We start from the raw sequence: 72,089 nt of genomic DNA, 5'->3' as shown, positions 1-72,089 counted from the left end.
AAAGGATTCAAACTCATCCCTAGTTGCACCCTCCCAAAAGGGTGTATCTATTGAAAATAGTCCCCAACCAGGGACACAGAACAAAAGAGGGAGGGACACTGAAGCCACACACTCACCTGTAAAAGCCTTCACAAGAAGAAAGAAGGTCAAAACCCTAGTTTCAACACTGGGTGCACACACTGCACAGATACAATTACTTGTATCTATGCCTTCACAAATTCAGCTTGATGTGACTCCAACAAATGTGAAGTCACATACCCATTCTCTCAAAATTGACACACACCAACCACCAAATTCTCCATCACCATCTCTGGATGTGGACATGATTTTCACATCAATTCCTGATTCTCCCTCTTTACAACTCAGGGAGGAACCCCACTCAAGTACTGGTGATCATCATCTTTTAGATGATTTATTGGATCATCAGCCAATTCTTTCAGACCTAGTTGAAGAATCTGTGTCACTTAATTTAAAATCAATCCATACATATTCAAAAATTATGTCACTTTCAATTTCTACTTCTTTTCCTTCTTCAACGGATATCCCTCATCCATTGACAATTGGTTGTTCTTCAACGGATAAGCTTAACAGCAGTTATCCGTTGATACCATCAGTTTCAACTTCAATGGATATTCTTTATCCGTTGATGGTCTCTACACAAACAACTGAATTAACTCCAAGTGTAGAAGACATGGTTACTGTACAATCACTTCTAGGGCTGAGGGAAGGTAGTGAAAACTTGAGTGAGAGGCTGGGTTGCTCCCAGGCAAAAGGAGAGCTTAAGAGTATAAATATGCATGCTATTTCTTCCAGCATGGCAAAAGAAAGTGAGAGGAGTACCACCTTAGTAGGTGAAGGTGAGGGTGTGAGGAGTGTAAGCCAGGGGAAGCCACTGATGCAAGAAAAGAGAGAATTTGAGAGAAAAGCAGGTGCAGGAGCTATAAGGGTGGATCCAGCCATTGCTAGTGAGTCAATGATTATGGATGATGCTGACAAGGGAAGACAATTTCAGCAACATTAGAGAGCTGAAATTGATAAGATTTCCTTGGATGCTGACACTTTTACTCATCCTGTGTCAGCCTATCAACTATTGGCTACTCAGGGTAATGAGGAGGCAAGAAACAGTTTAAACCTAATATATACTTCAGAATCTCTATAAAAGGATAAAGCTGCTGTCAATATGATGCCTTCTATAACTGAAGAGCCATCTGAAGAATTTGGAGTAAATTCTAATTATGATGACTTTGGTTCTTTAGATGGAAGCATGAGCTTAGGGGGGAGATGAAGGCCCAAGTTCAATTCCAGAGTTACCTGAATGGACATTGACAAAGGAGACTACACCAGGGCATTTCAATGTATCCTTAGTCAAACAAGTCATGGCTATCCAAAAGGTAATTCAGGAAACTTCCAATGCTGGTACCAAGACCATTCTCCAAGCCCACTTAGATTCTCTACATCTCATGAAGCTACAACAATTAAGACAGAATCTAAGTGTGGATGAACTCAAAAAGGATATAGCTGACTTAAAGTCCTACAATACTGAGAAGCTGGATGCAATCACGCCCTTTGGTACTATGCAGAAATTGTTACTGAGACTGAGAAGAGAATCAGATACTGAAAAGAAGATGGCCAAATTGGAGGAAATAGTTCAAATTGTTGAGAACTCTATGGTGACCATTCTTCAAAATCAACAGTCTCAGACAAGTCTTCTAATGCAACTGGCTAAAGCACAGGGCTTGACCCCTCTCCTTGATGATAAGAAAAAGGGGGAGAATAAAGGGGAAGGGGAGCCATCTACACACATTCAAATATCAAAAGTGCTAGTTCCAGCCATCACTACTTCTCCAACACTTCAAATCAAAGGAAAGCTTGATGGAATTGATCTAATCCAGCTAGCAGCAGCTGAGATGAAGGTGAAAGAGCAAAGGAGGAAAATTGATGAAAGGATGCAACAAGTGTTTGGTTCTACAACTGCAAAATCTCTATCTGTGAAACATAACACAAAAGTTGAGCCAATTATTATGGAGCACAAGCCAGTAAGGAGGAATAAGTTTGGAGAAACCTCTTCAAGGAACCTGAAGCCCATGGTACTCAGACCAACCACTAGATTCAACAAGGCCTCTACAAAGAATCCTCAAACTCCTGCTCAGCTAAAAGAAGTGGATTTTCCTCTTCCAAAGCCTGATGATGAAAAAGTTTTGGGTGGTAATATCATAAAGCACAAAGAGACCAAGGATGTAGTGGAAAGAATGAATATGGTTATCATCTATAGAGAGGGAAAGAGTATCTTTGTGATTCAAGGACATCCCAAATTCTCAATAGGTAAGAGGGAAGAGACCATGAGGTTAAAGGAAGAAGCTAAAAAGCTGAAGGCTGACAAAAGAGCACAAGAAAAGCTTGAGAAACAGCTAAAGTCAAGTCTAATTGAAGAAAAGAAGAAGATTAAAGACAAGAGTGAAGGAAACAAGACTGAAAGCATAAATGCGGATATGGGGAATATGGTTGGTGAAAGTGTGGAAGAAGAAAGTGAGGACAGAAAGAAATGGTATAAGGGTAACAGAAAGAAGGTTACGGATAAAAGGAAGAGTGAAGATGACACTGAAGTAATTCAATCAAAATCCAAACCACAACCTTCTATTCCTGAACCTTTTGTTGCTGATCTCAGTATAAATATCCATGGTGAACCAATCATCCATAAAGAGGAATCTATTGATTGGGACACCATCAAATTGCCTACCTTCTTAACTACTTCTTCACCACCAAAGGAACTGAAAAGAAAATCCAAATCCACACCTCCCACAACCTCAAGCAAATTCACTCAGAAACATAAACCTAAGCCTAAACCACAAGCTTCAAAGGATGATTATGTTCACATTTGTGACATAAAAGAATATACAGATATTGAACTTTACCTGGATGAGCTGGAGGAAGTAAGGGAAATAAATGCCTATGGACAACTACCAGAAAGGCTAGTGTTCAAGTATAAAGGAAGTGTGGAAAGGACTTGGCCTCTTCAAAGAATTCTAAGTGAGGGTTATTCTACCTTGATTAGAGTCTACTCAGCTATAAAAAGGGACACTGGTTTTACCAGGACTGCCAAGACTGAGATTCTCAACAAGATTGCCAGCATAAGGAAGACTTGGTAGGAGTCAAATTCCTTGCCTAGAACATTACTCATCACAGAGCATGGAACTACAATTCATAAAACACCTCATTGGTTGATGGAGTTCAGATAAAATAAAGGAGTCAGAAGATTTTTCAGACTTGAAGACCAACTTAAAATTGCCAGTAATGAAACTCACAAGGACATGCAATCTAAGTTGGATATCAGTGATGAAGATGAAGCTGAATTCTACGGACAACTCCAACTCCAAGTAGAGGAAAATGACAGGAGGTTAGGGAAGAAAATAAGGGAACAAAGGAAAAGAAAATGACTTGCTCAGGCTAAAGGAGCACCCTTGGAAACACTGTAAATCTTCAACTATATCTCAGTACATACACTTTTGCAGCACTGTTGAATTTTTACTTAGTTTCAACTCCTATATTTGTTAAGTGTTTTGTTATCATCAAGGTGACCCTGAATTTATGCCTACAATTCTAGTAGACATAAATAGGGGGAGATTGTTAGGAATATATGTGTATTAGTTTGATGATAAGTTAAACAAAATACTTAAGTAGAAATCTAGTGTTTGTAGCCTCAACGGATAAGACCACTTTGGCTATCTGTTGATGGAGTAGCTTTACTTAGAAATAAGTTTAGTATTGCAGCACATTTCAGTCTTTGTAAATGAGTTATAATTCTTAGAAGTTGTAGGAAATTATAAGTCATGTTGACTACTTGTGGATATGCAAATAGGAGGGCTAATTGTAAATATTTCATGCCTTGTAATTTTGTATAAATAAAGTAGTATCAACTGGTAAATTAAAGACCTTCGAGGAATGAGAAAGAAAGCCTCAACGGATGTCTCTAAAGCTTCAACGGATAACATCCATCAACGGATGAGTGCATCAACGGATAAAGCTTCAACTGCTAAAGCATAAACGGATAAGAGCATCAACGGATAAAGCCCCCAACGGATGAAAGCTTCAATGGATGCTCAGTTCCATAGCAGTTGATAGTGATAATTCATAAGCTGACAAAGGCACATGGATTGACAGAGACAATTCAAATGTGGTAGCCTCTTGGAGGAATCAAGAAAAAGCAGCATTTCCATTCTGGTGTAAACAAGGAAGTATTCAAAGATTCACAGATTATCTTAGATTGCTTGGATAGAGAAATGAAGAAGAAACATGTGAAGGACTATTTTATAATTGTATTTTAACTTTGTCTTCACTTGAAAAACTTGGTGATATATAAACCAAGTTGCAGCTAGTAATTATGTGTGAATTTTCATGAGCTATTTAGAAAAATTCAGAGAGAAAATCATCTAGTTTGTACTAGGAAGCAGCTGTGAACAATTTTTTGTATCACAGATTTTCTGAAATACACATCTCTGGTGGAACAACAAATCCACCAGAAAAGTTTTAAAGCCTTTGTGTTCTTTACATTTGTGTTTTGAATATACATCTGTCTGCACTTGCTTAAAGCAATTCACACACATCTGTTCATCATACACTTAGCTTTTGAAACTGCTCAAAACTTGAAAAAGTTTTAAGATTTACATTCAACCCCCCTTCTGTAAATCTCATTCTTAGTTCCTTGGGAATAACATTATCTCTTTTCAACATATAAAAAAATTATATATATGTACAATTTATTTTTTAATAAAAATATATATTAAAAATGTATGAGACATACTTTTAAAATTAAAAATTGTTTAATAAATAAGGGAATGATCCGTTTATGTACAATTCTTAACTTTATATCTCAAATTTAATTATTCAAAACTAACTCTACAAATATTTTAATAATCATGTTTAAAGTTAAATAAATTATCACTATTTACGACACTCACATATTATGTGTATGATAAAACACCTAACTAACAGTGTGGTGTAGTGGTAAGATGATGTGCTTGTGAATGTGTAGACTTGGATTCAATTCCTCCCAACAACCACTTTTATATAAATTTAAAATAGAGAGGTAAATTAGTCATTTCAATGAGACTTTTTAATCTCAAAATATTATCACCATGTTCTCTTATTATATATAGAAGAGAGGAACAAATTATCACCATGTTCTCTTATTATATATAGAAGAGATGAACAAATTATTTAGTAGGTAATGAACACCGACGGAGGGATTGATCCTAAACTCAATAGTTTAGTAGGTAATGAACACCGATGGAGGGACTGATCCTAAACTCAATAGTAATAATGGTATCCCAAACATGGCATCAAAGGAAGCAATCAACACAGTGAACAATTACTTGTTACAACACGAGCAAAACATAAGAGGAGTTGTTTATACTTTATATGAAATCAAGGATGAGTTTAATTTTGATTTTGGTGAAAAGAATAAACAAACTACTATATATTCTTATTTTAAAAAGGATTAAATATATATATATATATATTTACTACTTTACATATTACTCGGGCCCTCAATAACTTTCTAACTTTTTATTTTCTTGTACTTTTAGCGAGAATATTACTTTACAATAATGGCCCAAGTTTGGACCGGCGAAATTTTTATTTAAGCAAGGTTATTATTTTATCAAATATTATTTAATCGAGGTTTAACTTTAGCTTTGTAAATATAGCTAGTTCATGGAGAATCTTTTTTATAACATGTGATGTTATGTCTTTTGTGTCTAACCGAGAATTCTTTGAATAAGTTAATTTTCAAAATATGTGAAAATATAACTATTGAACTAGCATAATTAGTGAGATTAATGAAACACGATAAAAAATTTCTTTTCTACTGAATTATCAAATTATCATCATCGAATTTAATCACAAATTTTATAATTTGGTGTTCTCTTATTAATATTAAGAATTTTAGTGTTTAAATGTTAAAATGTATGGACATATGCTCTTTCAATTAGGTAATAAAATTATTTAAAGTATAATTTTTATATTATTATTAGTTTTTATTCAAATATAGAGTAATTTTAGTTTAAAAAATTTAATATTTTTTTAAAAAAAAATTAGCCCAAATGTACTCCATACTTTCTGCATACATTACTATGTATATTTATGGATATGATTTCAGCTTTAAGCAAATCGGACAGTTCTAATAAACTCGCTTGAGGATAGAACTCGATTCGGCAGCTTACCGAACTCGAGTTTGAACCTCATTTTCTGTCTGAAACTCTTAATGAGTCGAACCGAATATTATAGAGGGACTCGAATTGGACTCGAATCTGTTCGACAAAAAGACAAGTATAATCCAATAATTCTAATTTAGAAACGTGTGACGAATATAATATTACACGAGTCGGGAATCAAGATGAAGAAATTATAAATTCAACAAAAATAAGAAGAAATCCCAAAAGAATAAGATGATAAAAATCTTAAACCTTACAAATTCTTCAACTTTTGTCCATAATTAATTGAAGATTTTTATAGTCTTGAAAACTTTGTACAAGATCTGTAGCCATTTTCGAGTATCGCATTCTCATCTCTCTCTTATATGAATCATATATATCACAATGTCTTTATATATCAAGATGCTGAAATAAATTAGTATATTTGTTTAATTGATCTGGCCTAGTAATGGTACTCTGCATGATAATTAAAAAAATTATCATCTAAATAGGAGACTTGTCCACCAAGTCTCTCTACCCTAGTCTAACCCTAGACTTAACATATATATAAAGGGCTCTACCCCCTCAACATAGAACTATGTTTTTTGCTTCATTCTCTACAACACAGAGATCCTTAGGCATCATGCGAGTGCAGCTAGTCCCCACCGCGAGAACAACCATTAAAGCTTGAAACTTAACAACCCTATCATTAATTGTAATCACGACCCTAATTTTTGTTCCACAATATTTGGCGCCGTGTGTGGGAAGACGACAATAACCATGGTACTTACACTGAGCATAAATAATGAAAGAATCGACGATCCCATCGCATCATAAACAATCTCATCAGTAGTAGAGATACCCTCATACTCGACCTATACCACCAATCAGGGGCATCTGAGGCTCAGCCTCAAGGGACGAATCCCCCAATCCAAGATCCGCCCCCAGGGACGAATCCTCTAGTTCCTCAAGGGAAGAATCCCCAATTTCAGCAACTATATGCAACCATGAAACCTCGTCATGTTGGGTATGAGTATTCAACGGTCGTGACTCGTGGAACCACCAACCCACCTGGGATGCCTCTATACCCCGAAGTTGGAGGAAGTAGGACCCTCTAATCAAAGTGAAGAACAAGGGAAAATACCCTTATACATCCGTGGCTTGGTTCCCATCCCTGAAAATTGAGAGTTCTCTAGACCATACTCCGCTAGAGACTTCGACTCTTCGGATAACGAAGTTGCTACAAGGAGGAGACATGTTGGTAAGGAGGCAAGGCCTAGTAGCTATCAACAACCCAGGAGCACTCAAGGGATGATTCCCCAAGATGTACAAGAGAGGATTAAGGCTCACGATGCTGAGATATAAAGGTTGAAGCGTGATCAAGAGATGCACATGACACTGAGGCGTCCACCTGCAGCAAGATAAAGGGATTTTCTTCCTATCATAGACCTGGACGGTCCAACACCAAGACAAATGGTTGCGATCCCAAGGGATGATCAAAGTGATTTAATGCCCCTAGGAGATCCTGACAATCCAAATCCATCATTCACTAAAGAGATAATGAATGCTCACATCTTAAGGAAGTTTGAGATGACCACCATCAAAGCATATGATGGTACTGATGACCCAACTAATCATGTTAGGACGTTCTTTAATGCCCTATTGATACAGTCCATGAACGACGCTATAAATGTCAGGCCTTTCCTCAAACCCTGTCGGGTTGACTCAAAGATGGTATATCCGTCTACCCCCCAACTCGGTTGGATCTTTCAGAGAACTAAGTCAAGCCTTTATCAAGCAATTCATTAGTGGCATAGTTTATGAGAAAAGTTCAGCCTCTCTCATGGGCATTGTGCAAGGTGCGAAGGAGTCCCTATGATACTACCTGAATCGATTCACAAAGAAAGCCTTGAAGGTCCCAGATCTTGACGATAAGGTAGCTATGATAGCACTACAACAAGGGACTAAAGATGAGTTTTTTAAGATGTCCTTAGCTAAACGCCCCCTGTAAGCATGTTACAGCTCCAAGATAGGGCCGAAAAATACATCAAGATGGAGAAAAGCATGAAGAAGATGATGGTAAACAATGAACCCACAGCCAACAAAAAGAGGAATATGGATCAAGAGTACGACGTCAAGGACAAGTATCCTCGAACTGGCAAGAACTTTGACCCCCTTCCAAAAAGAATCAACCACCAAGGTTCACTGAATATGCAAGGCTGAATGCGCTGAGAAGCCAGATACAGATGAAAATTGAGAAAGATAATAATTTTAGATGGTCGAAGCCACTAAGGGAAGACCCCGAGAAGAGGGACAAGAACCAATTTTGTAGGGTTCCATAAGGACGATGGTCATGATATCAACGATTGCAGACAACTCAAGGACGAGATTGAGTATCTCATCCGACGAGGAAAATATGGAATATTCGTCAAGGGAGATGATGGCGGAGGCCACAAAATGGATGATGACCAAGGGGTTAACAAAAAAGGTCTAAACCCGCAGCCCAGAGGGCCAGTGATCAACATGATCTCCGGAGGGCCAACGACCGCTAGGATAACAAAGAACTCTCGAAAGGCTTATGCTACAAAGGTAATGAGTATAGTTAGAGACGCACCTAAACGTGTGAAATATGAGATAACACTTGAATTCAATGACCCTGACCTTGACGGCTTGAAATTCCCTCAGGATAATCCCCTAGTTATCACCCCGATAATTGGGAATTGTCATGTCAAAAGGGTCTTGATTGACAACGAAGCATTCGTAGACATATCCTGTTCCATGACACGTTTCTAAGGATGAGGTACACTGACTCTCAACTGACCCCCTCCGATGCACCCATCTACGGGTTTAACCAAGTGGAATGTCAAGTAGAAGGAGCAATTCGACTCCCCGTGGCTATTAGAAAAGAGCCCGGAGAGGCCACACAAATGCTAAACTTCCAGTTTATCAAGGAAGCCTCTACCTATAACGCAATCACGGGGAGAACAAGATCCATGCGTTTAAGGCCGTGCCATCAACTTAGCATATGGTACTCAAGTTCCCAACCAGAAATGGTTTCGGAAAAGAGAAATGAGTTCAAAAATGGCCTGAAATTGCTATATAGCAGCACTTAGGCCCGATGAAACTGGGGGGGGGGGGTGGTCCTCCCAATAGAATACATGGATGTCCGAGAGAATGATTAGCGTCAAGGAAAGCCATCTGAGGACTTGGTCCCGATTCTTTTAAACCCTCTAGACCTTGATAAGGTCACCTACATTGGAGCATCCTTGGGGAAACCCCTGAGGGACCAATTGACAAAGTTCCTACAAGAGAACAATGATGTGTTTGCTTGGATAGTGGCGAACATGCCTGGGATTTACCCCAACATAATAACTCAAAAGTTAAATATCGATCCAACTCGGAAGGCCGTGCAGCATAACAAGAGAACCTATGCACCAGATAGGATGGAAGCCATTAAGTAGAAGGTTGAGAAGCTCCTTGAAGCTGGATTTATTGAGCAAGTACAATTCCCCAAATGTCTGGCTAACCTTGTGATGGTCAAGAAAGCCAATGTGAAGTGGAGGATGTGCATCAACTTCACTAACCTTAACGATGCATGCCCTAAGGACTACTACCCTCTATCAATGATTGACGCTCTGATTGATGCCACTGCTGGGCATGAGATGCTAAGCTTCACTGACAGTTTCGATGATTATGATTAGATTAAAATGCACAAGAATGACACTCGCAAGGTATCTTTTATTACTGACTTTTGTATCTTTTTCTATCTTGTTATAGTATACTAAAGAATGCAGGAGCCACTGAGATTGGTGAATAAGATATTCGCTCATCTGATCGAAAAAACCATGGAGGTATTTGTCGAAGACATGTTAGTCAAAAGCCTAGACAAGGCCGACCATATTAAATACCTCATAGAGACATTCGAAGTGTTAAGCCACCATAAGATGATGTTAAACACTGCTAAGTGCGCCTTCGGCGTTGGGTCTGAATTTTTTGGGTCACATGGTCTCAAAAAGAGCAACCGAGGCAAACCCCGACAAAATCAAATCCATCCTAGATATGAACCACCACATTCTATGAAGGACGTTTAAAAGTTGACTAGGAGGATTGTAGATTTAGGAAGGTTCATCTCCGAGTCAGGAGACAAATGCCTAGCCCTATTTCAGACCTTGAAGAAGATGAAATTTTTTGAGTGGACATCTGAAAGCCTAGAGGCCTTTGAACAGCTGAAGAAGTACATGAATGAAACCCCGTTGTTGGCCAAACCGAACCCAGAGGACATTCTTAACTTATACCTCGCGGTTTGTGAGCAAGTCGTGAGTGCAATTTTGGTAAAAGAAGAATAGAAGGTCCATAAACCTCTCTACTATATGACCAAGGTACTCCATGGAGTGGAGTTGAAATACTCCACTACTGAGAAGTTTGTACTTGCTCTAATAATAGCTTCGAAAAAGTTGCGATGATATTTCCAGGCCCACAAAATTGAAATCTAGACGAACCAACCTTTTAGGAACATCATTCATAGCCCTAAAGCTAGTGGAAGGTTGATCAAATGGGCAATTGAGTTGGGAGAATTCGATATCAAGTATAAGCCTCAAACAACCATCAAGGCTCATGTATTAGCAAACTTCGTGATCGAATGTACCATTATCTACCAAGAAGTCGGGGGGCAAGAGATAGTGAACCCAGAAGAAGGAGAGAAGGATAAAGAAGAAGACTTGACTCTAAAGGAGTATTTGGTTCTCTATTTTGACGGAGCGTCCAAAATAAAATCTAGTGGTGCAGGACCAGTCTTGCAAAGCCCTAAAGGGTTTATGATCGAATAAGCTTCGAAGTTGGACTTCCCAACTACGAACAACGAAGCAGAGTATGAGGCTTTGATAGCTGGGTTATGCTTAGCTAGAGCTGTGCGAGCCAAGAGTCTTAAAATTTTTAGAGACTTAAAGCTCGTTATTTCCCAAGTTAATGGGGAGTTTGGGGCCAAATATGATGTTATGGCCCAGTACCTAAGGATCGTGAAAGAAATACTGACTCAATTTGATGAATGGTATGTTAAACATGTTCCGAGAGAGGAAAACACTACAACCGATGCCCTTTCAAAGTTCGCCTCATCTGAAATCGAGAACTATCCAAGAAGTATCTACTTCCAAGTCCTGAGGACCTTTACAATCCATGTCATAAAACTTGATAGTACCAATTGGCTTGAATAGCTGCTGGATTGACCCCATAAAGAGCCATCTTGATACAAGTTGGCTTCCGGATGATGCCCAAGAGGCACACAATTTATTAGTGAGAGCATTAAGGTACTTTCTAATCAAAAATATTATATACAAAAGGTCTATCGTGATCCCGTACTTGAAGTGCATAAGACCTCACGTGGCAGAAGAGGCACTGAAAGAATCCTATGAAGGGATTTGAGGGCAGCACTTGGGAGGCAAGGCCTTCGCTCATAAAATAACCCAGATAGGATTTTACTGGCCAACAATGTTAACCGATGTAAAGGATTATGTGAAGAAGTATAATAGATGCCAGAGGCACGCTCCAATAGTTCGACAGCCCCCAGAGAGGCTTACGTCCATTGGCTCCCCTATCCCCTTCGCAATGTGGGGAATGGACATACTAGGTCCCTTTCCCGTAGCATCAGGATAAAGGAAGTTCATTATGGTCGCCATTGACTACTTCACTAAGTGGATTGAGGCCAAGGCACTGGCCGAGATAACCACCAAGCAAATTTTTTTAATTTTTCTGGGAGAATGTGATATGCGGGTTTTGAATTCCATGCATCCTTGTTACGGATAATGGGCGACAGTTTAACAACAAAGAGTTCAAGGAGTATTGTAATGACAACAATATCAAACTCTGATTCACCTCAAATTAGGAGGTTTATTACATCTAGCATCACAAGATGACATTCGATCGACTAAATTCTATGTAACAAATTCCAACCGACCAAAGAAGGCCGATGAACCTTCAAGGAAGGCCTTGGGCCGACCAGACATCCTTCAGAAGGGCTCCAGCCGACCTAAGGAGGCCGACCAACCTCTAAGAGAGTCATTAAGATGATTAGGCTTCTCTTGAATAAAAAATTTGAAGTATCAAACTCACACTAAAGAAGAAATGCATGTAAGGCCAGTTTTAAAAGATTTCTTTAAGTCATTAAGACCCTGATAGTGAAATCGCTCCATCACTCTGGAGTATTAAGGACATGTATAAAGTGCGAACTGTCTTATGAATAGTTAAAGCTCGAACCCGGTCCCCTTCATGAATTTGCATACAGTTGATAAGGGTGAACCTTGAGCTCAACTAACAAATAAAAGGATGGACTGGGAACCTTAATCTAGCCACGAAGGCTCGTTTAAAAACACATAGCTTCACTTAATCCTAGTTACAAGTTCTATCAATATAGCTCGGCTCACAAACTTTGTATACAATTTGAAAAGCTATACTTTTCCTTAAGTTCCCTCACATCCGACTCACTCATTTTACATGAATGATAGAGGGAGTTGGGATCAGTGTTGTTCAGGAAGGCATCTGCCCCCCGTTCAACGAATTCTTCAGAATATCAAAGAAATGATTACGAAAAAAAGGCGAGACAAGAACTCTATCTTTAGTTGACGTAGTCGTGCCTCGTTTGGCCACCATCTCAGCCAAAAAGGTTAGAGGTGGTTTAAAATTTTCAAACATCTTAGCATACTAGAACCGAAAATGGCTTCTATATTGAAAAATCATAGAGAGTTTGACATAAAGGAATTCTATATGAAGTTCAAGGCCCGTTACAAACACGAACATGGTAATTCATGATCAAGGCCCATCACGAATATAACCGATACATGTTATCCAAAAACTCAAGGTTTAACCTTGATCGAAGATTAACTGCGTGAATCGTCAAGATTAGTAAAAAGATGAAGTTGAAAAACTCAAGACTCGAGTTACTGGCCAACCACAACCATGTTGGAACCTCCTCGTTCATGACCAAAGGTCATTGAAGAAGAGGCCGGGTAGCCTCCCGGGAAGGCCTTCAGCCGACCAAATAACCACAATCATGGTCGAAAGATCTCAACCTACGAGGATGTCCATGGTCATGACTAAGTGTCTATGAATACCACCACAATCAAAGTGGGTCAATGGGGACCATGAATAAAAACTCCCGGAAGAGTGGACACAACTGTGTAGGCTTATTGGAAGGCTCTTCAGCTGACTAGGACACCTACTCCGCTTACTCCTGGAAGTGTGGACTCTGCCGTATAGGTATATTTGAAAGCTTTTCAGCCCTGGTAGTCACCGCGACCACTCTTGGAAGAGTGGACTCGAAAGAGTAAGATTATATCTGAAGGCATTTCAGCCGTGGTAGTCACCGCGACCACTCTTGGAAAAGTGGACTCGGAAGAGTATGATTACATTTGAAGGCGTTTCAGCCATGGTAGTCACCGCGACCACTCTTGGAAGGGCGGACTCGGAAGAGTAAGATTACATTTGAAGGCTTTTCGGCCGTGGTAGTCACTGGACCACTCTTAGAAGAGTGGACTCAGAAGAGTAGGATTAAATTTTTAGGCTTTTCAGCCGTGATAGTCACCGCGACCATTCTTAGAAGAGTGGACTCGGAAGAGTAAGATTAGGTTTGAAGGCTTTTCAGCCGTGGTAGTCACCGCGACCACTCTTAGAAGAGTGGACTCAGAAGAGTAAGATTATATTTGAAGGCTTTCCGAATGAGTAAGAGATGACAATCCAACAAAAAGTAAAAGACTTTTTTTTTTGAAAAGATAGCCAAGGAGGCCGCGATCACACCCTTAGCCGAGCTCGGGGGCATGAAACACCCCCTAGGCCGAGTGGCCTCTAGGGGAGCCCCTCGACCATCGTCTCCTAGACGGTGATGAACAAAAAAATGGGTGAAAATTTTCAGCCAATGGGAGCATGGTGGCCGCCCATAGGCCGAGTAGCCCTAGCCGAGTGGCCTACAAGGGAGCCCCTCGGCCACCGTCGTCTAGACGGTGATGAAAAAAATAGGGTGAAAATTTTCAGCCAAAGGGGGCATGGTGGCCACCCCTAGGCCGAGTGGCCTCCAGGGGAGTCCCTCGGCCACCGTCGCCTAGACGGCGACGAAAAAAGGGTGAAAATTTTCTGTAATTGGGGGCATGGTGGCCACCCCTAGGCTGAGTGGTCTGCAAGGGAGCCCCTCGGCCACCGTCGCCTAGACCGTGACGAAAAAAGGGTGAAAATTTTCGGAAAATAGGGGCATGGTGTCCACCTCTAGGCCGAGTGGCCTCCAGGGGAGCCCCTCGGCCACTGTCTCCTAGACGCCGACGAAAAAAGGTGAAAATTTTCAGCCAAGGGGTTTATAGTGGCACCCCTAGGCCGAGTGGCTCTGGCCTAATGGCCTCCAGAGGAGCCTCTCTGTGAAGGCCTCAACCCCGGGGTCAGGAGTTGACGTCATCAATAATAATAACAACATAACATAATCCATCTCAACATTATTATATAAACACAACCCATTTTTACCAATATATTTTCCAGGTTTAAGTATGATTTAGGTTACAACTAGTACAAAACCGACTTACAACAAACTATCCTGACGCAATTAACTTAATACAACAACTCAATAGACCATCCTTGGTCCAACACAACTATCTCAGAGGAGTCTGACACGGAAGGAACTGGAACTCTGCCCGACTACTACGAAAGAATTTCCTAGGCATCTACAACACATATATAAAACATTCTGCAAGGGTGAGCAATCAATTGCTCAGCAGTACCACTATATGAATAACAAGTAGAACAATTTAAAGTAAAACAGTTATAGGAACAGAGTTCATAACTTGGCAGAAATATGTAAAACATGTATAAACTGGATATCAAAACTAGAAAGCTCTGTAAAACAGAATCAACAATCGTGTGTTGTGCAAAAATACCAGAGTTCAATTTTTAGCATGCTATTTTCATTTTCAAACCTTCTGTTCTATTACAGGAACCGTAAAATCATTGTCACGTTACGGGGACCCAAAATCATTTGTTCTGTTACGGGAACCATAAAACTTGTCACATCACATGACCTATAAAACTTGTTCCTCTCCGGGAACCTCAAAATCACTTATTTCATTACTAGAACCACAAAATCATCTGTTCTATTACGGGAACCACTAAATCACAATCAGATATGTATTGGATGTTATATAGGGACGGCTGATCAGGCCTCCACATAAATTATCTAGGATAATTGGTCGGGATATCACACAAAATGTCTAGGAAAGCTGATCGGGCTTTCACACAAAATAACCGGATCCGCAGAGACTAGCTAGGTCTCTGTTTAACTATGCTGGACTAATCGGTTATGTAATGCGCGCAACCGAATTAGCCAATTACGCAACGTTATTCAACATCTGATTCGTTTTATCCAGTTTTCAAATCTACTTTAACATATCTCTTGTTAAAATCAATTCTGTCACAGCACACTATTCCAAACCTCTTTTCCATTTTTAATCACACTTTAGAGATAGGTATTTTCGGAAGTTACTTTTCCCCAAAAACACATATTTACCAATATTTTCAAACACAGGGGATACGTAACTTAAAACGTTTATGTTCCTGTTCAAAAATAAAACAACAATTCATTCATATATACTGAACCATAAAAGAATGGTCTGGGGTACTTGCCTTGCAGAGCTTTACAAATATTATCGATTGACCTTGAGCCGACTCGGACGCTCAGAGTTTAACGTCTAACAACTAGATTACCATGGATTCGACTCCAACACTCAGGTCCTTCGATCGGAACCTTACTGAGCTCGTCGACTGTCCACTAGGCGATCCAATGTCAACTCTTGGGCCTTCCGACTAGCACCTACAAAGTCGAAATACCCTAACTTAGACCTTCGATTATGCTTGACATATCCTCGCTGACAATCTACCCGAACGTTAACAAAACCCGACTCATAACATATTCAATAATATAATACACGTATCACTTAGGGTTCACGTCTTCAAAAATCGGTTCGGTGTTTATTTTCGTAAAATATATATATATGTCCTTTTTCAAAATTATGGTTATCTGTTTCCGCAAAACATTACATCACAACACATAATCTGGTTTCGTACAAAATAGTTACATGTAATCGATCGACGTTCCGATAGTCATTGGGTACGGCCTCGTATTTCCGTAATTTGATTTTCCGGAAATCGGGCAGCACCTCCTTTAATTATCGGCTAACCCGTCGAACGTCCCGACGTCAAATCAATTACAACAAATTCAAACCAACCACAATACAATTCCCAACCACCTATTCCAGTCAACACTGTCAATTCGCAATTTCACAAACACCAGTTAAATACACTTATTATTCGTTATTATCCGTATTTTTATGTTTTAAATCATATTTTATATTTTTAAATCGTAGGACTCAGAATTGATTCATCATCGCCCACCGTTGGCTCGCCGAGGCTTATCGCCGACAGCGGTAAAATTCGCGGGTACCCGATTATCTCGGGTTTCCAACGCAAATTTCGCTGATTAATATTTTCGAAATGATTCAAAAATAAAATATAAAAAATCATGACAGCAATCACAGAATCAAATTAAAATCATCATAATAGCTTCGAATTACTGGCAATTAGAAAAACCATACCATAGATACACACGTATGGCTGGAAAAACTAACACAGCAGGAAGGAAACGAAACGCAGCAGCAACAACAAGGGACCGAGCTACCACACCTCTCGGGGATTCCGAGAGGTAGCAACCATAACAATTGACTGCAATATATATATACACGTTGATACATATACACGCAACCAACAATAACTCAAAATTGAACACACTCATAACCCGAAAAAGTCCAGCCGGAAAAGAAGAGATAGTCCGACACTTACCGGAAAGAAAATAAACGGCAGGAATCGAACAAGAAAGGGAAGGGAGAAGCGGGGGAAGAGAGAAGGAGGAGTGAAGGGAAGACTAAAGAGAAAATGAGACAGAAAGAGAGAGGAGAGATCGAGAATTAGAGAGGTTGAGGGTGTGGAGAGATTGCACGAGAGAGAGGAAAAAGATAAGGTTGAAGGAGCTTATCTGCTTGGTAATATACCCGGCTACACAATCTCCCGGAAATTAAATTTTTGACTCGCCATTAATACCCCAACGAGTAACTTACGGGTAAAAATAACCCGAAAAATTACTAATTGAATCTTAAAATCTCAGAATAACTAGAAACTAATAAAATAAATTCTTCCTAATTATTTTTAGAGCATTTCCAAAACACACAATATACCCGCATTTTACAATTAACAAACCGGCTGCACTTAAAACAAATTCAGAAAATCATGGAAACAGTCTTAAAATGTTAGAAATATCCCGAAGTTTACAAAAACATAAATTCCGAAATTTTAAAACAATTTTTGAAATGCAATTTGTACCCGCTTTTATCATTTAAACGAATCAACGAGCGAGTGAAATTAATCTCAAAAATTCCCAAAATAATTTTAAAATTCTCGGAATATTATAAACTTAAAGAAATATGAGTTTCATAATTTTTTTAAAGAATTTTGGAATTAAATACAGATTTAACAAATAATTGCAATCAGAAAATCATATATGGCTAAATAATTGATGAAATAATGATTTCTCAAATTTAAAAACTCCTAAAAATAATTAATAAGATTATGAAGTCATAAAAATGATTTTAGGGATAACCCAAGTATTAATGGAAATAAATCCTGAATAAAATCACCTTTAAATATAAAAGTGACACAACACAGCTTTACTACGAATTACACAATTAATACACGAACACCAACGATCACACATAATTAATAAAATATTAACAAAGATAATATCCAGCTGACAGAAACCATACATATAATTTATTTATTTAATAATTACACATTTAAATATTACAGAATGTACGAGTCGTTATACTCTCGGCTACCAACGCCTAGACGGCGATGAAAAAAAAGGTGAAAATTCTCAGCCAAGGGGGGCATGATGGCCACCCGTAGGTCGAGTGGCCCCGACCGAGTGGCCTCCATGGAGACCCTCGTCCATCATCGCCGAAAAAAAAGGTGAAAATTTTCAGCCAATGGGGCATGATGGCCACCCCTAGGCCGTGGCCTCCAGGGGAGCCCCTCGGCCACCGTCATCTAAACAACAACGCAAAACAAAAGAGGTCATCGCGACCACAGACAAATCTCTCAGAAGAGTGGACTCAGAAGAGTAGGCTCCAGAGGAGCCCATATCCCTCCGTTTGTGAGACGGTGAAAAATCAGTTCCCCCGTAGCGACCACGGACGAAAATTTTGGTCCACCAAGGCAAACACTGACATAATTTTTTGATGATTTTTCGCCGAAAAATATAAATTTTCAGATTTACTAATTAGCCATAGTTAGAGCCAATTAGTCGCGATTAAGGCCAATTAGCGCAATATAGTTCATATTTAGCCTATATTAAGGTTAATTACCAACTTACACTAAATAATTAACCCCGATTAGGGCCGATTAGCCGCGATTAAGACCAATTAGTGTAATGTAGTTCACATTTAGCCTATATTAAGGTTAAATAACAATTTATGCTCTCAATAATTAGCCCCAACTAGGGCCAATTAGCCGCGAATCAAGGCCAGTTAACACAATATAGTTCATATTTGGCCTATATTAAGGTTACTTAACAACTTACGCTCAATAAATTAGGCCCAATTAGGGTCGATTAGCCGCTTTTAAGGCCAATTAGCGTAATATAGTTCATATTTAGCCTATATTAAGGTTAATTAACAACTTACGCTCAATAATTAGCCCTGGTTAGGGCCAATTAGCCACGATTAAGGCCAATTAGCGCAATATAGTTCATATTTAACCTATATTAAGGTTGATTAACAACTTACGCTCAATAATTAGCCCGATTAGGGCCAATTAGCCACGATTAAGGCCAATTAGCGTAATATAGTTCATATTTAACTTATATTAAGGTTAATTATCAACTTACGCTCAATAATTAGCCCCTGTTAGGGGCGATTAGACGCGTTTAAGGCCAATTAGCATGATATAGTTCATAATTAGCCTATATTAAGGTTAAATAACAATTTACACTCAATAATTAGCCCCGATTAGGGCCAATTAGCCACGTTTAAGGCCAAATAGCGTATTTTGGCTCAAAGTTAGGCTACAATGATCCTAACTAGCAGCTTTTATCTTGAAGTTAGCCCTTATTATGGCCGATTAGCCGTGTTTAAGGCCGATTAATCCTGAGTAGGGTATGTTAGTGTCTTTCACCTTATAATTTACCTTGACGAAGGTTAAAAGGTGATGAACGCTCGGCGTATAGCCCCTATTAGGGTGGTTAGTATTAAACGCTATTCAATTAGCCTCGTAAAGGCCTAAAAAGTGAAATATCACTTAGAATGAATAAGTCACTGTGAATGTGTCGGTCGCTCCACACTTCATAATATGACCGATCCCAAGAAGGGACGAAACTACCCCAAGTCACGATTGGACCACTGTAACTTCCACGAAAACTCAAGAAGTTTTCCTGAAAGTTGGGGGGCAAATGATATTGATGAAAAGTAATCAGTAAAGACACAATTAATGTTGATTTAATTGTGTCCTAAAGTTGACTGGTCAAACCCGTGATGCCATGGCCCAAAGTAGGTTGTCGCGGTCATGGCCCAATATGAGTTTTGATAATCCGAGCAGACTGAGACTGTGACGCCCTAAACCTCGGGGTTAATAAATGAGGACCCACACACCATTAAACTAATACAATAATAACAGATATAATAAACCCCAATAATAATAACAGGATCTAAACATGATTAAGTATGAGGCAAGATTACAACTACCAACCAGAATAAATATATTACAACCCAAAATATACTTAAATTCTAATTATTCGATTCCGACATGGAACCGACAGATAACCCAAAGTATTCGAACTAACTTTTACAATTCCCCGAAACTAACTCGCTTGCTCACACATCAACTACCTGCTCTGACATCTGGAAACCTACAACCCAGTGGGGGCCTCCAGGAACGCTCTTGCGAGCGGTGCGACTAAGTCTGGCCATCTTCTTGCTTAACTGTCATGGTTAGATTAAAGCAAATAAATGAGAAAAGAAGCTCAACAAGTAACTATATAAACAGTTCTATAATACAATATCAATATCAATATCAATATCTAAGGCATTCTACATTCATTCTCAAGGTGGCAGTTTTCTATGACTGGCTAAGTAAAGGTCATGAAGAAGGTTTCGGGCTTTCAGGGTTCAAGGCTTCCAGGGGTATTTTTGTCTTTTGCGAAATTCCCTTCCCTTTATTCTATTTTTGACTTACAAAATATTATAATATTGCAACATATCCAATTCTATTCATAATTAATTTAACTTTTGATTTTTACCAACTAAAACACAAAATTAGCTCCTTACTTATATTTTTAAATAAAATTTTGACCGAATTGATTATTTATTATGGATTTTAAAATAAATCTCCAATTATAGGAATACATTTCATAAAATCATTTTAAAATATCAAAACTTCTAAATAAATCCAATTATCATTTTTAAAAAGTCTCTTGATCTAATTTAAGAGTAATAAATAAATTTTGCACCTTGATCACATTTCTATAATTTTATAAAAATGTTTAAAGATCAATAAAATCCTTATAAATCCTTTTAAAGATATTTAAAATACCACCGAGTGCAAATTTGAACACGCATACATCAAATAACATGCAAATACACAAGATCATCAAATATATTTCACATTCGTACTCTTAAACACCTTAATCCCCTATTAATACGGGTTCCGTTCAACTTGACGGCCCGACAACACAGCTTAAGCCCTTAGCTGACTCATTAAACTGGAACGAGTTACTTTACGTTCTCAGTTACTATTATAAAACAATGACAATTAAACCACAAAATCATTTAATCTTTTATTTACTCACATAACCCACAATTATAGCACAAAAATATAACTTAGTCAATTAAACACATCGCGAAAATCTCAGTCGCTATAGAGATGACCACGACCCAAAGTGGGTCGTGTAGCCCACGACCTAATATCAGCTACGTGATAGTATGCCGAGCAGGTCTGAGAATGAGGTACATGATGACAGTGACATCGTATCCAACATGGAAACAGACTTCTCATAGGAAGGACCCATAATTTACCGTCTATGAGGGTCCTACTTACCATCTAAGTAGGAGACTTATCCACCAAGTCTCTCTACCCCTAGTCTAACCCTAGTCTCAACATCTATATAAAGGGCTCTACCCCTCAATCTAAAACTATATTTTTTGCTTGATTCTCTGCAACACATGAATACATAGGTATCTTGCAATAAGAAGAGTTCAGGGGGAGCTTGTGATTATTGTGTGCCCCACCATAAAAAAATCCCTATTTTATTATTATTATCTGTATTTGCAAATTGCAACTATCAGACAGGAGCTTAAAAGCGTTACCTATAATAACCGCCTCTAGGAACTTTCCTCTCTTACTATCCTACTATACTACCGCCTGTACACAATTTACAATTACACACACCCAGGGCTCTCTCTCTCTCTCTCTCAATTAAAGAGTCATGTTCAAAAAATTGATAGAGGCGAAAACGCATCAGCGATTATCAGGAGCGGACCGTAAGAAGCTGAAAAGAACAATCAGAGATCGCTTTCCTAATGCTTCTGATACCGACATTGACACCTTAATCCCTCCCAAGGTATATCTATATACCTGCTTGTTGTATCTATATGAATTGGAAATAGTTGATTTTAATTCAGTGCTTAATTTTGTTTAATTGCTGAAGTAATTGATGTGTATGTGTATGTAATTTGTTGTTATGAATTTGAATTACTCGAGTTCAGCTAGTTGTTCTGATGAAATGTAATGAACTTGTGTTTTGGCGGTTTTACGAGCTGTGCTTGTGTTGGAAGTTTTTTTAAGTTATGTTGTTGATTTGAATTGTGTGTATGTTTGTATTCAATTGGTGATGTGATTGCTTTATATGTAATCCATGAATTTGAATTATTCGAATTCTGTTGGTTGATTAAGTGAAATGAATTGACAAGCTGTTTTGGCCATTTTGTGAGCTGCGTTAGTGTTGAAAACTTGTTTTTAGTTTTTGTTGATGAGGAGTGTATAATTTTAGAGGGAGTGTGAAAAGTATTACGGTCCTGGTTTTTTAACTAAAACATGAAGGTATGCCTGGACAATTACCTGCTGATGATAAATTTTTAATTGTGTATGACATGCTTTTGAGAGCTAGTTATCTATCTGAATGCACATGAGTTTGAACCTAAGCCCGGTTTAGAAGTTTGAGGTGTCCAACTGAAAAGTGGTTAAGTTGCAATACTATTACTTGAGGAGTAACTTATTTCATGGTGACTTGCTTAATGAAAGATTACACGTTTACGTAAAAGAATACAATTCTCTGTCTTTGGAATAGAGGATCAGTAACTGCTTCATATTCTGGGGAGAGTTATAGTTGGAAGAAGATAAATGTTCACAGTGATGTATAACGAAACAATGTGTGTGCAAGTTGTGATTTGGAAAATTTGAATTGCTCAAAGTCCAGTACTCCAGCCAAGAATTTCTGTTCATGGACTGTTTGTTTTTTAATTCTTGAACTCTCATAATATTAGGCCTCTCAGATAAAATTTGAAGCTAACAACTGGTGGGAAGTCTGCATTAACCAAGATGTCACTTAAATCATCCATTTGAAGGTTTTAATTTATCTAAGAACCCTCACATGAGTCCATTCAAGCAAGCAGATTCACTAAAGATGGAAGAGAGACCTCTTGTACTTGTTGCATGGGTTTTTTGGTGTTTCATTAAGGGTTTAAATCATTCTAGATTTATATTTTAATTGGTTGATAAAATATACCTTCTGCAGTTGAATAAAAACAGGAAAATTATCTAGTGGTTGTATTTCAGTGAAGTGAGACCAGATGAATAAAAGAATAATAGTTCCTGATTTCCTTCTGGAAGTAATAAGTAGAAGTTTTTCCAATGACAGAATTAGTGCAGGGAGGGAAGCAGTTTTGGTTTTCTGCCCAGCATATAAGATCATAGATATTTCATACTCGGTGGTCCTTTTGTTTCTGTATGTGTAAAACAATTAATTTCAGGTACAGTAGTATGTATAGTGGTCGGTGAGGGATAAATTTTCAGTAAATAGGGTTTCAGGGAAAATCTCTACCAAGGGGAAATCAGCATTCACGAGATCATATCTCAAATAAATAACTGTGTTGATTTCAAGCTAATAAGCCCATAATTAAGCAACCTATTCTTCTAACTTAACTCCTAAAGGTAATAAATAATAAAGATTCTTAGTATTACTAAATAAATCTAAGAAGCTATTTAATTGGCTTCCAGTGTTTTTATGTTTTCCCATTCTGTTTGCAGTGGGTTTATGTCCAGCGTTAACATATTGTTTTTTTTATGATTAGTCAGTATCTTTTGTTGTATAGTTGATCATTTGCAACAAAATCTACTTCTACATAGAATCTCTAGGGAGCATCTTAGAAAGAAATAAATCTGTATGTATGTTTATGTTTGTTTGTGGGGGTACATATAAATGAATTGTTCTTAGTTACTCTAAAGATTTATTATATTCAGCATCTTATGTTGCTTTTAATTGATATGTTTCAGGTGGAGATAACTGTTGCAAAATACCCAAACCGAGTACTTGTGTACGGAATAGAAAATGACGTTCCAATATTTTTTGATGTTGATGGGCGAGGCTCTCAAATATTTCCATCAGGTTGAAATATACGACGGATCTAAAATTTCTATATAATTTTTAGGAGTACAATAGTTGTTTGTACTTTCTCTCTATGTGTGTGAATATTTTGAAAAAATTGAAATGCTGTTTAGTGTGCTTATGCATACAACTACAATTTTATGCTTGCATGGTAGAAGTAATCAACACAACTAGTTTAAAATACATATAGGCTGGCTAGCCTAATTGTAAAATTTAAAGGATGGTGAATTGCGAATTAACTTGCACTGATCCCAGAAAACAAGTTACTGACACTAAAGTATTCTATACCAGGGCCTATATGTATTTTTACAACAGACGGGTCATATGTTGTGGTTTTAATGTATTCATTGAAGCCGTCTCATGAATGCACTTATATTGTTTTATCCTAGCAAAAAACAGTAATCATGGATCACTAAAACATCAATTTCTCCTCAATCTTTTCTCGACTCCCACATTTAGGTAAGAGGCAAGTACTTATTGTAGCATCCTTGCTAGGTAAAAAAGTTCTTTGAGTGCATACACATAACATAATGTGTGCGGGAAACTAGTATTGTTATTGTATCTCATATATTTGGAATGTTATAGATGACATAACTATATCACTATTTTACATTTTAATTCTATATATTCCAACCTGAAACACAATGTTTTTTTATTAAATTCTACCAGGTAGATTTGCATGAAGCCCCAAGTGGTGGATATAAAAAGAAAAATATATATATATATATATGTATGTATATAATATTGAATATCACATTTTTATAACATAATCCACTTTCCCAATATTTACGTTTTTTCTAATCATTTGTTTTTAATACCTATACACGTAGATGGTGCTTAAAGGTCTTACTTTTTTTTCACCTTTCATTTGGAATCCACATTTCTTTATAAGTATCATTCAAAATGCAAATGCAACTCCAGATGCACAACCTGATTTTGGATACTAACTAAATTTATCCATAAAACATTTAAAGATTGTACCGCGGAGCATGCAATCAAGAAATTATTCTTTATTATTTTATTTTGTTGTTCAACAATGAAGTTAATTGTAATTACTAATAGAGTTTAATTTTTGAATAAATATATAAGCAGGAATGTTCTAGGTTATGATAATAAAATAGTACAAAGAATAGGGTTTTCTTTCTTTAACAGTTTTCCTAATATTAGTTTTTTCTTGCATGTTGTTTAATTTTAGGGTTATACAGCTTTACGAGATGTATTTTTGATAATATGCGGATGTTGATCATTAAATTTGAGATTGAGGTGCAATCTTTGATGATTAATGATCTATATAAGTTGACTAAGATAACTTTGTTCTGGTTTGCTTTCGGAAATAAGTTTCCTCTTTCGTGGTTGAATAATCTTGGGGCTACTCTTTGCGCGGTTTCTTTTAAATCACCCTAGGACTACTGGGGTTTGTGTGGTTAACCCACCCACACTCAAACCTATATTTATATTGTAATATTTCTTTTTGATTCATGTCCTATATCAAATTGGTATTTAAAGTTAATTTGTTTTAAGGTTTAGCAAGAAAAAGTTAATGCTCACCGGGTTTGCTGGTTCAAAATCTTTCTTTTTATGGTCGAAATAATTTAAAATGTACTAGTTAATCACCGTACAGTTATTACTACACTTAAAAGTTTGCTTGTTATGGTTAAAGATTTAGTTGTCAGATGATTCAGAAGAAATTGCAAGGGGCCATAAACTGCGAGGGCTATAAATCACATGGTGAACAAGTTTTAACTGACAAAAAAATAAAATTTTGAGCTTTGTAAAGTTGTGTTAGATTTAAGTTGAAGTTGATGTGCTATGAATGAAGAATGGATAGGGAAACCGTTGGAAGTATTAGCGTACTTGTTAATTGACTTATACTTACAATTATCTTGCTCTCTTAAGACTGCTTCTAAATTTATCCTTGAAAGTTTTTAAATGTGATAGCTTCTAAAACCGTCTATTTGCATCATCTCTTTGTTTATCTGCATCATCTCTTTGTTTCTCAGTTAGATCACCTAATTAGTGGATGATTTTCAGCTGTAAATTCACCCATACATAACTTCTTTTATTGTATTCCTTCATATGGTTCCTTGTATGCATTAGAAAGTTGGTATACAAAGTCTGACCAATGGCATTTGATGAGACTATATGAGTAATCTTCTATGAGAAAATGGAGCCAGGTAATTAACTATATATAATGTGCGACGTGGTTAGGATTATAGCTTTTCTTATGTAATTTTTTAGACCTATATATGCGACGGGAGTAGTAGTTATTATGATAACGTTACTTGTGTATATTTGATAGACCTATTTAGTATTTATGTAACTCTTGGTCCATCTATCCCTACCTATAAAGGAGTAAGCAAGATTTTGATGAATGCAATTTATTTTTTTCTGCACGTTGTATTAAGTGGTTCCACCTGGACAGCCTGGTCAAAGTGATTTGGAGGTAACTTCACCCCAGTACCACCGCACAACTAATTTGAGATTTTTTCCACCATCTGCAACTTTACAAACCTGATAAGGTTTGAGCTTCTCCTACACATTGTCACCTTCAAAATGTGAATATGACATAATCTATTAGATATCTAAGTGACAAATATGAGGACGTAGGGCTGGATTGTGAGAGTAAGAATGAGACAGAGATCTGCGAGGATCTTGTGGATTCTTCATCACAATTATCTCCTGCATAGGCTTCGAACGGGTTTTTGCCTTGTGCCTTTTTAACACATTTATTGACAAAGAAAGAGAAAGTTTATTATATCTTAGTCATTTTGTTATAAATCAAGTGTTTATTTGATTATTTTCTAGTTATTAAGTCTTATTGCGATAAGAATGACTTTTGTTTGATAAAATGCTTATCTTTTGTGATGAGAAGTTGATTAAATTGTCTTATTATTGTAATTTTACCGTTTACCTATATTGACACAAGATTATGCTTGGGGAGAGGTTTGTTGCATTTAAAAATTGTGGTCCTGATCGCGAATAGATGTAATATGTTATCAAAATCTATAGCCTCAGGTGGAGGCTGAGGTTTTTAGGTATATAAATGGGAACTTATTTGAACATGTATTATGATAGACGGTCTATTTTTTAATTTGGCAAAAAATGAATACTTATCCTTGTCTTTTTAATTTAGTAAGAAATTTACTAGCTCGAAGTTGTCCAAAGTTAACTGGAGTTCAGTTTTAAGATGTTAAAATATTCTGTAATTTCTTTGATCCGGTGATAGTGCCTCATAGCATTATGAAACCATTCAGTTCATTGGAAGCTGGATGGAGGACCAGGAATACAGTTTACAACGAAGCATCTAGTAAATAAAATATTAATCGTAGGTTTTTAGTTAATGAGGAATGGGATGGAGGCATGTTCAGGAAACTAATTATGATTTATCTTTATTGATTGCGTGCTTTATCTAGTTCTAATATATTACTAAATTTAATTAAATTCGTAAAGCATTAATTATCTGTATATAATGGTTAGTTTCTATGCAACGAACGGTTATAAGAATATTATATAATTAAATATTAATACATAATTATTAATTATAAGTTAGAATACGTACAAAATTGTAAGTTATATTATTTACATTATATTAATATGTAAACATAATATTTTTTAAATATTAATACACAATTAAAAGTTAGAACACATACAAAATTTTATTAAACCATTAAATAATTATTGGTTTTTTAAAAAGTGGTACATATATATAAGCCATTGCTCCATCAAAAACACCTTTATATAAAGAACAATAAAGAACACCATAAAATCATACATAAAACACATTTAGATTCTAATATTCACACCAAAAAAGTTTTTTTTTGAATAAAAATAGAATATAAGAAAAAAATATGATCAAATATAACATTACTACACATAAATTCGTTATTACAAAAATATATAGAAGAATTTAATCTGGATTCTGCACCGGATTATATGTTACACTTGATTTTCAATTATAGACGAGATTCTACGTTATATTCGATGTTAAATATTGTGATTCTAATCTTAACAAATCATTTTTTTATAAAAAATAAAGTATTTTGATGGTATTCTTTATTGTTCTTTATATAAGGTGTTTTTTGTGGAGTGCAACCCTATGTATATATGTTACAATTTTTTGTGATTAATATCAGAAGAACGTATATAAAGATGCCCAAATAATATTTAGAAAAAGTACAAGATAAGTTTTAGAAAGGAATGTAAAAAGCAAAAGATAAAAGATCAGGGAGAGAAGCTACGTAATAATTTGGAAAAAAAAATGAACATTATTTGAATTGAGACAGTGAAATTGATTTAAACATAGTTATTCTAAATCACGTATGTTTTATTATAAAAGTTTCATTAAAAGAAGAAATATCAGAGAAGTTGATAAATAAATGGCTATTGGCAGTAAGTGATCTTTATTACATTACTCTCGTTTGTATTTTTGCCGTCTGAATTTCTACAAGTTACCCTTTACTCCTAATTTCTTAAGTTATAATCTAAATTAAGTTCCAGAAGAAGCCTAGTGTTGTACATACCTATTATATTTTAAATTTTATCTGATACATATTTACACATACGTTAAAACTTAAATGTAGTACTTACACATAAATAAAGATATATAATAACTTTGATTACATGCATGTTCTTTTCCAGTCCAAAAATCCTCAAGTTTTGAGTTTTAGCTTCAGTATTTCGATGTGTTACCTCATGCTTTTTTATTACTCTGTAAATCAATAAATGTATTTTTAATAATTGTTTTGCTAGACATTGCTAACATGCATTTCTTGTTCGTATTTGGTATACATGTAACAAGGCTTGATCTGATACTCTGAAACTTGTAATGTCTTCTAATTCAGTGTAAGGATTTAGTTAGTTTTACCCTGTCAAGTAATGTTATCATTAAACTGAGCCAAACTTTCTTCATGTGAAACCTGCTTGATAGTTTCTCCACTTTCTTCTGGTTTATGTGTTAGTTTTATATTTCCTTGTAATCATTTTCATTGGGCTTATTATATCTGAATTAATGATGCAGTATATGCTCTGTGGAAAGTCCCACAACTCTTGCCTGCCTTTGTTTTAAAAGGTGGTGAAGTCTCGCATTTTATTATTGGTGGGGCAGATTTGATGTACCCAGGCATAAGTATACCCCCAGAAGGTCTACCATCACATTCAGCTGGAGAATCATGGGCAGTTAAAGTTCCTGGAAATCAGGCTCCAATTGCAGCAAGTCACTTGAATCTCTGCTGTTTTCACTTGTTCAATGTAGAGGTGTTGTCTATTGTGGATTCATCTCTTTTGACTGATTATGGGTATGTTGTATATATCTAGGTTGGAACTACCACCATGAGTAGCTCTGAAGCTGTAAAAGCTGGGTTGCGCGGAAAAGCTTTGAAAATATGTCACTATTACCGTGATTTACTTTGGTATGCCCAAAAAATCTCACAGATAAATTAACATGTTTGCTAGATTGTCGTAATATGTATAGATTTGTGACATCTTTGGCCTTTTATTTTCAGGGAATCAGCTGAAAAATGCTATGTTCCGAACGCTGGCTTTCTAGATGATCTTGTACTTGAGGATCCCTCTTTATCATCTGATTGTCAAGGTGCTTATTCTTATGAAGGTGAAGCTTCCATTATGGAAGAAAATGGAGCCAACGAGACGGGGGTGGTTGCTGATGCTAAAGATGATCATGTCTCTAACTCAAATATTGTGGAAAATGAGCTTAATGAGCAAGTAATCGCAAATGTCCAAGATTTGAAAATAACGGAAGATGGTGGCCAGTCAAATGCTGATCCTGAGCAGCCACTTATTTTATCTGTGGAGGATGTGGATACTCTTTTGGACAAATGTCTTCTGCAAGCCTTGCACACTACAGTTAAGGATAAAGATCTTCCCATGCCTGGAAGTACATTGTGGTAAATAAATTCCTGACTCCCTTAGCTCAATAAAATTTGCTTATTTTCTTCATGTCGTGTGTCCAAATCTTTATATGCGTTTAAAGTACTTGTACTTGTACCTGAAATCTTTCAGTTTCTGACTTCCGAATAGTTTCAATTATTTAAATTTAGCAATTTACTCTAGTTATGTGTGTGTGTGTGTGTGTGTGTGAGAGAGAGAGAGAGAGAGAGAGAGAGAGAGAGATGGAGAGAGAGAGAGAGATGCGCAATACCTTTTCTAAAATATTTAGTATTTAAAAATGGATTATACGTAGGAAATGCCTATGGATTTGCACAATCATGTCCTTCTAAGGCACTTCTGGATGGTGCATTTGCAACCTGCAACTATATCTGTTATGGTTCTATTATACTAGCTTGCATTGCTTTGTGTTGAAAGTGGTTTTCTTGATTTTTAATCTTACAAGTTTTCTTGCCAGAAAGGTCCTTAAAGCTGCCAGTGCTATGGTTTGCTGCTTACATATTCATTCAGAGAGAGAGAGAGAGAGCGCGCGAAACCTTGCTTTTCATTCATTCAGAAAGAAAAACCTTTCTTTTCTAAATTTATAACGTGTTCTAAATTTTGACTAATAAAATTTTAGAGTTAAAGCCTTTCGGAAATATTCTGCTTGCCAAATAGTCAAATGAAGGTAGAAATGGTTTGAAGTTTGGACTATAGGTCATGTAAGCTATTCTCTGGATGAGATTCTTCGTAGGGTAGTTATTGTGATATCATGTCATTTATTAAGTTGTCTGCTGCTAGGTTCACACTGTGAAGTATGTAAATCTTATTTAATGGCCACATGCTGGACTAGGAGTGTATTTTTATTGTGATTACTAATTCTAGTGATTACTCAATTCAACAGTATTCAGAATGCAATTATGTATCTGATAAAAAAATCATTATATAAAGGCCTTCTGTTTTTTATGTAGTCCTTAAATGAAGTGTTTCCGGAATATGTTAGGCTTTGTTTTTTAAGATAAATATATCACTCCATGTCATAGTTAAAGATGCTATCTAAGTTGTATGTTAAAAGTTTATGGCGTGCTAAACAGTTACTTGCTCATTCATTTTAAGGTGAATATAAAATATACTTCCATAATTTATGAATTAAATTTCAAAATTAAATTTCTAGTTAGAAGAAAAAAAATTAAAATAATTGATGGAACTATACTTTAAAGGAGCGTTAAAATGTGTGCCGAGCCCCCGCCCCCCAAATATATAGAATCCAGTGGGATTGGGGGAGTGCCATTTATAACAAGAATCGTTTTGCTAATTATCTTGAAGTCTAATTGCTGATTTTTGGTTTTCTTGTAGGTCAAATCACGTGTTGCCTTGTAGACCCGAAGGCATCACTCTGGATATCAAGAAGTCCTCGTACAAGAAATTGTCCAAGTGGTTACAGTCTAAATCTTCTACAGGACTGGTGTGTTTTAGCCCATCTGTACACTGTTTTTTTCACAATGTTGTCTTTTGTCAATAAAGAAGATTTTATGCCTGCTTGCTTATAAAAGGCATGCCAAGATGCTAATGCAGGATTTTTATCTCTTTTCATACTCAAGTGTCTAGTATTATGTTTATTGAGTTTTTACAAAATTTTAGTATTTAAATTTCTAGCTGTTAAAATTTAAAGTTTTAAGCTTTATTAATTACCTGATGCAAACTAAATATTATAAATAAATATATTTTTTCCAGATTCACATAATTTTATTCTCCCTTCTTATATCCTCTCTTTAATGTTTCCTTGGCCTGAAACATCATCCACGTCGAGTGTCCGAGTGTCTAAATTTCATTCCAGAGCCTTTTCGGAAATTTTTTTATATATCGTGATTTGGAGGATTAGATACACCATGAATATGGGGTGAATATGTTATGGTACCTGATTGTTTATGGTCATCGATGTAATTTAACTGCATTACCATAAGCTGAATCTTCTTTCGATTTATTCTTAACCCTTCCGCTGTGATTGCCTGCCATCTTGGATACTTGTACCCAAGTGTGAACTTAATGGAAATCCTGGCGAGGAAGGATTTGGCATGGGATTGTGAAATTTGCAGAATTTAGAATTTTGAAGGCCTCAGGGTCAAATTTTCTTTGTGAAATGTGAATATACTAAGACGTATTCTCATATATCAGCTCAACCTATTTTATATTAATCTAGACTTGCCTAGGTCTCCTGTACCCTGGCAAGTTTCTTGCTTTCGTTTAGAAATATATTCTTCGTGCCTATGCTCTAATTAAGCATTGTATGAACAGATTTCAGTGAAAGAAGACAAACATAAAAAGGAAACGACACTAGTTGCTGTTAATCGCAAACATGCTGACTACACATCCTTTAAACCTGAAAAAAGGAAGGCAGAGAAGATGGAACAAGTCATTAATCAGACTGCCAATGAAGGACAGGTGATACTGGAAGTTGAAGAGATCTATAAACCAAGTGTGCATGTCAATCCCATCTTTGCTTCTGTAGGAGCTGATACAGGAAAGCTCTTTAGTGTCTCCGAAGCAACTGACGTAGTCTTCCAATACATAGAAAAGGAGAATCTGGTCAAGCCCACAAATAAGTCTATTGTGGTTCTGGATGCAATATTATGTGACGCACTGTTCAAGGGGACTGTCAAAAAGGGAGCAACTTATCCAACTGAAATTCATAAAAAAGATTTGGGGAGTACATTTGTAAACCGGATGCAAGCGCATCATAGAGTGACAAGAGGAACCGAGTCGGCCGTACGTAAAGGTGGCCTGAAAACGATCCAAATCTTAACAGAACGAAGGCAAGGCAACAAAAAAGTCACAAAGTTCTCTGGGTTTGAATCATTTTTGATACATGCTGATGCATTGGCTTCAGAGCTTCAGAAAAAGTTTGCATGTAGTACCTCTGTGGCAGAACTACCAGGTAAACCACCTAATAGTGGGTTTCGTATCTATCTTGATATTTAGACTTCAATTTCAAAGTAGTATTCACTTAATAATTTCAGGAAGATCTTTTATTTAGTCTCATGAATAAATCTTTTTCTTTGTTTAAGATGGTAGTATTTGTAGAAATGGTCTAATTGTTTAGGTAATACCCCTTATATTTTATTTTGAAGAACGTAATTTTTTTATTTGTTTTGTGAGAGTTAAATTTATTTGCAAAGCCTTGGGTACTTAAAGCTCAATATATTCTGTTAATCAATGCCAACGCTTTAATGAGGTTAGTTCGATAGGATTCAATGCATGGATAGTTCTGATTTAGAATTTGAGAACAAATCGTAGGACAGGGCTTTAACGAGGCTTGTTTTAAAGAAGAAAGTCAGCATGTGGATGTGGTTATCTTGTACTGTTTATACTTTGTACTTTCATTATCAGTTGGATAGGTGTATATATATAAATATCGAGTGATACATAAGAGAAACCAAGGGATGAATTGTCAACAAGTAGGGTCTTTAGGAGTGGCTTTCATCTACACTCCCCTAATGGTGAATTTCAGTAAGGTTAAATGTATCAGGTGAAAGGAGTTTGAGCTGTCAATGTCAAGGGTGTTTATGAGTGCTCCAACCCCCCCCCCCCCCTCTTTCAGGAGTTGCATGGTGTTTATGAGTGCTCCAACCCCCACCCCCCTCTTTCAGGAGTTGCATTTGCTAGAGTTGAAAGCACGTAATTAAAAATATTCTTGTCCATGTCCAAGGTGTTTAGGCGGCACCATTAGTTGTGCCTACACTTTATAGTAGCTATTCATGACTGTGCCTATGGAGATCATGATTTCGTCTTACAAACACGGGCATAAAACTTCGTATTGTATATAAAATTTATGTGCCAGATTAGAGAAGATAAAAAAGTAGAGAGAGAACTTCAGTTTGTCTTATAATTCCATCGGTGTTTTAGTTATAGTTGTGTACATTTCTTAATAACAGATGTGTTGAGTATTTTTCTATTGGAAAATAAAATACCTTGGTCCTTTTATGTTAAAGGAATGACTCTCATCTGTGATTCTTCGTAATTGTTTTCATTTCCTAGCCACAGCTGTCCCAACTCCCAAGTTCCATCATTGATTGCTTCTTGCCACACATAAGAAACATGTATGGAAGAGAAGCCAGCTCGTAGGAAGATTAATTATTACAAGATGCAGATAATGAGGCAAATTATTCATCTTATAAAACATATCCCTGTTTAGCTGAAAAAAATCCTTTTTCTGTTTTTGTTCAGGTAAGAAGGGGCATGAAGTTTTAGTTCAAGGTGGCGTAATTGATGATCTGGCAAAGCATCTAGTTCAGCAATATGGGATTCCGAAGAAATACATTGAAGTTCTCGACAAAACGAAGAGATGAGAGGTATGCAATCTAAGTTTACATTTTCATCCTATATTTCTTTTATGGTAGTTTGCTTTTAATATTGTGGAATAAATGTATTATTGCAATTTGGTGGTGGGCTCTGTTCTTTACTGCTTATTCTATGTAGTACTGGGTCAGGGTTCTCTTGAAACATAGTAAAAGCTCGTGAAAGCCAGAGAGTAATGGCTGTCATTATGGTCCTCATCGCATTATTAAACATTTAGAATTTGGTTATCAATTATCTAAAGATTCGTCAACTTGTGGATGTATCTCTAACGCGTGAGCTCAACTTTCTAATGTTGTTGGAAGATTCGTGAGCCCTGTAGGTATCCTGGTAGATGCATTCAGCTCCCCCCCCCCTCCAAAAAAAAAAAAAACCTCACACTTACAATTATTCAGGCTTGGGCAGAGAGTTGAATAGCATGATAATGTTACTAGTGTACGGGCACAGAAAGAAGTTACTATTCTCCATCTGGGAAAATTAGCCATCTTTTTGCAAATCTTTAGGTAAGCCAGGATTATAATTGGCCTCCATAGCTGTCAGGCATGTGGCAGTTGTGCACGATTATTAAGCGGCTTTATGCGTAATTAAAGAAGGGCAGGTCAAAAGGAATCTTCATGCTACATGCATGTTTGTATTAGATACTCTCAGAGTCTCAGTACTCGGTTTAACATGACTAAATGTAAATCTTTGAGTTTTTTTGTCAAATAGCATCTTAAGGAATCTATAAATAAGCACCAGGAAGGTTACTGTGAAAATGAGAAGAGGATATAGTTGCTAAAGGTGGTAAGCGTTCTTAAAAATTTTGGTGACAATAAGGAAAAGGAGTGTTTTTTGATTTTCAGGAAATTTAAGGCTCGAGTTAAAAACAATAGTAATATCATTTTAAAGCATAACTTTGTACAATCCTGTATGTAACTGTTAGGCCTATACAATGAATCTCTATTAACCTCGGAAAAGTCTCTACCTTGTATTTAAATTCAGATTCGCCTATAAAATATACTCAGGAATTTTTATCATTTATCTGGATATTTGCAAGTTGTAACTGAATACTTTATGGTTCTTTACTCTTGCAGGTATTTTGCTTTCTCCCTAGGAGCGGACAATTCAAACGTTAGCGTGCAGATTGGTTTGTTATAGCGAGGAGGTGCATCAGTATTTGAAATGATGAGAAGCAATGTTAAACATTTCTAGTTTAGCTTTGAGGCCGAGATAGATGAAAATTTTGATTACTCTTTTTCCATAATTTATTAATTTTAAAATTTTGGACGATACACAAGCCCAGGGAAAACAAATTATTTAAAAAAATTTATATGAAGACAAGTTTGATAAAACATGCTTAGGTGTTTAAATATTCTCTAAATGGGTGTTAAGGATAACTATATGTTTTTCATGTTAGTAGTATGGTCGTATTGTTTTGTTATTGTTAGTTATAATGCTGGGGTGCTGTTTAACATTAATAATGTTGTTATTTGTAGCCGGTACCTTCAAATTCATATATTACGGCAGTTGATGTAGATGTTCTAGGTGGCTCTGAGAAGTTGGTATTTTTCTTCTGTAGGCGTCACCTTGATTCTGAGTTTCCTTGACAATTGAATGAATCGTATGAAATTATGGGACAAGTAATCCATACAATATATACCCTCCCTTGAGTTTCCTCCATTCCCTTGTTTCTATCTCTGTACGATCTCCCTGTTTGATTGTGTTGACGGAGGAATCCGGTAACAACAAAGATTGAGGTTTCTCGTCGGAACTAAAATCTGTGATGTTGGTTTTTTATCGGAAAATTAAGCGGTGTATAGTGATTTGTGGTTGTTTTAGGCTGAGATTGATAAGAGTAAGTGGTGGCTCTTTTATTAGCTCTCAACTTCTTAACCTCTCAATGTGCCTACGTACCCTTTATATAGGGATCAAGTCTGACGTGGTTCTCGTAGAACAAGAAATCTAATGGGCTTAGACTTCTTATTCCTAGGTCCAATAGAAGCCCATCCAAAGTCCGTCTCCCGCTAGCTTTAGGAATGTCCAACTATGAGGCCCAACCGCGAAGGCCCAAGGCTCGTCCGTAATCGCAAGACTTCACGGATAGTGCATCTCCCTGCGCAAGGATAACACTCCGCTACAGCTATCTCCCTTGATTTACGGACGTAGGTATAACCACGGTTCACCCCAAATGCCGGACGCATCGCTGTCCCCCGAATGAGGATAACCCACCAGATAGCAGGACAAGTGATCCCAAGCTCTTGGGTGCAAAGTGCAATATGACTCCAAAGTTCTCCAACGAGGACACCCGTTGAATGCAAGAACAGAGTTCCCAAAGCACACACCAAAGTTAACCCTGCATCCCCAATAAGGACACCCGTTGAATACAGGAAGGGACCTTCAATCATCAGGCATACCCCTGGAAGCCTTCAAACTTTTCACGGACATCCCCCTCCTTGACCGTCTCAAGGAGGGAATTCTTCAAAGAGTACCTGCAACAAATACATCAGTAAAAATAACCTCCATTGCTCCTCTCCATGCGAGCCTTGTCCCGAAATCACCATTGAAAACATATAGACCAATCACAGGACGCGTCCTCAGAGTCTGGGCGCGTCCTGACCTTTATAAATTCAACCCTTTTTCTTCCTCAACCATTCCTTACGGCATGACACAACTGCAAGACGCGTCCTGATAGAAACAGGCGCATCCTCCAATTTCCATTGCCACAATACCACACTAGCAAGATACTTTGGTCATGATTGACATGTCCATATTACTTGGGCGCGTCCTTCTTTGATCATGCACTCCCATGCTCCCTCATTACGAGTAGGCGCGTCCTGTAGGCTTAGACGCGTCCTCACTTCCACAATGCAATACCGAGTTTGACTGTAACTAGCCCGCGTTTGACCCGAGTCAATTCAATGCCAAATTTTGGGTATAACAACTACCCCCCAAATTCCATTTGCAGTTAACAACAAAATTGGAATTTTTATCCTTGAATCCGAGTAACGAAATTTGGCTCAAAACAATTGGACGCGTCGTGGCCGTAAGACGCGTCTTGCTTTCACCTTATACCTGTGGCGTACAGCTGTCATCCACGTAGCCGTCCTCCTCCTATAAATATCCTCCCCAACTTATAGTTATACCTTATTCTCTTTCTTCTCGAAAACCGCCATTGCCGCCCTTTTAAGCAGGAGTTTCAAGGTCCAAAAATCCGGCGATCTATCCAGCCATTTCCCGATTTTCTCAGCTTAATCAAACCCCCAACTTACGAGGTACGTAAAACCATCCTTCATTTCTGCATTTGGTCGAATAACCTCGTCAAAATAAGTAAAAAACTCTTCGTATGCTTCGTGCTTATCTCAACTGTTCTTGACTTATCTGTACATATATCTGTATGTATATCTGTATGTATATGTGAATATACCATATTTAGCCTCCTTGATTCTTTAATTGCATGTTTCTAGGATTTTATTATATTTTCCCAAAATTACTAACAGTCGATTAGAATTCCATTGCATTGCAATCATACATGACGCGTCTACCCTTCAGGGCGCGTTTTATATTCCCTTATTAAGACGTACGTTTTAATCGTTTTAACCAAAAGTCGCATAGGGGCAACACTTTACTAGGACGCGTCTTCGTAGTGCATTTCGCACGTTAGATTCTTAGGACGCGTCCTCGAATGTCTCTAGTGTCTTCCTTCTTCATCATAATTCATTCATTTTCTTTTTTCTCTCTTTTTTTTGTGGCAACGTCCTCAAATGTTTATTCCTTCTTTTGCAGCTGGAGGACGCGTCATCTTCTTCTCCTTTCCATCCATTCAAGGTTCTCAATAAACGCCTTGGGATCTACTCCCCATACTTAATCTCTTTCAAACCCGATTTTCCTGAATTTCACAGGACGAGTTCCTTCCTTAGAGCAGAAAGACGCGTCTTCGGTTCCCTCAAATCAAGAAGCTCTATAATGTCTGATTCTAGTTCTGACTCCATGGATCATGTCCTTATAAGCTCTAGAATGAAAAAGAAGGGGACTAAAAGGCAAAGGACCCCAATTCTCCATACTAGAGCCGCCATCGAAGATTGGACGGACAATGAGATTATACCCACCACAAGCCAAAAGCCCCAACGCATGACTGTTTCAGACCAGGACGCGTTAAACTCTCAGGACGCGTCAACCTCCCAAGACGCGGCTCCTTCTCAGGACGCGTCCCCTCACAGCGTAAGCGAGTTTGAAAGGAGGGTTCCTGACCCCGAGACATACCCTGTATCCCCCCAGAAATCTGATTCTCCCCTGGAACATTGGGAACCTTCAGATGTTGAAGTGGATTGTGACTAGGCAAAGCTTGGTACCTTGATTGAGGCAGAGAAAAATGCCAGAAGGAAAAAAGAAGGTAAGCTGGCCTGTGTAGCTCTCGATTCAACTGCAACTGACTTGGAGATTCAGTGGCATATGAAATATTACGACATGGAGGGCATCTGGGCCGCCCTCTTCGAACCATGAGGCCACATATCTTCAACATTGGGAACCAAAGGATCCCTAGAATGGTACTTACTCCAAAATTGATTTCTCTAGGCGTGGGCGCGCCCTTGCACCCATACATCAAAAAGATCTTGAAGTGGTATGACGTTGCTCCAATCCAACTATCTCCAAACTCATATAAACTAGCTTGGGCTTTGTTCATGATGTACCACAACCTCAGACTGGGCGCGCCCTCCATGAAGGAATTCAGCTATTTTTACAGCATAAGAAAATCAATTCCTGGTTATCACTTATTTGTAGTCAACAAGTGGCTGAATAACAAGGGATTTAATGAAGGCAAGATCAGCCACGAAAGGGATTGGAAAGAACCTTTCTTCTATATCTATGACGTCATGAGATCCCGAGTTTGTTTCAACCTAGAACCAAGTAAGTGATTCGCAAAGCATGTTTTCATACACAGGACGCGTCCTCTAGAAGGGGCGCGTCCTCTCTTGATTACTTTCTTTAACAAAATTTTCCCTCCCCTTTTAACAACTTATCACTATTTTTTATCTCTAGACAAAAGAGTTCAGAAGGAATTAACAGGAAAAAGGAAAAAAAGAGCAGATAAAGTTCTTCAGTATGCAGAGAAGTACTTTAACCTCAAGGATATGATCACAGAAGATAACCTCAAGCTGGTGGGCACGTTATCGTCCCGGGTTGGCTCTATCTACAAGTTCCGTGAATTTCATAATGGCAAACCTGTTCTCACAAACTCAGAAAAAACCAGGGGCCTCAGCGCCGCGGAGGTGGTCGAGATTGACATTAGTAAGCAATTCAACTTAGAACAAGGTAAGTTTAAGTGAGGGAGGACGCATCATAAATGTTGGACGCGTCCACAACTACACAATTAGCTCCCCATTCAAAAAATATCAACTTACATAAGTTTTACGCGTATTTCATGCATACACATCTCTCGAGTTGGGCGCGTCTTGCTCACAAGACGCCACCTGTTTTTTGCCATTTAGGACTTGTACTATATACCTATGACTTACGCTTTTCCCATAACTCATTATAGCCAATATGTCCTTAGATAGGGCGCACAATATATGTAGGACGCGTCATCCTTTATTTGACACACATGCATTATTCATGTTTTACCTTTACTTGTCATATCTTCACGCATTTATACGTTTTAATGGACATCTTTTCATGCTCCTTCCTGTTTTTAACTGTATGCACTCATAATTTTAATATCATAATATGGGCGCGTCCTCTTATCTGGACGCGTCTTCTTTATTTCACTGACACCTTTTATGTTTGTATCACAGATATGGCCTCTCTTCCCAAAGAATTCGCAATTGGAGCTTCCAAAAAATTGAGAGCCAAAAAACCAACTCATGTGAAACCTGATCTCAAAGCTAAGGATCCTACTCCTGCCGTGACACCTTCCCCTCCGCCAAAAATCATCGACACCACAGTGCTGGACATCCCCGAGAAGGAGGACGCGCCCTCAAAGCGTCAAAGGACTGTTCCTGACGACCAGTCTTTCGTTCTCAGATATCTGGGCGCGTCCTCGGTTGGTGACTTTTCCGAGGTTGGACTTTCAAGACTGAGCAACAAACAGAGGAAGCTATGGTCAGGGCTGCAGCCGAGCTTCACTTGCATGCCAGGCAGAGTGCTAATATGTCTGCAAGGCTCAGGGCGCGTCTTGCCGTCACTGATATTGCCAAGAGCCAAGCTGAGGATAAGGTAAAATCTTTGAAAAAGTATATCAATTTGCTTGCCCAAGAGAAAGATGCTGAGATCAAACGCCTGGAGGGGGAGAGGGCGCGTCTTGAGGCAAAAAAAGCTGTGTTAGAAGGTAACGTCTCCTCTTTGGAGAAAATGATGGACAGTGTATCGCACTGAATTCCACCATGCAGCTGGAGCTTGACACTCTGAACGATGACAGGCTGCATGGATGGACAGAGGAGAAAAAGTTGGTTTACCAGCATGGCTTCCAGGCTGGGTTTGAAGAGTGGTGCTCTGGGTTTATTGTAAACGACCCAAAGTATACCTTTTCAAAGTTTGATGTAGACACCCAGATATGGGTCAAGGATTTCAGGGTCAAGGCCGCGGATTCTATCAAAAACAAGAGGATTTTTCTGGGCTTAGAGGAAGAGGACGCGTCCCCTGCTCCTGCTCCGCTTCAGACTCAACCTCCCCCTGCGGACGACCAAGACAAGCCTCAGGACGCGCCTCCTGCCTAGGACGTGTCCTATGCAAATTGTACTCTACTTGAACTATTTTTAGGGTGCGGGCCCCTTGAAGCCTTGCAAATTGTAGTGTCTATTTTTGAACTTCATTCGCATGTACTTTTTTATGAAGCCTCTTTGCCTTACCCATGCATATTTTTACTTAAGTATTCTATTTTGTCATTTATATGGGCGCGTCTTGTGTGGAGGACGCGTCACCTTTGAAATACTGCTGTTATCTTTTCTACTATCACAGGTCAAGCAAATGTCCGTTGTGGGCGCGTCCTATCTAATTGAACGCGTCTTTGTTTGTTTTGGAAAATACCTGGGCATGGCACTATGTTGTACCTGTGTATTTAGTCAAGGCACAAAGCACAATGGGGGGCGTCCTAATATTTTGACGCGCCTAACTTTTATCTCAAAGAAATACTTCGTCCCTCAGGAAGGACGCGTCCTTAGTAAGGACTTGTCTTTTTTTTTTTAGTTTGTTTTGTCAAAATTAAAGAAACATTCAACTGAAAGAACATCAACCAAGATAACTTGGGCGCGTCCTTGGAAATAGTACACGTCTTAGTTCCATTTTTACTTGAGTTTTGTTGTTCCTTTTGACAGCCACTACTTCAATTAACATCTGTATAGAACTATCACTCAGGGTGCGCTCTATGGCTAGGACGCGTCATGCAACCAAGCAAACCAAACAAATGACTTTTGGAAAAATTCAAAATTTTCATTTATAATACGCTCTGGTGTCAAAAGTGCACCAGTCCCACAGCTACTATACTCTGTGGGGAAATTAATCCTGAAAAAATGACCCTTCAACTAGTTCTAAGGTAAGTAGTACATGCACTACCCCCCTAGGCTAGGAGGAATTTATTTAATTCTAGCCTATAATCCGGGCATAGCCCTAAATATATAATAAAAGAGGTACGTAAGGGGCCAAAGTTGCGCCTTACTGGTAATACTTTCGGAGATGTTCCGTGTTCCAAGCTCGCGGAACCAGCTTCCCTTCCATATCTTCAAGGTGATAAGTCCATTTCCACAAGATGGCCTTTATTCTGTATGGTCCTTCCCAATTAGCTCCAAACACTCCATGTTGGGGGTTCTTCGTGTTGGGCATCACTTTCCTAAGTACCAAATCTCCCACCTTCAGCAGTTGTCCCTTTACCTTCTTGTTATAATACCTTGCGGCACGTTGCTGATACGCTGCGAGCCTTAGCTGAGAATTTTCCCTTGTCTCCTCTAAGAGATCCAAATGAAGCCTTTGATTAACCTCGGCATCTTCCTTCGTGTAACGATCTCTGTGAAGCGATCCCGATCCAACTTCCACGGGGACCATAGCTTCATAACCGTAAGTCAGCATGAACGGAGTTTCTCCCGTAGTAGATCGTGGTGTAGTGTTGTATGACCACATTACCTTCGGGAGTTCTTCAGGCCAATTTCCTTTACGTTCTTCCAGTTTTGCTTTGAGGGTATGCTTTATTATTTTATTAACAACTTCTGTCTACCCATTGCTTTGAGGATGATAGACCGCTGCAAACTCCTTCTTAATTTTCAACTCCTCACATAGTTGTCGCAACTCCTTGCTATCAAATTGCTTTTCGTTGTCAGAGATAAGCTTGTGAGGGATTCCAAACCTGCACACGATGGAGTTGAAAATAAAATCCCTGATTTTCTTTGCGGTGATAGTAGCCAATGGCATAACTTCCGCCCATTTAGTAAAGTAATTGACCGCAACCACTGCATACTTGACGTCCCCTTTAGCTTTAGGTAATTCTCCGATAAGATCGATTCCCCACATGGCGAATGGCCATGGGCTTACCATAGGCGTCAAGAGCGTTGCCGGCATAGACGAGTAGTTTGCAAAGCGTTGACAGCGATCGCATGCCCTGAAAAAGTTTGTAGCATCCTCTTTCATTATAGGCCAATAATACCCTTGGCGCAAAACTTTCATTGCCAACGAACTACCCCCCGAGTGATTGCCACAGATTCCCTCATGTACTTCCCTTAGGATGTAATTTCCTTCTTCTTCGTTAATACATCTAAGCAGAGGTTGATTGAACCCTCTCTTGTACAGAACTTCGTCATATATCACATACCTTGCAGCCTGATAGCGGAGTCGACGAGCCTTAAACTTATCCTCGGGGAGTGTTCCCTCGCGAATGTAAGCCAGAATGGGCGTCATCCATGTTTCCTTGGGAGCCTCATCCACTTGCATAATTTCTATCTCTGGGATACTATGAATCTCCTGGATTTCAAGAGGGATGGATCCTAACAACACAGCCTCTTGTTGCGACCCCATTTTTGCTAGAGCATCCGCGTTACTATTCTTCTCCCGCGGAACACATTCCAACCTAACTTCTTTGAACATTCTAATCAGGCGCTGTGTACATCTCAAGTATAATTCTGTTCGTGGGCCTCGCGCTTGAAATCCCCCGTTCACCTAATTCACCACTAGCTCTGAGTCACTTCTTGCAATTAGGTTTCGCACCCCCATTTCCAAAACAATCTTCAGGCCATTAATCAACGCTTCATACTCCGCATCATTATTCGTTGCATAAAACTTGAAATGAATTACGCTCATCAGATGATGGCCTTCGGGAGACACAAGTACTATACCCGCACCTGCTCCTCCATTATTAACTGCCCCATCCACATGCAAAATCCACCAGGGATGTGGAAACTCCTCCATATACTCCTCTATATGAGTAGGATGCAGTGTCACTAAAGTTTTGTCATCAACTTCAGAATCAAATTCCAACAAGAAATCAGCTAATGCTTGCCCTTTAATCGATGTCCGGGGCATATATTCCAAATCAAACTGTCCCAACTCCACAGCCCACTTTAGCATTCTTCCTGATGACTCTGGTTTATGAAGGACCTGCCGTAGCGGGTATGCCGTACGGACTTCAATTCAGGGCGTACACCAATTTCTCCATGCTTGTGTAGCGAGTTTCAGCGTCGTGCAACCGCTTGCTCACTTAGTACACTAGTGACTGCTGCCCATCTTCCTCTCTTACTAGAACTGCGCTGATCGAATATTCAGACACTGCAAGGTACAGTATTAGAGATTCTCCATCCAACGGTTTTGACAGCATGAGAGGGTTTCCCAGTTGCTCCTTGATTCTTTTGAAAGCCTCTTCGCATTCTGACGTCCATACAAAGTCTTTCCCCGCTAACTTAATTGCCTTGAAAAATTCCTTGCATCTATCGGACGACTTGGAAACAAATCGATTTAACGCGGCGATTCTCCCAGTCAAACTCTGCACCTATTTCACATTGGTGGGTGACTTCATATCCAACAATGCCTTGATATTTGCGGGGTTGGCCTCAATTCCCCTATGGTTGACGATGAATCCGAGAAACTTGCCCGACTCCACGCCAAATACACACTTTTGTGGGTTTAATTTCATGCAAAACCTCCTTAGGATGTTAAACATTTCCATCAGGTGCTTGATGTGGTCATTTGCCACCTTAGACTTTACCAGCATATCGTCCACATACACTTTCATGGTTCTCCCAATTTGGTTCTTGAACATCATGTTTACTAACCGCTGGTAGGTTGCGCCAGCGTTAATCAAGCCAAACAGCATTCCTATGTAACAGTATAACCCCCTGTCAGTAATGAAGGATGTATGCTCTTGATTAGGGCCATACATCAGAATTTGATTGTAGCCGGAGTATGCATCCATAAAACTCAACAATGCATGCCCCGCTGTCGCGTAAACCAACTGATCAATTCTTGGGAACGGGAAGCTATCATTTGGACAGGCCTTATTGAGATCTGTGAAATCCACACATGTCCTCCACTTCCCGTTCGACTTTTTCACAAGCACTGGATTTGCAAGCCATTCAGAGTAGAATGATTCTTTGATTAGACCTACCTTCAACAACCGGTCTACTTCTTCTTTTAATGCTATTGCCCTTTCCCCACTCACCGGTCGGCGTTTTTGTCGTATGCCAGTGCAATTCAGGAAGATATTCATCCGGTGACACATTACTCCTGGGTCGATTCCTACCATGTCTGAATGACTCCATGCGAAGACATCAAGATTTACAATTAAGAAGCGGGTAAGACTCTCCCTCATTTCATCATCTAACTGGGATCCCACCTTCAAAACCTTGTTCGGGTCATCTTTGTCAACCGGAATAGATATTATGTCTTCGGCCGGCCCCGTCTTTTCGGCGGGCATGGGGATCCTGGGATCCAACTCGAAGGGGATCCTGGGATCCAAATCGAAATCAATGTCTCGGGGATCCTCGACTTCCACTTTTTCATTTGAGGGTGCGTCCCCATAAGCGGGAGCATCCACCTCAAAACAAGGCATAGTTTTGTGTAACGCGGATGAAGGGGGCGCGTCCTCATTTGGAGGAGCATCAACCTCAATTCCATTTTCATTCTTCAAGGGCGCGTCTTTCTTTTGATTATCATCCACCTTGAAGTTATTCCCGAGACCTTGCAAAATCTCACTTCTTCCTTCCAATTTTTCCCCGTTAACCTCCTTCTGTATGATCTCCTCTGTATGGTTCACCACCACTTCTTCCACGCTACGGATCTTCGAAACATTTCCCAGCGTCCAAACAGGGTTCCCGGTGACATAGGTTTCTTCCTCTTTGGGGCCTTCTAGAAAATAGTGGGCATGAACCTCTCCGCTCGATTTTGTGTGAATATCCTCTACATCCTCAAATGGAAGACCCTTTCCTTCGTACCTTCTCCTATGGAATTCTTTGACAGCCTTATGATAGCAGTCGCGTGGCTCATACTGCAACCCTCTCAGAATGCCTATCCGTTTGGTGTTGGGAACTTTATCATTAAGTGATGTATCAAGGTTATCACCCTGAACGCTCGCAACCAAGGTCTGCCGACCAACACATTGTGCGCGGAATCCTGATCCAGCACTTTGAAGTCTATCATTTGAGTGACTGACAAAGCTCCTTCCCCGAGCGTGACGGGAAGCCTGACCGAGCCCATAACTCTCACTGCTTCCCCAGTAAAGCCGTAGACATGTGCATCTTCAAAATACATGTCGCTATCCGGGAAACCCAGCTTTTTGTAAGTGTTGTAGTACAAGATGTTTGTAGAACTCCCATTGTCCAAGAAGACTCGATGTACATTCATTGCCCCAATAAGCATGGTAATCACCAGCACATCGTTGTGGGGATGATGCACCACCTTGATTCTTTTTTCTTGAACGTAATATCAGCGGACTCCCCCCTAAAGACCTTCGGAGGTCTGTCTTCCAAGCTGTGAATGTTGGTGAGTGGTGGATGTCGCGCCTCTTTCGCATTTCTTTCCAGTGCTCGATTACTATCACCAACAAAAGGGTGTCCTCCAAAAATTGCCCTGATGCTGCCAGCCCTCTGAAACTTAACTTCTGCTATTTTTTAAATGTCTTCCGCCCGCGGGGGCTGTCTTTCATCCTTACCCTTGTCATCGATTCCCCTGCGTCGCTTCACCTTGTCAATCCACTCTCCTAGGTATCCAGCCTTGATTAATTCCTCAATTTCATCTCTCAGGTGACGACACTCATGGGTGTCGTGGCCGGTAGACTCATGGTAGTCACAATACTTCTTTTTGTCTCTACTCTGCCATGAAGTTAGACAGTCGGGCTTTTTGAAGATTCCTCTATCCTTATAATTGTTGACCTTCCTCTCGTAGTTCGATGGCGGGCTCCACTCTCTCCTTGTGTTCACAGTGTTCACTCTATTGGGGCTTCTGACATTTCACCGATAATCTGGGCTCAAGGATCTATCCCTTCTCTTGGATCGCCTCTTGGAGTTATGGGTGTTGTCATTTTTTTTTGTTTCTGCAAGCGACTGTTCAATTGCTTTGAATGATTCCGCCTGCGCAAGCACATCAGCCAGTGACACAGGGTCTTTCCCTTGCAGGTGCTTCCAGAAATCCGTTCCCACACGCAATCCAGCTATAAGAAGTATTTTCAGCGTCTCATCAGTTGCACCCCTCATCAAAGTGGATTCTGCATTAAACCTCTTGAAGTATGAGGTCAAACTTTCTCCTTCCTTCTGTTTCACATTAGCTAGGGTGGTAACGGGTGGTGTGTACTTCACTGCAACTTGAAATTGTGTCAAAAACAAAGTTTTCATCTGTTCCCAGGATGTGATCACACCTGGACCCAGTTTTTGGAACCACTACTGAGCGCCTTCCCTAAAAGTGGCCACCATGAGACGACATTGGGCCAAATCAGGTACTTGATATACGTCCATTTCAATATTAAAACGCCCCAGAAATTCCACAGGATCAGAGTTCCCGTAGAAATGCAAGTCATTGGTTGTGTTTCTGTATCCTGCAGGCAGTTGCGCCTCCCTCACAACAACAGCAAAAGGGGAAGGAGCTTGCGCAGTCGCCGTTACTCTTCCTCCCTCAAGATGGTTGAGAAACCTCTTGAGATCGTTTACATTAAACGTCCCTACTCCTGGAATAGTTTGAACATTAGGCTGTTGGGGTTGTTCTGCGACTGGCTGTAATTCCCCTTGACTACCCCCCGGGTGTGGCGGTGGATCTCGCCGCCCCTCACCCTGAGGCTGCGGCTGTGGCATGTCACCATCTTGGTTTTGAATATTTTCCCGCATGCGAGGCTCCTCTTGACCGCGCCACAGAATTTCATCATTGTTTTACATTCTTACTTGAATTCGCCCGCCTTCCTGGCCATGAGGACGCGCCCTGGACCCATTACCTGTAGCGCTGTGGGAAGCTACGGGAACAACGGCAGGGGCTTCTTCACCGGAGGGCGCTCCATCTCTCCTACCATTGTAGGGCGCTCTTCCATATTGATATCCCATCCTTCCTCGTCCATTCCTCTGATATCTCCTGTAGTAATTTCCGGGCCTTCCTCGCAGAGGGGCACGCTTGTGCTCGCGGTGCCACGCCCTGTCATCCCTTGGAATGCAGGGGGCACACGCGTTGCGTCACGGGGCCTCGCTTCTCCGGTGTTTCCTTCCTTTTGCCATTCTACCAGCAACATCCTCAAATCATCGTCTTCCAACCTTATGCCAAGCCTCATTTTCAAGGTTGAAAGATCCCTTCCTTCCTCATCTTGGTTTTGAGTGTTCTCTGCACGACGACGCTCGTCCATCGTACGCCCAGACCTATGTGGGTGTGGCACCACCTGGTTACCAAGGCGAGGCCTTTCCCTACCATCGGTGTCCTCATCAACAAGCTCCATAATAGGTTCTACATCATCAGAATATTTCAAGCGCCGCGGAGTGATGTGCGGGTTTTCCCCGCTGCCCTGGGTGTCTTCTTCAACTACTGGCGCTTTCACCACGGCATGACCGTGACGGGGAAAATGACGACCTCTCCTCGTCCTCCGACGCTCCACCGTATTCAGACTTGAGTGAAAACTGTTAAGAGTATGCCCCATGCGGTATAACTGCTCCAAGATATCAGCGTTGTTGATGAGAACTGGAGGTGTCCCCCCACATCCGGAGCTCTTGGTGGATCCGCCATGTTTCTGGGAACGTAGAGTTCATGGCGAGTGTAGCCTCCCCCGCCTTCTCCTTCAGATCTACTGTCACTTCCATCATAAGAACTTTCATCACGATTATAAGACATCTTTTCCTCCTAAGATTACGAGCTTAATTAGCCCCCCTCCTTCTAGCGCCAATTTGTTGACGGAGGAATCTGGTAACAACAAAGATTGAGGTTTCTCGCCGGAACTAAGATCTGTGATGGTAGTTCTTTATCGGAAAATTAAGCGGTGTATGGTGATTTATGGTTGTTTTAGGCTGAGATTGATCAGAGTAAGTGGTGGCTCTCTCATCAGCTCTTAACTTCTTACCCTCTCAATGTGTCTACGTACCCTTTATATAGGGATCAAGCCTGGCGTAGTTCTCGTAGAACAAGAAATCTAATGGGCTTAGACTTCTTATTCCTAGGTCCAGTAGAAGCCCATCCAAAGTCCGTCTTCCGCTAGCTTTAGGAATGTCCAACTATGAGGCCCAACCGCGAAGGCCCAAGGCTCGTCCGTAATCGCAAGACTTCACGGATAGTGCATCTCCCTGCGCAAGGATAACACTCCGCTACAGCTATCTCCCTTGATTTACGGACGCAGGTATAGCCACGGTTCACCCCAAATGCCGGATGCATCCCTATCCCCCGAATGAGGATAACCCACCAGATAGCAGGACAGGTGATCCCAAGCTCTTAGGTGCAAAGTGCAGGATGACTCCAAAGTTCTCCAACGAGGACATCCGTTGAATGCAAGAACAGAGTTCCCAAAGCACACACCAAAGTTAACCCCGCATCCCCAACGAGGACACCCGTTGAATACAGGAGGAGGCCTTCAATCATCAGGCATACCCTTGGAGGCCTTCAAGCTTTTCACGGACATCCCCCTCCTTGACCGTCTTAAGGAGGGAATTCTTCAAAGAGTACCTGCAACAAATACATCAGTAAAAATAACCTCCATTGCTTTTCTCCATGCAAGTCTTGTCCCGAAATCACCATTGAAAATACATAGACCAATCACAGGACGCGTCCTCAGAGTCTGGGCGTGTCCTGACCTTTATAAATTCAACCTTTTTTCTTCCTCAACCATTCCTTATGGCATGACACAGCTGCAAGACGCGTCCTGATAGAAACAGGCGCGTCTTCCAATTTCCATTGCCACAAGACCACACTAGCAAGATACTTTAGTCATGATTGACGCGTCCATATTACTTGGGCCGTCCTTCCTTGATCATGCACTCCCATGCTCCCTCATTACGACTAGGCGCGTCTTGTAAGCTTAGACGCGTCCGCACTTCCACAATGCAATACCGAGTTTGACTGTAACTAGCCCGCGTTTGACCCGAGTCAATTCAATGCCAAATTTTGGGTATAACAGATTGGTACACAGCCATTGAAAAGCTTCCTCTTTTGGTAGGTATTCTTGTTCAATGTAGCATTCTTAGTTCTTGTCCTACAGAAATGCCAAACTGTTAGTCCCTTAACAATATAGCAAGAATTACAGAAGGGGGGTTGAATGGAATTCTTGAACCTTTTTCTTGAAATAAAAATGTTCAACTCGATTATGGATATATTTGTTTTGATTAGCACAATGCGGAATGTAAACTTGAATGAATCAAAACATAAGTAATTAAAAACAAGAGTCTTTAAAAACTTTCTGGTGGATTTAAACAATTCCACCAGAGATATATTTAATATATCGAGAGGACTCTGTGTGCATAAATGCTCACAGCTGCTTACAAAATAGACTAAAAACACAGGAAATGCTAAAGATAGTGCTTACAAAGATTTCTCTATTTTTGTTTCTTAGCTATCTTAGTTATATTTCTATTTGCTACTCTCTTGGTTTATATATTACCAAGATTACAAAGTCAAAAGAACTGAACAAATATAAAATCTAACAGTCTTGATCTTTGCTACTTTTCGTCCTCTATTACCCAGTTAATGGGCTTCCACAGTGTACTTGTATCCAACTCAACGGCTGTGTGTCAGCTTTCACTGTTCAACTGATGTTTGAATCTTGATATGATCATCTGTCGACTTTCAGATCATCCGTCGATGACTTAATTGATCATCCGTCGACTGCTATGTTAAACATCCGTTGATAGTCATTTGATCATCCGTCGAAGCTTTGTTAAGCATCTGTTGGTAGCTATTTTGGTCATCCGTCGAAGCTTTGTTAATCATCCGTTGGTAGCCATTTTGGCACTTGACTTCATTTCACTTATACAGAATTACAAGACATTGCTTATGTACAGTTAATCAACCTATTCTGCATATCTAGTTAAAGTCAACATGACTTATATTCTACTCCAGATTCTATACAAAGGTGCATACAACACTGTGCTACAAACTTATTATTACATAAGCTACTCACTCGATGGATAATAAGTTAATCATCCGTCGGGACTATAATGAGTTATCCGTCGGGACTATAATTCTTATCCGTCGAGTGCTACATTATTTCACTAAGTAAAATCTACTTAGATGTTTTGTTTAGGTAATCATCAAGTACTCAACATGTTCACAACAATCTCCCCCAATTTATGTCTACTGGAATTGTAGCCATAAATTAAGAGATACTTGATGATAACAAAACATCCCAAACATATATTTTTAAAGATAAGTAGATAGAACTGAAAGTGCTTCAATTTAAACAAAAAATGTACAAGGTTTGGCTCACAGTCAGTTCAAGATGCTCCTCTAGTCTGAGCAGATTTTTCTAGTTTCTTGAAGGTCTGGATCTTCTTCCAAGCTTTCTGTTGTTTTCTTCAATTTGATTCTGGAGCTGTCTGTGGAATTCTAATTCATCAGATTCTGAGAGATCTAACATTTCTTGCATTTCCAAGAGAGTCTCATTGCTAGAGATTCTCAATTGGTCTTCTAATCTGAAGAATCTTCTCACACCCTTGTCATCCATGAATTCCATCAGCTAGTAGGGCCTTAGATGCACTCTTCTCCCTGTGTATGGGATGATAAGAGTTTTGGGTAGTGCATCTTTGGCTCTAACACTCCTTAGCTCTTCAATCTTCTTCAATACTAATCTTCTTGCAGTTATATTGAACCTCAAAGTTTTTCTTGGAGGATGAATAGACTTTGATCAACACAGCTTGGCTTTCTTAAAGTATCCTGTGAAGAGGCCACTGAATCTCCCTTCCCCCTTTGTACTTGAACACCAACCTTTCAGGTAGGTTTCTGTATGCATCAATTGCCCTTACCTCATCCAGCTCCTCCAGATAAAGGTTTAGATCTGAGAATTCTTTGATGTTACACAAGTACAAGTAGTCTCCCCTATTGACCTTGGGTTGGGCTTTGACTACTGACTTGGATTTGAGAGGTGACAGCTTCACTTTCTTGACTGCCCTTGATTTTGTCCTTCTTGGCTTAGTAAGAATTGGCAAGTTGAAGTCAGGAATTGGTAATTTATCCCACTCTATTGGCTCATCCTTTGGCACAATAGGCTCTCCATGTATGTTCCTGTAGGGGTCCACCACCCTTATGTCTTCAAACACCACAGAGGGCTTTGATGCTTGAGTTTCAGCTTGAGTGGATTCCTTTGGAAATTGATCTTCCAATTCCTTGTCAATAACATCCAACTTTCTTTTTGTTCTTTTAGCCAGTTCTTTCTTTCTTGGGGATTTCTTCTATTCTTCAATCTTCTTCTCTGATTCAGTAGCTTGAGATGGTTGAGAGGGAATTTGTTGAGAAGAATTCACAGCCTGTAGCTTGGCCAAGATAGCAAACTGTTCTTTCTTTTGTTTAGACTTCTTTACATGTAGAGCAGCTTGCCTCTTTTCCAGCTTCAATCTGGCTTTTTCTTCTTCCTTTGCATGAGCAAATTGTGGATGTCCAGCTACCACACAAATTTCCTTCCCATTTCTGAATATCTTTGCAATTCTCTTTCTTGAGGCTGAATCAGCTGGATCTTTGTAGAGGAGAATAGATCTTGACAGAAGCTTCTTTTCATCAGGCTTGGGTGTCTCATACACAGAATCCATAGGGTTCTTCAAAGATAACTTTGGATAGTTTGCCCTTGGTTCAAGAATTATCTCAGCCTTTGTAGTCTTGATGCAGGAAAATTGTCCTTTCTCCAGATAGTTCATGCTCATCTCATTCACATTGATTGGCTTGACATGAGAGTGATGGATGGCTGACTGATCTGGTTCCTTGACTAATTGAAACTTTTTCTTTATTTCCTCATCAATCTTTTTCCAGTTGATCAGAGTCAACTCTCCTTTATCAGCATCTTTCAAATTTGCTGCTGCTGCATTTATAAGATCTATACCATCTGCAACCGGTGGCTTGGAGATAGTAATTGAAGGTACAATTACTTTGCTGATTTGAACTAGAAGTTTCTCCCCCTCAGATGGACCTTTCTCCCCCTCAGTTGGACCTTTCTCCCCCTTACTTGATTCTCTCTCCCCCTTTTTGTTATCATCAAGTGGAGGAGTTAGGCCTTGTGCTTTAGCCAGTTGCATAAGAAGATTTGTCTGAGTCTGTTGATTTTGAAGAAGTAGAGCCACTGAATTCTCAATAACCTGAACTCTGTTCTCCAGCTTGGCTATCTTCTTGTCAGAATCTGATTCTCTCCTTAATCTTAGTAATTGATCATGTATGGTACCATATGGCATTATTGAATCCAGCTTCTCAGAGTTATATGTCTTTAAGTCAGCTATCTCCTTTTTCAATTCATCCACACTGAGATTCTGTCTTGAGTGTTGGATCTTCATTAAATGTAAAGAGTCTAGGTGAGCTTGAAGAACAGCCTTGGTACCAGCATCTGAAGCTTCCTGAAGGGCCTGCTGAATAGCTATTACTTGTTTTACCAAAGACACCTCAAATTGCCCTGGTGAAAATTCCTTTGCCCATGCCCATTTAGGTAAACTGAAAGCAGAACTTGGGCCTTCAGCTCCCCCTAAGTTCATGCTTCCATCCAAAGAACCAGAGTCATCATCATCAGAATTTACTCCAAATTCTTCAGATGGCTCTCCAGCTTGAGAAGGCATTTTGTTCACAGCAGCTTTATCTCTTTGAAGAGATTCTGTGGCGTGCACAAAATTCAAAGTCTGCTCTGCCTCCATATTGCCCTGAGCAGCCAACAGTTGATAGGCTGAAACAGGGTGAGTAAAAGTGTCAGCATCCAAGGAAATGTTATCAATTACAGCTTTGTAATGTTGCTGAAATTGTCTTTCCTTTTCAGCATCATCCACAATCATTGACTCACTAGCAATGGCTGGTTCCATCCTTATTTCTCCAGTACCTGCCTTTCTCTCATATTCTCTCTTTTGTTGCATCAGGGTCTCACCCTGACTCCCCACCCTCACACCCTCACCTTCACCTACTAAGGTGGGACTCCTCTCACTCACTTTTGCCAATCCTGAATGAATGGATTGCTGAGATTCACTCTTTTCCTCTCCTTTTGCCTGGGAGCAACCCAGCCTCTCACTCAATGCACTCTCCTCTCTCAGTCCTAAGAGTGATTGTATTACCACCAAATCTTCTGCACTTGAAATTATTGAAGTTTGAAGTTGTGCAGAGACACTCGACGGATAAGTGATATCCGTCGGGTGAGTGGTAAAGCTATCCGATGGATAACTGCTATTAAGCTTATCCGTCGGGATACAATCACTACTCGACGGATGAGCAATATCCATCGAGAGAGTAGAAATGAATGAGGTGGGAAGAGAAACTATTGTTGACTCTGTGTTGATTGAAGTTATTTGAGGCACAAATGTCACAATAGAATCAGAAAGAATTGGCAAGTGAGCCAACAAATCATCTAAAAGATGATGCTCACTTGCACTAGATTTTGGCTTCCCCAACAGAGTTAAAGAAGGGGAATCAGGAATTGAAGTGTTTATCATGTCCACTTCCAATGAGTTAGTTGGTGAGTATTGTGTTTCTGTGGCTTCTATCATGAGAGATTTTGGCTGTGACTCCACATTTATTGGAGCCACATCAATCTGAATTTTAGAAGGTGCAGGGACTGTGTCTTTAGCACCAGTTTGCACTAAGTGTGTGCCCTGTGCATCCCCAGTTATTTTGGATTTCTTCTTTCTAGTGTAAGTTTGGTGTGACCTTGTGTCCCTAACCCTCTTGGCCTGTGCTCTTGGATGAGAGCTTTGTTCAATAGCCACATCCTTTTGGGAGGATGCAGCTAGAAGTGAGCTTTTGTCCTTTTTAAGCACTACAGTTTGTTAGGAAACTGCAGTGTGGCCAGGCTGGGATTCACTCAACTCTCCAACCTTATCCTTGGGGCTTCTTTGATGTTCACCCCTTCCCTCACCTATCTTACCCTCCTTCACACTCCCCTCTTTGGTTTTGGTAGATTTTTGAACTGGTACCTTTTGAGAGATACCAGAGGGGGTTTTCTTTGATTTGGATTTAGAAATTGCAGTTGTTTTGGCAGCTTTGGTAGGCAACTGTTTGGTCATTGTCACAGTTGCCATAGCTATGCCTGAAGTCAAAGAAATAGAAGAGATTGGAATAGTTGAGGGTCTGGATGAACTTACCTCACTTACCTGAGGTGTCAGCATTACAGGAAAATAGAACATTGGCACATCCTTGTGATGGTTGGCTCTGTTCAAGTCTGCAATGATTCTTCTCTCTTGAACCCAACAAGCTAATTTGTTGTTTGGGTTCTCAAGTTCAATCTCTTGACAAAGATGGTTAGCCAAAAGCATAAAAAATCTAGCATAGTAAATATTCTTTCCTCTTTTGGCTAAGTCACCTAGTTTAAAACCTAACTCATACACAACAAGGTCACTGAAATTGTAATATTTGTCTGTAACTAGCATGTATAGCATGGAAATGTTCATAGAATCAAAATTACTGATTTTTCCAGAAAAGACTTTAGTTACTACATCACACAAGTAACTCCATTCCTTCCTAAGACCTAGTCTTCTAATTTCACTTAGTTTTGTAGTAGGAAGTGCATAATGAATGGAATTGAGCATATTGACAATATTAGTGTTAGTGTGTGGTGCAGTTACATTATCATTAGAAATCTTGAAACATGCTTTTATGACATCACTATTGATACATAAATCATTACCTTTGATGGTTAGAGTGATGGTTTTGTCAGTAGAGTTATAGATTGATGTTGTCCACATCTCCTCGACAACTTCACAATAAATTGTGGGTGATTCCAGCATGGCAAAACTTAACTTGCAGTTGTTCACGAAGTCCATCATCTTATGATAGTCTTCAGATTGCTGAATCCCCTTATTGACCAAGGCAGTGAAGTTGTTCTTCTCATAGATGAACCCAGTCTGTGACATGATCTTAACTACGGGTGCCATTGTTAGAGAAGAAAAGCTTGAAGAGAAAGAGGATTTTTGCTTGAGAGAGAATGAAGTAACACAGTTGAATTTGAGAATGATAAAAGAAAATGATTAGAATGAAATAAGCTTTTATACTTTACTCAAAATCAACTGATAAAAATAATAAAGAGAAGTAAATTACCCAATAGAAATTATCTAAAATAGCCGTTTTAAAATAAACTGTAAAAATTCCACCCATTATCCGTCGTGTAATGCTTACAAACTGTAAGTATACTCGATGGATAATGTTCAGGGAATTAACGGTTAAGATTTAGACACTTCGACGGATGAGGATAAGTTGATATCCGTCGAGATTTAAAATACTCCAGAAAAGTAATTGATTTTTATTTACAATTTGTATATCGATGGATGACTCAACTCGATGGATAATGGTCATCCGTCGAGATGCAAATTTTGACTTAGCCAAACTTTTCATCCAAGACTAAAAATCAGTTAAATTTCTGGCTACTTTTCAACTTGCAAAATAATTCAGATAAATTCAATAGTAATTAAGCATACCTAACTCACTTACCAACCTAGAAAAGGTTGATTCATCCAGTGGCTTGGTAAAAATATCTGCAAGTTGCTTCTCACTTGGAACAAAATGTAACTCTATAGTACCATTCATTACATGTTCCCTTATGAAATGGTACTTGATGTCTATATGCTTTGTCCTTGAATGTTGCACTGGATTTTCAGTGATGGCAATTGCACTTGTGTTGTCACAGAAAATAGGAATCCTTTCAACTTGCAAACCATAGTCTAGCAATTGATTTTTCACCCATAAAATCTGTGCACAGCAACTTCCAGCAACAATATATTCAGCTTCAGCTGTAGAAGTAGAAACCAAATTTTGCTTTTTACTGAACCAGGACACAAGCTTGTCTCCTAAAAATTGACAGGTTCCTGTTGTGCTTTTTCTATCAATTCTGCAACCTGCATAATCTGCATCTGAATAACCAGTTAGATCAAAGCCAGAATCTCTAGGATACCAAATGCCAAGGTTTGGTGTTCCTTTGAGATATCTGAAGATTCTCTTAATAGCTATCAAATGAGACTCTCTAGGATCAGCCTGAAATCTAGCACACAAACATGTAGCAAACATTATATCTGGCCTACTAGCTGTTAAGTACAGAAGTGAGCCAACCATGCCTCTATAACTTGAAATATCCATAGACTTTTCAGTAGTGTTTAGTTCAAGCTTAGTTGCAGTGGCCATGGGAGTTTTTGCAGATGTGCAATCCATTAGATCAAACTTCTTTAAAAGATAAAAAATATATTTAGTTTGACTAATGAATATTCCATCACTAACTTGCTTAACTTTTAAACCAAGAAAGTAAGTTAGTTCTCCCATCATACTCATTTCATACTTGCTTTGCATCAGTTTGGCAAACTTTTTACAAAGTTTCTCATCTGTAGAGCCAAAAATAATATCATCTACATAAATTTGAACAAGTATGCTAGAGCCATTCACATTTCTGAAAAATAAAGTTTTATCTACAGTACCTCTTGTGAAGTGATTTCCAAAAGGAACTTTGATAAAGTGTCATACCAGGCTCTAGGTGTTTGCTTCAGTCCATAAAGTGCTTTCAGTAGATAATAGACATACTCTGGGAAATTTAGATCTTCAAAGCCAGGAGGTTGACTTACATACACTTCTTCCTCCAAATCTCCATTCAGAAAGGCACTTTTGACATCCATTTGATAGACCTTGAAATTGGCATGGGCTGCATAGGCTAAGAAGATTCTGATGGCTTCAAGTCTTGCAACGGGAGTAAATGTTTCATCAAAATCTATTCCTTCTTGCTGACAACAGCCTTTAGCAACCAATCTTGCTTTGTTCCTTACTACTATACCATTTTCATCCATCTTGTTTCTGAATATCCATTTGGTGTCTATTGGAATTCTTTCCTGTAGGCTTGGGTACCAGCTTCCATACTTTATTCCTTTCAAATTGGTTTAGCTCCTCCTGCATAGCTAAAATCCAGTCAGGATCTAACAAGGCTTCTTCTACCTTCTTTGGTTCTTCCTTAGACAGGAAGCTACTGTATAGACATTCTTCTTGAGTTGCTCTCCTGGTTTGAACTCTGGAAGAAACATCACCAATAATCAGTTCAAAGGGGTGATCTTTTGTCCATTTTCTTGGTTGAGGTAGATTAGCCCTAGATGAAGAGACCTCAATGTTGTCTTGATATGTGATTGAGTTTTGATTGCTAGAAACTCCCCCTGAGTTTGTGGATCTTTGATTTGAGATTGGGGTGCTTTCTATGGGTGATCTGCCTTGACTTCCTGCTCCTTTTGATAACCCGACGGATGGTGAATTTTGAGTAACGACGGATGAGGCAGGTTGTCTTCCGACGGATAATACAGATTGCCTTCCGACGGATGAAGCGTTATGTAACTCGACGGATGTTGAGTTTTGTGCTTCATTTGTAGTAGATTTGTCTGCATTATCCTTAGACACTGTTTCTTGATCACTCTCATCATCACTTTCATCACTGACCATCTCAACATTGTCGAATTTGAGGCTCTCATGGTAATCTCCATCTATTAGTCCTTCAATCTTTTTATCATCAAACACAACATGTATAGATTCAACAACAATGTTGGTTCTTAGATTGTAGACTCTATATGCTTTACCAACAGCATATCCAACAAAAATTCCTTCATCTGCTTTAGCATCAAACTTCCCATTTTGATCAGTTTGATTTCTCAGAATATAGAATTTACAGCCAAAGATATGAAGAAAGTTCAGAGGTGGCTTCTTGTTCTTGAACAATTGATAAGGTGTCATGCATCTTGCTTGATTAATCAGAGAGATGTTCTGAGTGTAGCATGCAGTGTTTACAGCTTCAGCCCAGAAGTATGTTGGTAGTTTTGATTCTTCAAGCATTGTCCTTGCAGCTTCAATAAGAGATCTATTCTTTCTTTCCACTACTCCATTCTGTTGTGGAGTCCTTGCTGCTGAAAACTCATGCAAGATTCCATTTTCCTCACAAAATGCTCTCATGACATAGTTCTTGAACTCAGTTCCATTATCACTCCTGATTCTTTTAACTTTGAAATCAGGATGATTGTTAACTTGCCTTATGTGATTGATGATGATTTCACTAGCCTCATCTTTGGACTTTAGGAAATATGTCCAAGAGAACTTTGAGAAATCATCTACAATTACTAGGCAAAATCTTTTCTTTGAGATTGACAATATATTGACTGGTCCAAAGAAATCCATGTGAAGCAGTTGTAGAGGCTCTTCAATTGCTGAATCAAGTTTCTTCCTGAATGATGCTTTAATCTGCTTCCCTTTTTGGCAGGCATTACACAGTCCATCCTTTGTAAACTCCACCATAGGAATGCCTCTAACTAGCTCTTTCTTTACCAGCTCATTCATGGTCTTGAAGTTCAAATGGGATAGCTTCTTGTGCCATAGCCAACTTTCATCTTGACTTGCTTTACTAAGAAGACAAGTTACAGATTCTGCTTTAGTTGAGTTGAAGTCAGCTAGATACATATTTCCTCTTCTCACACCAGTGAGAACCACTTTGTTGTTTTGATTATTAATCACAACACAGGTTTCTTTGTTGAAGGTTACTGAGTTGCCTTTATCACAAAGCTGACTTATACTCAACATATTATGTTTGAGACCATCCACTAAGGCAACCTCTTCAATGATGACATTGTCCTTTGAAATCAAGCCATATCCCACAGTATAACCTTTGTCATCTCCAAAAGTGATACTTGGGCCAGCTCTCTCTTCAAACTCTGTAAGCAGGGTAGAATCATCAGTCATGTGTCTTGAACAACCACTATCCAAGTACCAAAGATTCCTTCTGTTTCCCTGCACACATCAAAATCAAATCAAGTTGATTTTGGTACCCAAGTTTCCTTGGGTCCGGCCTTGTTAGCTTTCTTCTTCTATTTCTTAGGTCTCAACTCATTTGACTTAGGAATTTCAGATTCTTCCTTAGTCATTTGGGTTGGGCCTATGAAACCACTAGATGCACCAGAATTATCATGCATGTTATGGCTAACAGGAAATGGCATGCTTGGTGCAAACATGTTATTCCAGTAAGGCATGCTAAATGGCATTTGAGGCATATTGTATACAGCATAATATGGATTAGGTGCAAATGGCATATTAGCAAACTGTGCATTCATGTTCTGTGTAGGCATAGCATTAACAGGCATGGGAGGCATGGCATTCATGTTAGATAATTGAGGCTGAACAGACATGGGAGTAGGCATGACAGATTTGCAATTAACAGACAAATGATTTACACTACCACATTTGACACAGATTTTTCTAGGAGTATATTTGTCAGGTGTGTAGTTATTATGTTTGTTAATCCCTACTTTACCATTCCTATTGTTTTTCCTTTTAGTCTCTGTTTTTACCTCTATCTTCTCAAGTCTGCCACTTAACTGTTTGACAGTCATGTGACCAACATTAGCCTTATTCCCTTTCTTGGCTTGACTTGACTCTCCTGAAACAAAGTTCTTGGAAACAGACCCATACTTTTCATTTAGCTTGGTTAATTTGGCTTTGCTAATGGGTTTGCTCACAGCCGACGGATGAGGATTTTTATCATTCGACGGATAAGACTTTTTGTTATCCGACGGATAGTTCTCATCATCCGTCGAGTCTACATCTGTCAGCAATCCATCTACCAAAATAGGTTCTAGTTTCTCCTTATTCTTTTTCCAGGCTTCATCACAAAAAGACTCAATTCCTTGAACCTTGGTGATTTGAGCATGAACATCTCTAGATGTTTTCCATGCTTTAATCACCTCCTGTTCACGATCGAGCTGCTTCTTTAAAATTTCTTCCTTTTTCAAGGACTCAGTTAATTCCTCCTTGGCAATTCTACACTCAATTTTTAGTTTCTCAAACTCAACAAACTGAGACTCAAGCACATTATTCCTCTCACTCAAAAACAAGTTGTTTTCTTTGATTTTAGCATTTTCTTTAGTGAGGGACTTAAGTGTAACACGCAAATGATACAATTTTGTAGACATGTCATTTATTGCATCATTACACTCAGCTTTAGATAAATGTGCAAGGTTTGTAGTGATTACCTGATTGCTTGAGGAACTTGTCTCTGTTTCATCAGACTTGGCCATAAGGGATAGATTGACATAGCTGACATCCTCATCTTCATCCAAACCATCAGCTGCCCAGTCATTCTCTTGTGTAATAAAAGCCCTTTCCTTCTGTTTGAGTAGATCAAAGTATTTTTGCTTATAATTCACAGACTCAAATCTTTTCTTACTGGAATCTGACTTTCTACACTCATTTGCAAAATGACCTGCCAAGCCATATTTGAAACACTTGAATTTTGATTTATCCACCATGTTTCTATTTGGCTTGGCAGCTCCAAAGTTTTTCTTGAACTTGAGCTTGGCAAATCTTCTTGAAAGGAATGCTAGGTGCTCATCAATGTCCTCCATGTCATCTTGACTCAATGAATCTTCACTTTTTGCAGCTAGCCCTTTACCCTTGCTTTCACAGGCCTTTGAAGTTGATTCCACAGCTTCCATCTTCACTTCCTTCTCCTTTTCCAGTTCAGCCACTAGTGCAATGGATCCTCCTTTCTTCTTTCCTCTCTCCATTCTTTCATCCTGCTCTATCTCAAGCTCATAGGTCTTCAGAATGCCATACAGTCTCTCCAAAGTAAACTCCTTATAATCTTGTGAGTTTCTCAATGAGACTGTAATTGGTTTCCATTCCTTTGGAAGACATCTGAGAAATTTCAGATTGGAGTCTTTAGTCTGATAGACTCTTCCATGCAATTTAAGAGCATTTAATAGCTTTTGTAATCTACTAAAAATGTCAGTTAGTGACTCACTTTCTTTATTGTGAAAATGCTCATATTGCTGAATCAGGAGCTGCATTTTATTTTCTCTTACTTGCTCAGTACCATCACAGATTATCTGTATTGTGTCCCAAACTTCCTTGGTAGTCTTGCAGTTGATGATGTTATCAAACATGTCTGCATCAACACCATTGAACAGAATGTTCATGGCCTTTTTATCTTTCCTGACTTGTTCAATATCAGGATCAGACCATTCATGCCTTGGCTTTGGAACAGATGGTTCATTTCTAGTTGCAGCTCTCATAGGAACATGAGGGCCTCTTTCTATGCAGTCCACATAGGCCTCATCTTGAGAAAGCATACGAAGATGCATCTTTACCTTCCAATGATGGTAATTATCTTTATCAAGAAAAGGAATCTTGACTCCAACATCTTTCTTGTTCATCTTACTGAATTGTTTTGATCTTTAAACTCTTTGTAGATTAAGAGCTTGCTCTGATACCAATTGTTAGTCCCTTAACAATATAGCAAGAATTATAGAAGGGGGGTTGAATGGAATTCTTGAACCTTTTTCTTGAAATAAAAATGTACAACTCAATTATGGATATATTTGTTTTGATTAGCACATTACGGAATGTAAACTTGAATGAATCAAAACATAAGTAATTAAAAACAAGAGTCTTTAAAAACTTTCTGGTGGATTTAAACAATTCCACCAGAGATATATTTAATATATCGAGAGGACTCTGTGTGCATAAATGCTCACAGCTGCTTACAAAATAGAACTGCTAAAAACACAGGAAATGCTAAAGATAGTGCTTACAAAGATTTCTCTGTTTTTGTTTCTTAGCTATCTCAGTTATATTTCTATTTGCTACTCTCTTGGTTTATATATTACCAAGATTAAAAAGTCAAAAGAACTGAACAAATATAAAATCTAACAGTCTTGATCTTTGCTGCTTTTCGTCCTCTATTACCCAGTTAATGGGCTTCCACAGTGTACTTGTATCCAACTCAACGGCTGTGTGTCAGCTTTCACTGTTCAACTGATGTTTGAATCTTGATATGATCATCTGTCGACTTTCAGATCATCCGTCGATGACTTAATTGATCATCCGTCGACTGCTATGTTAAACATCCGTTGATAGTCATTTGATCATCCGTCGAAGCTTTGTTAAGCATCTGTTGGTAGCTATTTTGGTCATCCGTCGAAGCTTTGTTAATCATCCGTTGGTAGCCATTTTGGCACTTGACTTCATTTCACTTATACAGAATTACAAGATATTGCTTATGTACAGTTAATCAACCTATTCTGCATATCTAGTTAAAGTCAACATGACTTATATTCTACTCCAGATTCTATACAAAGGTGCATACAACACTGTGCTACAAACTTATTATTACATAAGCTACTCACTCGATGGATAATAAGTTAATCATCCGTCGGGACTATAATGAGTTATCCGTCGGGACTATAATTCTTATCCGTCGAGTGCTACATTATTTCACTAAGTAAAATCTACTTAGATGTTTTGTTTAGGTAATCATCAAGTACTCAACATATTCACAACAAAACTAGCTCTATGCCGTTCAGAGTTTAGCTGGAGTCTTAAAGTATAATATAAAGATTAAAATTACTCCAATAATCCTAGTGATTCCTGAATTACTAAGATTCACTAATATCTTCCTATAATTCTTTATATTTAGATAATCTCTCTCCTCTTTTAACTATTATTTAATAATATATATTTGAAATAAAAGCTTTGGAGGTGTTTGGATGCACTATAGGAATGAGAATCGAGAATGGAATGAAGGGTATGGGAATGAGTGTTAATGGGAATGAGAATGAAATAGAATATGTTGGGTTTGATTTACCCATCAAGAGTGAATGGAGTTTTCATCCCCCACCACTAAATTGGTAATCCAACCACTATAATTTGGATTTAAGGTTTCGATTCCCGTTAACCGAACACATTAACCATCAACCAAACACCCCATTTCTCTTTCTTCACTTTTTTTAATAATAATACTTTTTAATGATAAAATATTATATAAAGAATGAATATAAGGAATATTGTTGAAGGTGAGAATAGTTATTAATGTTTTAAGTTATTAGGATCTAATATTTTATAATAAATTTATGGAATGAACCAAGAAACCGTTAGAGGTAAAGCATGGAGCCTAGAAATATTACGAAACATTTAAGGATCCCCTACTGTCGGCTCCCCGTTTCCAAATATATAGAAAAATATATTTAATATATTGATATATTAAAGATATATTAGTAAAATGTATTATTCCTATATGAGTTTATAATTTTTATTCATATTAATAATTAAATATATTTATATGGTAAAATTCTATAAAGTTTACCTTTTTATTAGAGTTCTCGGAGTGCATTAATGTTCTGCAAATAAAATATACTGTAAAGCGTGTTATCTTGCAAAACATATTTTACAAATATCATTACTGCAATAAAATAATGCAAATTTCATAAATTTACAAGTATAATATGTATGTTTGGTAAAATGAATATTTATGTTTTGCGAACTTAGTATGTTTTGTAGAATAATATATTTTGCAATGTTTTATTTATAAAATGTATGTAATCTGCAAGATTTTCAATAAAATAGTGATGTTTGTAAATCATCATTCAAAATATAATATGTTTTGCAATATTGTTGTTAGGAATATATATGTATTAGTTTGATGATAAGTTAAACAAAACACTTAAGTAGAAATCTAGTGTTTGTAGCCTCAACGGATAAGACCACTTTGGTTATCCGTTGATGGAGTAGCTTTACTTAGAAATAAGTTTAGTATTGTAGCACATTTCAGTCTTTGTAAATGAGTTATAATTCTTAGAAGTTGTGGGAAATTATAAGTCATGTTGACTACTAGTGGATATGCAAATAGGAGGGCTAATTGTAAATATTTCATGCCTTGTAATTTTGTATAAATGAAGTAGTATCAACTGGTAAATTAAAGACCTTCAACGGATGAGAAACAAAGGCTCAACGGATGTCTCTAAAGCTTCAACGGATAACATCTATCAACGGATGAGTGCATCAAGAGATAAAGCTTCAACTGCTAAAGCATCAACGGATAAGAGCATCAACGGATAAAGCCACCAACGGATGAAAGCTTCAATGGATGCTCAGTTCCATAGCAGTTGATAGTGACAATTCATAAGCTGACAGAGGCACATGGGTTGGCAGAGACAATTGGAATGTGGTAGCCTCTTGGAGGAATCAAGAAAAAGCAGCATTTCCATTCTGGTGCAAATAAGGAAGTATTCAAAGATTCACAGATATCTTAGATTGCATTGGATAGAGAAATAAAGAAGAAACATGTGAAGAACAATTTTATAATTGTATTTTATTTTTGTCTTCACTTGAAAAACTTAGTGATATATAAACCAAGTTGCAGCTAGTAATTAGGTGTGAATTTTCAAGAGCTGTTTAGAAAAATTCAGAGAGAAAATCATCTAGTTTGTACTAGGAAGCAGTTGTGAACAATTCTTTGTATCACAGATTTTCCGAAATACACATCTCTGGTGGAACAACAAATCCACCAGAAAAGTTTTTAAAGCCTTTATGTTCTTTACATTTTTGTTTTGAATATACATATGTCTGCACTTCCTTAAAGCAATTCACACACATCTGTTCATCATACACTTAGCTTTTGAAACTGCTCAAAACTTGAAAAAGTTTTGAGATTTATATCCAACCCCCTTCTGTAAATCTCATTGTTAGTTCCTTGGGAATAACAATTGGTATCAGAGCAAGCTCTTGACATACAAAGAGTTTAAAGATCTATTCTACTAACATTATGAGTAAGAAGGATATTGGAGTGAAGATTCCAATCCTGGAAAGAGATAACTATCATCACTGGAAAGTGAAGATGCATCTACATCTTCTCTCTCAAGATGAAAGCTACATAAACTGCATTGAGAATGGTCTTCACATCCCTCATAAAGTGGCCACAGCTGCTACCGCCACAGTTGCTGTTGGACAGTCTATTCCCAAGCCAAGAGCAGAATGGACTCCTGAAGATATTGAAGAGGTTCACAAGGACAAGAAGGCCATGAACATTCTGTTTAATGGCCTAGACAAAGATATGTTTGATAATGTCATTAACAGCCTCTCTGCTAAGGAAATTTGGGATACTGTACAATTTATCTGTGAAGGTACTGAGCAAGTTAGAGAAAACAAAATGCAGCTTCTCATTCAACAATATGAATATTTTCATTCTGAAGAAGGAGAATCATTGAATGATACTTTCAATAGATTTCAGAAACTGTTGAATGGATTGAAGCTGTATGGCAGAGTGTACCAAGTCAAGGATTCCAACTTAAAATTTCTAAGGTCTCTACCAAAGGAATGGAAGCCTATGACTGTTTCACTAAGGAATTACTTGAAAGATTATATGGAATTTTGAAGACCTATGAACTTGAGATGGAGCAAGATGAGTTGTTGGAGAAGGGAAAGAGAAAAGGTGGATCAGTTGCACTTGTAGCTGAAAATGAGAGAATTGAATCCAGGAATGAAGAAAAGACAATGCCAAGTCTCAAAATTGGCACAAGCAAATCAGAATCAAGAAAGGGAAAGGAGCAAGCAGCTGAGGTTGAAGATAATTCCAGTCAAGATGACTCTGATGATGTTGATGAACATCTGGCTTTTCTGTCCAGAAGATTTTCAAAGATGAAATTCAAGAAAAATACTAGAGCCACTAAGCCAAACAAGAACATGGTGGACAAGTCTAAGTTCAAGTGTTATAACTGTGGCACAAGTGGACACTTTGCAAGTGAGTGCAGAAAGCCAACTTCTGAAAAGAAGAAATTTGAGCAAGTGGATTACAAAAAGAAATATTTTGAATTGCTCAAACAAAAGGAAAGGGCTTTTCTGACTCATGAAAATGACTAGGCAGCTGATGGAGCCAATGAAGATGATGATTTGGAGTATGTCAACTTAGCCCTGATGGCTAATTCTGATGAGAATGAAATTAGTTCATCAAGCAACCAGGTAATCACTACTGACCTCTCTCAGCTTTCTAAAGATGAATGCAATGAAGCTATAAATGATATGTCTACTGAATTGTATCATTTACGTGTTTCCCTTAAATCACTGACTAAAGAGAACATGAGAATTAAAGAGAATAATCTGTTTTTAAGTGATAGGAATGATATGTTAAAGGGTAAGGTAATTGAACTTGAAAAGATTAAAATCAAATGCTTATCTGTTGATAGTGAACTAGAAGAGTCTGTTAAGAAAGTAGAAATTCTTTCTAAACAACTAGAACGTGAGCAAGAGGTAATCAAGGCCTGGAAAACATCTAGGGATGTTAGTGCTCAAATTTCCAAAGTTCAAGGAATTGAATCCTTCTGTGAGAATGCCTTGAAGAAAAACAAAAAGGAAATGGAATTGATTGAAGCTACGAAATTGTTTTTCTCATAGACAAACCCAGATTGGGACATTATATTTACTACTGGTGCCATTGTTGTGGGTAGAAGTTGCAGAGAAAAGTTGAAAGTTGTGGGAGAGAAAGAGAGTAAAAGCTTTTGAAATTTCAAGAAAGCGTAAAGTGAAAATAAGAAATCAAAGGGGCTTTTATACTTTCTCAAATTAAAACATAAAAAAATGATTAAACAATATTTTTAAGTAAATTACAGCCGTTTGAGAATAAAAGAAAAACTATATGTATTCTAAAAACTGCCTTTAATACAAATACATACAACTGTATATATATGTATCAACAGTTAAGAAAATAGAATCAACGGCTGTGATCCACTCAAATCGACTGATGTGATAGTTCAACGGATGAGGTTAACGGTCATCCGTTGAAGATTCACACAGTTTAACCATTGAAGGATAAAATTTCCAGAAATGTATTTGTCTTTCAACGAATAATGAACATCCGTTGATGGAACAACTTTGGCTTTCAACGGATAGAAAATATCCATTGATAGAATAAACTTTACTTAAAGCCAACTTTGTTCCTGCAACAAATTCATTTCAGGCTGCATAACAAATTACAATTAGGACATGAATTTAGGAATAATTAAGCATACCTAGCTCACTTACCAATCTTGTGAATGTTGATTCATCAAGTGGCTTGATAAATATGTCTGCAATTTGTTTTTCACTTGGAACAAAATGAAGTTCCACTGTACCATTCATCACATGTTCCCTTATAAAGTGGTACTTGATGTCAATGTGCTTGGTTCTTAAATGCTGCACTGGATTTTTAGTAATGGCAATGGCACTTGTGTTATCACAGAATATTGGAATTTTGCCAACATTTAGCCCATAGTCAAATAGTTGATTCCTCATCCATAATATCTGTGCACGGCAACTACCAGCAGCAATGTACTCAGCCTCAGTTGTTGATGTAGAAACATAATTTTACTTCTTACTGAACCATGACACAGGCTTATTCCCTAGAAATTGACAGGTGTCAGTTGTACTTTTCCTGTCTATTTTGCAACCTGCATAATCTGCATCTGAGTAGCCAATTAGATCAAAACCGGACTCTCTAGGGTACCAAATTCCTAGATTTGGAGTCCCTTTGAGATATCTAAAAATTCTTTTAATAGCAACTAAGTGAGATTCTCTAGGATCAGCTTGAAATCTAGCACAAAGACATGTAGCAAACATTATATCAGGTCTACTAGCAGTTAAATATAGAAGTGAACCAACCATGCCTCTATAGCTTGTAATGTCCACAGACTTTTCAGACTTGTTTAATTCAAGTTTAGTGGCAGTGGCCATGGGAGTTTTTGCAGATGAACATTCCATTAAGTCAAACTTCTTTTAAAGATCATAAATATATTTAGTTTGACTAATGAAAATTCCACCACTAACTTGTTTAACTTGTAAACCAAGAAAATAAGTTAGCTCTCCCATCATGCTCATTTCATATTTACTTTGCATTAAATTAGAAAACTTTTTACAAAGTTTATCATCTGTAGAACCAAATATAATATCATCTACATAAATTTGAACAAGTATTGTAGAGCCATTAACATTTCTAAAGAAAAGAGTTTTGTCAACAGTACCTCTGGTGAAGTGATTATCTAGAAGAAATTTTGACAAAGTCTCATACCAGGCTCTAGGTGCTTGCTTTAGTCCATGGAGTGCTTTAAACAGATAATATACATAGTCTGAAAAATTTAGATCTTCAAACCTTAGAGGTTGACTCACATAGACTTCTTCCTCCAATTCTCCATTCAAAAATGCACTCTTGACATCCATTTGATAGACTTTGAAATTGGCATGGGCTGCATAGGCTAGAAAATTCTGATGGCTTCAAGTCTTGCAACAGGAGCAAATGTCTCATCAAAATCTATTCCCTCTTGTTGAGAGTAGCCCTTGGCAACCAATCTAGCTTTATTCCTTATGACAATGCCATTTTCATCCATCTTATTTCAGAATACCCATTTTGTGTCAATAGAACTCTTGTTCTTTGGCTTGGGTACCAGCTTCCATACTTTGTTCCTCTCAAATTGGTTTAGCTCCTCTTGCATTGCTAAAATCCAATCTGGGTCCAATATAGCTTCTTCCACTCTTTTAGGTTCCTCATGTGATTAGAAAACTACTGTACATACATTCATCTTGAGTAGCCCTTCTAGTTTAAACTTTAGATGTTGCATCACAAATGATCAGCTCAAAGGGATGACTATTGGTCCATTTCTTTTGAGGTGGTAGATTAGCTCTAGATGAGGTGGCCTCAGTGTTGTCATGATGTGAGATAGAGTGTTGATTAGTTAAAACTCCCCCTGAGTTGTTGGTCCTTTGCAAGGAACTTGAAGTTCTATCAACTGATGATGTAATTTGATTATCCGTTGATGAACTATGATCAACGGATGCTCCATTATGTACTTCAACGGATGATGCACTTTTTCTTTCAACGGATAATGTATTACTTCTGTCAACGGATGCAGAGTTATGACTTTCAACTGATGTAGCATTTTGTGCATTATCCACAGGCAAATTTTGAATCCTTTTTGAAGTGTCTTCTCCATCATTCTTATCTCCAATATCATCATAATATATCTCAATGTTATCAAATTTGAGTCCTTCATGGTGTCCCTCATCTGTTAGTCCATCAATATTTTTATCATCAAACACAACATGCACATATTCCATAACAATGTTGGTTCTTAGATTGTAGACCCTATATGATTTTCCAGCAGAATAACCAACAAATATCCCTTCATCAGCCTTTGCATCAAACTTGCCTTTGTGATCAGGTTGGTTCCTTAGAATGTAGCATTTGCAACCAAAGACATGAAGGAATTTTAAGGTTGGTTTTCTTCTCTTGAACAATTGATAGGGAGTCATGCCTTTTGCCTGATTAATTAGAGAAATATTATGAGTGTAACATGCACAGTTAACAGCCTCAGGCAAAAATATGTTGGGAGTTTTGACTCTTCAAGCATTGTTCTTGCAGCTTCAATTAGTGATCTGTTCTTCCTTTTCACCACACCATTTTGTTGTGGAGTCCTTGGATCTGAGAACTCATGCATGATCCCATTTTCTTCACAGAACAACCTCATGGTAGAATTCCTGAACTCAGTTCCATTATCAATCCTGATATTCCTTACTTTAAAATCTGGATGGTTGTTGACTTGCTTGATATGATTGATAATGATTTCACTAGCTTCATCCTTTGAACCAAGAAAATAGGTCCATGAAAATTTTGAGAAATCATCTATAATCACTAGGCAATATCTTTTCCTTGAAATTGACAATACATTGACTGGTCCAAAAAGATCCATGTGTAGCAGTTGTAATGGTTCATCAATTACTGATTCAAGCTTCTTACTGAATGATGCTCTCTTTTGCTTTCCTTTCTGACGAGCATCACACAGTCCATCCCTTGAGAATTCCATTAGAGGCATTCCTCTAACTAAGTCATTTTTGACTAAATCATTCATTGTCTTGAAATTCATATGGGACAGCTTTTTGTGCCATATCCAACTTTCATCTTGACTTGCTTTGCTGAAAAGACAAGTGATTGATTCTGCATCTGTAGAGTTGAAGTCATCTAAGTACACATTCCCTTTTCTAACTCCAGTTAGAACCACTTTGTTGTCCTTCCTACTGGTAACAACACAGGCTTCAGAATTGAAGGAAACAGTATTCCCTCTGTCAAATAGTTGACTGATGCTCAATAGATTGTGTTTGAGATCATCAACTAATGCAACTTCATCAATGATGAAATTTTCCTTTGAAATCAAGCCATATCCCATAGTGAACCCTTTGATGTCATCTCCAAAGGTTATGCTAGGGCCAGCTCTCTCCTTGAACTTTGTGAGCAGGGTGAAATCTCCTATCATGTGCCTTGAACAACCACTGTCCAAGTACCATGGATTCCTTCTTTTTCCCTGCACACAACAAAATCAAATCAAGTTGATTTTGGTACCCAAGTTTCCTTGGTCCAGCCTTGTTAGTCTTTTTCCTAGACTTCACACTTCCTGCACCTTTAGACTTAGGTAACTTTGAGTCAACCTTGGTCTCAGATGTGGTTGGTTGAAGTGTAGGGTTAGTCACAGAATCATTTAGCACATTTGGTTGAATTTGATAAGGCATAGATTGTGCAAACATGTTATTCCACATAGGCATGTTGTATGGCATTTGAGGCATACTAAATGCAGCAAAATAAGGATTATTAACATATGGCATGTATGCAAAATATGCATGAGGATTCTGCTGAGACAGAACAGACATCGTATACAATGGTGACATAGACATGTTAGGCATGGAAGGAGTTAAAGGCATGGAAGCATTCTTTACAGATTTGCAGTTAGCTGATAGATGATTAACACTACTACAATGCACATAACTTTTTCTAGGAGCATACTTATCAGGTGTGTAGTTGTGTTTGTTAATCCCTACCTTCCCATTTCTATTGGATTTTTTTTAGTTTCCTTTTTATCCTCAACCAACTTAAGCCTATTCTTCAACTGATCTAAAGTCATGTGTCCTATATTCACCTTACTAACATTTTTGGATGTGCTAGCTTCTTCTTTGACAAAGTTCTTGGAGGTTGAACCAAACTTCTTACAAAGATTTTTGAAATTATCCTTTTTAGAATCATTTGCCTGTTTCAGCTGATCGGCCTTCAACGGATGCTCCTTTTCTTCCTTCAATGGATGAATTTCATCATCCGTTGATTCCACACTTAACAAATATATGAGTTAAAACTAAGTAGAAATTCAAAAGTGCTGCAAAAGTGTATGTACTGAGATAGAGTTGAAGATTTGCAGAGTTTCCAAGGGCGCTCATTTAGCCTGAGCAAATCATTTTCTTTTCCTTTGTTCCCTTGTTTTCTTCCCTAGCCTCCTGTCATTTTCCTCTACTTGGAGTTGGAGTTGTCTGTAGAATTCAGCTTCATCTTCATCACTGATATCCAACTTAGATTGCATGTCCTTGAGAGTTTCATTACTGGCAATCTTAAGCTGGTCTTCAAGTCTGAAAAACCTTCTGACTCCTTTATTGTCTCTGAACTCCATCAACCAATGAGGTGATTTATGAATTGTAGTTTATGCTCTGGGATGAGTAATGTTCTAGGCAAGGAATTTGACTCCCACCAAGTCCTCCTTATGCTGGCAATCTTATTGAGAATCTCAGTCTTGGCAGTCCTGGTAAAACCAGTGTCC

General features: G+C 38.4%; 2 protein-coding genes across 2 annotated transcripts; one reads left to right on the top strand and one right to left on the bottom strand.

Moving 5' to 3' along the window:
- The first annotated feature begins 21,593 nt into the window (after positions 1 to 21,593).
- On the top strand, positions 21,594 to 35,483 carry LOC141672571 (uncharacterized). Its single transcript, XM_074479190.1, has 9 exons — positions 21,594 to 21,873; positions 23,805 to 23,916; positions 28,934 to 29,124; positions 29,230 to 29,324; positions 29,418 to 29,819; positions 31,156 to 31,264; positions 32,095 to 32,734; positions 34,024 to 34,148; positions 35,226 to 35,483. The coding sequence occupies exons 1-8, from the start codon at positions 21,739 to 21,741 to the stop codon at positions 34,143 to 34,145; spliced, it is 1,806 nt and encodes a 601-aa protein (XP_074335291.1). The 5' UTR covers positions 21,594 to 21,738; the 3' UTR covers positions 34,146 to 34,148; positions 35,226 to 35,483.
- Positions 35,484 to 46,208: 10,725 nt separating this feature from the next.
- On the bottom strand, positions 46,209 to 46,928 carry LOC141673405 (uncharacterized). The gene is made up of 2 exons (XM_074480150.1): positions 46,552 to 46,928; positions 46,209 to 46,506 (listed from the first exon to the last, which is right to left on the bottom strand). The coding sequence occupies exons 1-2, from the start codon at positions 46,926 to 46,928 to the stop codon at positions 46,209 to 46,211; spliced, it is 675 nt and encodes a 224-aa protein (XP_074336251.1).
- Positions 46,929 to 72,089: the final 25,161 nt, after the last annotated feature.

Source organism: Apium graveolens, chromosome 7 (genome assembly GCF_009905375.1).
Source record: "Apium graveolens cultivar Ventura chromosome 7, ASM990537v1, whole genome shotgun sequence".
Classification (NCBI taxonomy): Eukaryota; Viridiplantae; Streptophyta; class Magnoliopsida; order Apiales; family Apiaceae; genus Apium; species Apium graveolens.
The sequence above is the reverse complement of the archived record's forward strand: the minus strand, read 5'-3'. Positions and strand labels throughout refer to the sequence as shown.

Bases quoted from the DNA above. Each gene is read 5' to 3' on its own strand.
- LOC141673405 (XM_074480150.1), bottom strand. From the start codon at position 46,928: ATGAAAACTTTGTTTTTGACACAATTTCAAGTTGCAGTGAAGTACACA. The intron at 46,507-46,551 runs GTGAAATGTCAG...TGTGAACACAAG, and splicing joins TCCTTGAGCCCAGATTATCG to GAGAGAGTGGAGCCCGCCAT.
- LOC141672571 (XM_074479190.1), top strand. From the start codon at position 21,739: ATGTTCAAAAAATTGATAGAGGCGAAAACGCATCAGCGATTATCAGGA. The intron at 29,125-29,229 runs GCAAGTCACTTG...GTATATATCTAG, and splicing joins GAAATCAGGCTCCAATTGCA to GTTGGAACTACCACCATGAG. The intron at 31,265-32,094 runs GTGTGTTTTAGC...TTGTATGAACAG, and splicing joins CTAAATCTTCTACAGGACTG to ATTTCAGTGAAAGAAGACAA.